The sequence below is a fragment of the Lactuca virosa genome, chromosome 7 (assembly GCF_052849685.1).
Source record: "Lactuca virosa cultivar CGN04683 chromosome 7, Lactuca_virosa_CGN04683_v6, whole genome shotgun sequence".
Classification (NCBI taxonomy): Eukaryota; Viridiplantae; Streptophyta; class Magnoliopsida; order Asterales; family Asteraceae; genus Lactuca; species Lactuca virosa.
Window position 1 is genome coordinate 188,308,903 of NC_136432.1, and position 72,089 is coordinate 188,380,991.

The 72,089-nt window shown below is 35.5% G+C and overlaps 1 protein-coding gene and 1 long non-coding RNA gene across 2 annotated transcripts; both read left to right on the plus strand.

The window, feature by feature from the left end:
• Nucleotides 1-23,565: 23,565 nt before the first annotated feature.
• Nucleotides 23,566-26,330, plus strand: LOC145125542 (uncharacterized). Its single transcript, XR_013716040.1, has 3 exons — nucleotides 23,566-23,660; nucleotides 24,299-24,434; nucleotides 25,910-26,330. It is a non-coding gene; the product is annotated as an uncharacterized LOC145125542 (long non-coding RNA).
• A 7,079-nt stretch (nucleotides 26,331-33,409) lies between these two features.
• On the plus strand, nucleotides 33,410-51,938 carry LOC145126170 (exopolygalacturonase-like). The gene is made up of 4 exons (XM_079061571.1): nucleotides 33,410-33,589; nucleotides 50,544-50,858; nucleotides 50,952-51,461; nucleotides 51,558-51,938. The coding sequence occupies exons 1-4, from the start codon at nucleotides 33,455-33,457 to the stop codon at nucleotides 51,807-51,809; spliced, it is 1,212 nt and encodes a 403-aa protein (XP_078917697.1). The 5' UTR covers nucleotides 33,410-33,454; the 3' UTR covers nucleotides 51,810-51,938.
• Nucleotides 51,939-72,089: the final 20,151 nt, after the last annotated feature.

Below are 72,089 nucleotides of genomic sequence, written 5' to 3' on the forward strand. Positions count from 1 at the left end.
CACCACCAAATAGGTTGACACATATTATAGGCGATTTACATAAATATCATAAGGCATACATCACATCAATTTATCCATTTAGATATTATATTTTGTTATGTTAAACATATGTCAATGATTATGTTTACTCTATATTTTAAGTTTATGTGAAAAAATTGGCTTGTTTTTACTTATGATTATAGTAACATATAACTTTGTTTAACAAACTCACTATGCTATTATCAAAATCATATATCTTTCCATTTTATGAAATGTAATTCAGGATAACCGTATAAGAATTTTGCTTTCTCTTTATCAACTTATGCCTTTTATCTAGCTATTTTCTCATTACTATTCCATAAATTATACTCTATAATGGCAATATCATGTTGGGATTTCTTTTATCTAATACTTAGCAGTTTAGATTTCTTTTTTCGTGTCCACTATCCATTTTTTCTTGTTTTCAGTGGCTCCTACCTTATCATTCCTTTGTTGCTCGACTCGCTTAGATTTCGATTTCAGTTATCCCTACTCTACTTCTCTTGAAACTAACAACTTCCTTATAGATCCAGAGATGTCCTAATCCCTTAGCTTATTAGTGGAGGTTAAATGACGAAGAGAGTTGAGAGTGAATTTCTATGTGTCAAAAGACATTTTTTCAAAAAAAATTGTTTAATGGCTAGCTTTTGCTGTGAATTATGTTAAGATGACTATTGTTGTGAATTATGTTATGATATAAACTTGTTTAAATAGATTGTGAATATGTTGGTAGGTGGAAAATATAATGTTGAAGATCAGATATCATAAATAATTATGTAAATTTATTATGATAATAAATTTGTAGGTGAAACAAAATGGTAGTTAAATTAATTACAATGTCAAAAGGTACATTTTTTCTAATAGAATTGGAGCTACAACAATTAATTGGTAATAATAAAACCTTTTTTTTGCTTAATCCGAAATAAATACTAACCAAAAGATACTCTGGAATATTATGTTACAGAAAAAAATTATTATTTTAGAAATAGTAAAAAAGTTAGTTGTTTTGTTTGAATAACTTGTTCGTATAGACTTTATTTATTTAAGAGCATTCGGAGTCTAAGGATATTAAGATGTATTTGAAATATTTATCTACTTTGAAATATGAACAAAAGATGTATTTAATTTCTCATAAAAAAATCCTTATATAGAAAACGTCGGTCAAGTCAAACCGCTAATTAATAGGCCCGCTTTTAATATTTAATTTCACAGACAGTTAAGTCATTATATTGTAGTAGTAATAAAATATCTTATTTTTAATAACAATGCTAAAATATACCTTTTTCTATTTACGTTTCAACTTTCAACAGAATGTGGTAGTAATCTAAGAGTAGCCAAATACCATCTCCATTATATTACAATAGAAGTAATTACTACTGTTCTTAGAAATTTCGAAGTGATTTGTCAAAAAAAAAATCAATTTTACAATTTTACCCTTGCCATCATGAAAAAACATGGATACTTGAACATAAAGTCTGTTTGGGAAGCTAAAATTGGTATATTTTCAAATCATGGTGGTTAAAATGGTATAAACTGAAAGTGGTACATTGTAATACCTGGTAGGTGGCAATGTTTTTGTTGCGATGTACAACTGTTCATATAGAGGTACAGAGAAGCCAGATAACCTTCAGGTACCCACATATGTGGAGGAGAAGGGCCACTGGGACACCGAGCAAACTGGATAAGTTGATTTGTCAACTGTGAATACAAAAATGATAAATGGAAAGAGTTCAGAAAATTGTAACGAAATCAATTGCACAAACCTTTGTCAAGGGCTTTGCTTTTTCAATGTTGTCCCAAATTGCAGAATCAAACACAGAGGATGGACGATTGTAGAATCAACTCTGCAAGTGAGATGATTGTAGAATGGGGGAGAACATGTTTCAAACTGTCGATTTTCTTTGCTTCAAAGTCAGGTGGAATGGTTCCTAAATGATAGTTTGCTTCAAAGAACCCTAGAGGCCATGAAAACTCTCTCTCCACTGTGAATCATTTTTTTTGGTTTGCGATCTCCCTTCCACCTTAATTACCTATTTATATTATTAAAAAGTAGGGGTATGAGTACATGGAAAGTGTATAAAAACGATCGGTAAAGAAAGAACATACCTAAAGGGTTAGTCTTATGCGTTTTTATTTATCCTTACTTCCATTGTAGTGTTTCCCCCAAATAAAACCTGTAAATTTGTCTGCATCTAATAAAATCAAGTCATCCATGGTAGTAAACGGAAAGCGAGAAACGCTTGTAGTGCTGTTGGTGGCTGGTCAATCGGACCATCAGATCAAAAAAGAAGAAGAAGATGGTAGGAGATGCAGTTACTTGGAGCAAGGTAGTGGAAGCGTTGACAGTGAAGAATCAGAAGGAGAGGATTGACCGGAATTCGAGGATTGTGAGTGCAAAAGAGAAGAAAAATAGAGAATTCAGACTCTGCTAGAAACACCCAAGACGTAGACGAAGCAGTTGAAGGCGCTGGAAGCATGTGTGGAAGCTTTTCATTGGAGAGCAAAAGCGGTGGAAGACACGTTAAAGCAGTAGAAGACACACACCCCTTGACCATGGTGGAGTAACACGTATCCACCAACAATATAGATAATGAAATAAAATGACCCACTACAAAGACCAGGCAGAAAAGAGACGGAATTGAACACACAGAAATAGATAGGGGACTAATTATGTCAAAACCTTAGGAACTTTACTGTTCCTAAGGATGGCCTTCTTTAATATATATATATATATATATATATATATATATATATATATATATATATATATAGAGAGAGAGAGAGAGAGAGCTAGGTTCAAGTATTCTAACTAATTATTATGTGGATGTAGGTATCAATGTGAGCCAATAATTTCAAAACCTAAATAAGGTAAAATTTTAATGTTATCTATTAATTAATTTTAGTAGTTAAATAAATATTTAATTAATCCCTTTAATTTAGGTAAGATAGTTTAAGAATATGTTATCTATTAATTAATTAAATAAGGTAAAATTTTAATGTTATCTATTAATTAATTTTAGTAATCAAATCTATTTGTTCAATAATTGTATATTTAAGGATGTTATTTAGACTATTATTCTGTAAGAATATGTATGAATCTATATTTGCATTACAATGTTTGAATATATAAGGATCATGTTATATTTTAACTCAAGGTTCAAGAATTTTGTTTTTCTAGAAGAAGTTACTTCAATCAAAATATGCACTCTATCAGAATATATTCTAGCATTTACATAGAATATCGTTCTAACATAATTGCATTCTAAAAGAATAAAATCGAGTAAAATTAAAAATTATGTTAGAATTAAAAAAGAATTAATTAAAAAAAATTAGAATTCAAAATTAAAAGAATCAATATCCCTTAAAATACAAAATTTTCATTAACTAAACATGTGTTTCCTAATTTAAACATGTGTCTCCTAATTTAAAAATAGGTAAATCATTACTTACAATAACTAAAATCATTGGTCTACATTCATTCCTATATCCACACAATAATTAATTAGAATACAATAACCTAAGCCTATATATATATATATATATATATATATATATATATATATATATATATATATATATATAGGGGTGAGATCGGTTGAGAACTCATAGTTTCCCAAGAACCCGACAACTAAAAGTGGAGCGTTAGATCAAAACTAATTCATTAAGGGCATGATCGTAATCATACCAATCTCATTTAATGTTTAATTTTTTGTGTTACTAGAAACATTAATAAAAGGGTTTAAAATTTAATATAATAAATCAAATTTCGGTTTTGTTTAAAAATAATTTTCGATTTTTTTTAAAAAAAAATGGAGATTTTTTTATTTTTTTTAAGAAAACATGGTTTTTTTTAAAAAAATCATGAAAAAAAAATATTAAAAAAAAACTGCAATTCTTTTAAAAAAGCAATTGTATTTTAAAAAAAACTGCATTTTTTTTAAAAAAAATACTGTATTTTTTTTTCAAAAAAACTGCAATTTTTTCAAAAAAAAAAACTGCATTTTGTTTTTAAAAAAAACTGCAATTTTTTTTAAAAAAAAACACTAGTTTAAAAAATGCATTTTTTAGGTGCATATATGCATATTTTTTCAAATGCATATATGCATATTTTTTATACTATAATAGTCGTAAGTAAATCATACAAAATCTTATTTTTATTAATCAATCTACAAACATAACAGTACAAGTATTTTATTCGATACAAAAAAATAAAAAAATAAAATAAACAATGTTACAAAGATTTACAGTGTTATCATTTTCTTCATATCAAGATTTCCATATTTTCTTCAATTTATCACTTTTTACATCTTCAAAATTTTCTATAATTTCTTCCAAATCTACAAGAAAATAAAAAAATGATTAATACATGTGTACATATAGATGTACTTCATATGTGATTCACTCGTGACTTACATATGAACTACATGTGATTCATATGTAAATTACATTTGATTTATCTGTGAATCACATGTGATTTATATGTGAATCATATGTGATTTATATGTGAATCACATGTGATTTATTTGTGAATCACATGTAATTCATATGTGATTCACTTGTGAATTACATGTGATTCAGATGTGATTCGCTTGTGAATTACATGTGATTCATATGTGAATTACATGTGATTTATATGTGAATCACATGTGATCTATATGTGAATCACATGTGATTCATATGTGATTCACTTGTGAATTACATGTGATTCATATGTGATTAGCTTGTGAATTACACGTGATTCATATGTGAATTAGATGTTATTTATATGTGAATCACATGTGATTTATATGTGAATCACATGTAATTCATATGTGATTCACTTGTGAATTACATGTGATTTATATGTGAATCACATGTGATTTATATGTGAATCACATGTGATTTATATGTGAATCACATATAAGTTCATTAAATAAAAATGCAAAAGCACCTTAACAACTTAGTGAATCACAATTCTTGCTCAGTTGGAGGCTTTGAGAGAGACTATTTACTAACCTTTCTCTATCTGTGTTTCTTTCCATTTATTCAATAGAATGTGAACGTGGCTTTAAATTCACTCTTGGTCTCTCAAGTCCCTGATTTCCATCTTCTGTCGGATTTGCATTTCCATAACTCTCATTTCCACTATCCACAAGATCCATTGGAATCAGAAATCAGAAGTAAGAAAGTAGAAACAAGAAATCAAAAATCGAAAATGAGAAGTAGCAACTAGAAATCAGATTATTAAGTAGCAACAAGAAATAAAATTAGAAAGTATTGATGTTAGCCATTCATGGGTTGTGCATATTTCAAGAGAATCGAGTGTAACAACTACTGACAATAAGAGTTCTGCAAATAGAAAAGGGAAATCATATGTATGAGTGTATTGATCATTTGATTGGTTCCTAACAGTTTGAACCAAGATTTCATTTTGTTATGCAATTTATTATTTAAATCAGAAGCTCAATTTCATATATAAAAACGGTCAATAAGCAATAAAATAATCACCACATGATTCAGATAAAAAATCATAAACAACTAAAGATAATTTATTCATGAATAATTTTCAATCTAATAATCAGTTCGCCAAGTACAGTAGTTATCGAGAAGAATTTACCTGGAAAACAGAAAAGAAAAATAATCGAAACCCTACAATTCCAACGACTCGCCATTGACGTGATGGAACAAATCAATCGGTCATTGATAATCTAAAATTTTTAGGAGGAATAGTTAAACAGATCAATTGCTTCGTCTTAAAGAAGATATCGTTTCGTACAGTTCAAATTAGGCAAAATTAGTATCAAGATAATTTCTGCAGATTCACATCTTAGCGTGTTCGTTATTTAGGTTTGTTATCGATTTTCAAACGATCACAAGAATCAAAACAATTTCACTCGATTTTGATTTATTAATAATAAATTTCAGCGAATCGGCTTCGCTTTGGCCCTAGATTATGATTATCGATTGATATGTGCTACTTTCTTATACAGCAGATCAATCGAAACAACGAATCAAATATGCAGACTAAAATCGGTGATATAGAATAATTAAAAATTAAAAAAAGATGAACCTCTGGTTGATTAGCTTTTCCGGCCATGATCAAGATGATTGATTCAAAGAGAGATGAAATCGTCGACTCTTCGGGAAAAAAGAGCGAAAACTTTATAATCGGCTATGGATGTTGACGATGGAGGAAATTGTGATGGTCGTGCAGGTGTACGATTTTCTGTATGAACAGAACTAAGATCAATGTGGGGGAGACGATGGTGATTTAATGGGAGATCGGCGGACTCGATGATTGAAACCGATGGTGATTGAGGTCGATCCATGGAAGAGGGGTGATTCTGTGAAGAAGACGACGTGAGAGAGAGAGAGAGAAAGAGAGAGAGAGATTTAATCGGGGGAATTAAAAGAATTATTTTATTCCTAAAATGCCCCCTGATTCATTTTAAAATCATACCTCCGTGTCTTATTTTGTCTATGTATTTACAAAAATGCCACAATGCATCTTGGCCATCCTTTTTTTTATCCAACGCTCCACTTTTAGTTCTCGGGAAACTATGAGTTCTCAAATGATCCTTCCTCTCTCTCTCTCTCTCTCTCTCTATATATATATATATATATATATATATATATATATATATATATATATATATATATATATATATATATATATATATATATCAAGGTTGCAAAAATCGCTCGACGTAGGCTAATAGGTGGACTGGGGTCAAGGGATTAATCGGCTAGGCGGGGATTAATCGGGGACCATTAATTATTAAAAAAGTTATTAAAAAATTAACAAATATAACATTAATCCTAAATATATAAGTAAACAAATTAACAAGTTAATAAATATAACATTAATCCTAAGAATATGTATGCCAAAATCATAAATCACTCATGATACAAATGATACATATGATACATAAAGTTAATAAATCACTCATAAGGTTGGTTGAGTAATTTTCTCTATAGAAGGAGTTCATCTCTTGTATCTACCCCTCTTGCCTTTGGCTTTACCTCAAGTGTATCCCAGTTCCATATGAGATACAAAACAAAACTGCTATTATTTAGCAGTTTCAGAAACCTAAACTTGAGAGAGAGATTCCATTATAAATGATATTTTACAGATTTAAATAAGAAAGTGAATTACTAAGATGTTTTTGTAGCTGCATCAGATGACATTAGTGGTTTGATAAAGAACTATGCAAATTTATACAAGAAAAGACACGATAAGAAAACATATAAGTTGAATTCTACAAGGACAAAATGGGAATACCATGAACTAATTAAAGAATTGTCAAAAACAAGTGAAATGTGCCTATCTAAAGCCTCTTCAAAACAGTAAGCATTAACATCAAAGTAGTAATTGGTGTGCTCAGAGGATGTATAGGCATTGGACTCATAAATCTCGAGTTCTCTGACCTCTAAAACTGCGTATATAGATAATTTTGTGAAAATGAAAGTCAACAAATCAATTAAAAATGCAACTATGTGATTATCTATACATGTTGGGTTCTTAGAGATTGCATTTCAAATGAAACAGAAATAGCATAGGAACATCAAACACTTGGAATCCATTGGAATTTTCTATACCCCTCAATCTGTTTCGATTTAGTCTTTAGGCATAACATCAAACACTTGCAATGCATAATGAAATAACACGTAGCGACAACATAGGAACAAAACAGGAACTAAACATAAACATTACCTCAAATTGAAATTGAAATAGGAAAAATGTAATTTTTCGGCACTTACCAATTCCCAGCAAGAAGAATACTAAGCGTTTGGGATGATTTAGTAAGAGCTAACATGAATAGATGATAAGGACTGGTATCAGAGGGCTCCCGAAGTCATAAACGACGTCGGAGGAGAAGCAGCAACTCAGATTCGAGAATGCGACGACGAGGTTGGAAGGAAACGTAAACTAGAGTAGAAGGCGATATCGTGAAAGTTGTTGTAGCACCTGATTCCTGGTACGTATTTAATTAAAGAAATTCATGTGTTTTCTCTGGGACTCGACGAGTTGGTGGCCCAACTCATCGAGTAGAGTCGTAATCCGCGTAAGTTTAAGTGACCTACTCGACGAGTCGGGAGACCGACTCGGCAAGTAGGCGCTGTTTGAATGAAACCCTAAATTTGAGGGTTTGCACCCTATTTAAACACCTTATCTCAGCCTACATCGTCCCTTGTACTCCCAGAAGACATCTTAGTGAAACCCTAGCCGTTTTTGAGTGTTCTAAGGCCATTTTGGTGCTTTTTGGGGGGTTGTGAAGCTTGAGAAGAGGGAAGGAACTTGTGAGACCAAGGGGAAACAAGAAGATCCGGAGTTTGAAGCTCGTTTTCAGCTTATTGAAGGTATGAAGCTGAACCTTTGTCTATAGATCTTGATTTTTGGGCCTTTTCCTTCATATTTCTAAGCCCTAGAGAGGCTGTATTCGGGATTTAGTGTTGGAAGTCAGTGTGTGCTTTAGATCCATGTCTATTGGGGGGTTTTATGGCACAAAGGTGCCCATTTTGCTGCCATAAACACCCCATGCACTTTGGAGGCCATCTTTTATGGATTTTTGGGCCAAAGACCCCTTGCATGTGTACCAAGTTTGGAACTTTACGTGTAAAATGGACATTATGAGGCCTGATCTATGGTTTTGGCGTGTTAAGACCCATTTAAATCGACTGTATAGTGTTGGCCAAGGATGGACTCGACGAGTTGTTCTTGGAACTCGGCGAGTCGCGGTGTATTGACCACCAAATCCTTTCTGTGGATGGACCATTTGTTGGGGAGAAAGTCTCGTAGTTGTTTAGACGCGTAAAGGGACCTAGGAATCACAGGACTCGGCGAGTGTATGAACATAATCGGCGAGTCCAAGGCAATCTCCCAATCTTTGAAGATGGACTCGACGAGTTGTTCATACAACTCGGCGAGTCATAGACTGGACACATTCTTATGAAGGAGATGAACTCGACGAGTTTAAGGATGAACTCGACGAGTCGGATGAAGATGGTCCCGATGGTTTTAATGAAGGAGAACCCGTCGAGTTCTTGCTAAACTCGACGAGTGGAGTCGGGGTTGGATCGGGTTAGTAGAGCATGGACTCGACGAGTTAGTAGACTAACTCGGCGAGTCAGGTCAACTGGGTGTTGAATTTGACCAATGTTGACTTTGCCTGGTTTTGGTATTGACCCTGGTTAGGGTTGTATTTTCGGTTTGATGACTTGAAGGTTGTCGTGTAGGGATTGAGGGGTCGAGGAGAGCCGACCTTCACGCAAAGGACAGTTCCGGCACTACACGACATTGAGGTGAGTTACCTTCCAGTAGCGGTGGGTCTACGACCACAATGCCGGCCCACCAGTAGGAGTTGTATGTTAGATGATTGTCTTTGTGATATTCATCTAGGTTTGCTACTACCTGTTATGTTTTACGTTCTTGCATGATATGATGTTACGTGATGATGGTTGTAGTAGGGGGAGATAGTCCCAAAGTTACCGGCCGATAGGGCCGAAGGGGTAGTTTAGTACCCAGCTAAGTTAGATTATGATTACGTGACTGTATGTGATACACCGGTCGAGAGGGACGAAGGGGTAGGCCAGCTCCCAAATATGCTAGGTAAGGTCACCGGTCGAGAGGACCGAAGGGGTAGGCCAGCACCCAAATATGCTAGGCAAGGTCGCCGGTCGAGAGGACCGAATGGGTAGGTCGGGCACCCAGATATGCCTGGCAGTATGTATGTTATGTGTTTGTATGGTATGTGGTATGATGGGGGAACTCACTAAGCTTCGTGCTTACAGTTTTCAGTTTTGTTTCAGGTACCTCTTCAGTGAGGGGGAAGGAGCAGACGCGGTAGCGGCATATCACACTCACGCATGATTTCCGCATTGAGTTTTCTGGGATTGTACTCTGATTATTACTATTATCCGATGATATGTTTTTGAGACACGACGTAATAGTTTTATGAATTAATATAATATCAGCAATGTTTGATAAATGATTTCACATGATTACTTAATTAAAAATGAATTTTTTTTAGCCTTGAAAATTGGGATGTTACAAGTTGGTATCAGAGCCTTAGTTTGAGGGATTCAGATACACTCTCGGGTGTGTCTGAACTCAAACTGAGGACTTGGTAAGAAAACTTTCAAAAAAGAAAATCACGTTATGAAAAGAAGTTTGAAAAGAGAAAAAGGAACTTTGAAAAAGAACAAGATGTGTGATGTGCGCGACCGGTCGAGCTAGAGTAAGTTTTCCCCAAGATACCCATACATGTTATGTTATGATATGATATGATTATGAGAATTGCATGCTAGATTAGGGCTAGAGGACCTAGGAAGGATGCCTTATATGCCTACTGTATATGTATGAGAAATGCATGCTAGATTAGGGCTAAGGATCTAGGAAGATGCCTGATATGCCTGCTATATGTGCTTTTGAGCTGCAAGATGTTACTAATTAGTCAGTTATATGATAGCTTGGATAGAGTACGATGGTATTGGGTTAATCAATGCCCGAATGTTGTTGCTTTGTGCTTCGGGAGTCATAGTTATCTTTAGCTAACTAGTAAACGAATACGTTAAGTTACATATTGTGAGGACGAAATAATTCTAGAAGGTTAGGTCTAGCCCTACTGCACAGCTCTTGTTTGAGTCCAATCGTTGTGGGGTAGGACCTTTCATTTGAAGAATTATCTGGTCTTAGTAATATGTAATGGTATTCGCAAGCTAGTTAGGTAAAGGTACCAGGGGTTCCTTATGCAGTTGATGGCGGAGAGTAGGTCGGAGAGTTACCCTAGGGTAAGCCTAGGACGAGATTGGAAAACAGTGCACCAGTAATAGGAGGGACTTGGTGAAGTCGAAGCAATCCTCGAGGAAAATACGGATAGATGTGGAAGGTAGTATGGGCTCGTACTACTGAAAGCAGAGGATCCATACTCGAATCGAGGAGGGCCAAGATGGAGCCAGGAAACTTGTAGAGTGTATGAAACCTCTCGAGGTTTATGTATGATTATGACAGTTATGTGTTATGTTTCAGAATGGTGATGATCACACGTCATGTAGGAGGAGGTTTAGGATCAGGATCCGGTTCAAGATCAGGTTCGGGAGCAGGTACTGAGCCAGTTGATGAGGGGCTACGTGAGTTCATTGCTTCTGAGATCACGAGAGGCATCCTTGAGTCGACCACGGTGATTTTCGGGTCGATCAAGGAAGGGAACATTGAGTTGATGGAGGATCGCCTCAGGGCGTTCAAGAGTGACATGGCACACAGCCAGTTAGGGTCGCGCACACTGTCCCTCAAGGACTTTAGGGGAAGTGGTGTGCCGGATTTCCATGGGGCTAAGGACCCCATCACAGCCAGGAGGTGGATTGAAGACATTGAGTCTGCACAGTTGACGAGCTTCTGCCCTGAGGGGTCGAATGTGCGATATGTTGCAGGTTGTTTGAGAGATAGGGCCAGAGATTGGTGGGAGTCGGTTGGCGACTCGTTGGGAGCCTCAGCGATTGAGGTTATGACTTGGTCAGAATTTCTGACCAAGTTCCAGTCTGAGCTTGCGCCAGCTGTAGAGCTTCAGCAGCTGGCCAGAGAATTTCTGGATATGAGACAGACGACAGAGACGGTGGCGGAGATTACCGCCAAGTTCCGGGAGAGGGCATTGTTGGTGCCCCAGTATGCGAGAGACGAGGATATGCGGAGGACCCGCTATCATGATATGTTACGAGCTGATATCCGGGAGCATGTCAGCTACTCGGCTTGCCCGACCCTGGATTCCATGATTGCTCGGGCGAAGGAGAGAGAGATAGACTTAGAGCACATCAGGAAGAGAAAGGAGGAGGAGGGACAGGTTACTGGGGCTTCGGGGAAGAAGCCCAAGGGATCCGACTCTAGGTCGAAGGGCCAACAGTGTGACAACCCGGAAAATGTTTACTTTTAAAAGCCCAGTCAATCAACTCAACTGAGTGTCAGACTCATTGGTAATGAGTTCTAGCCCGGTTAAAGGTCATTCTAATCATTTTTAAGCCTAGTACACTTAAGGAATGAGTGTAGAATGTACCTGCTAGAGACACTGTCCAAGAAATCAAGCCTTAACCTTCTTATTGAGAGTTCACGGCCACAACACATGAGTTTACGGCCGTAAACTCATGATGGGCCGTAAACTCCCACTTTTTAGACTCATATCCTCCATATTCTTCATTATTCTCATTTCCAAGTCAAGAAAGTCTCATTCTCTCTCAAGTATCATCCAAATTTTCATCTTAGATCTTCAAAAGTGTAAGTGTTCTTGCCCTAGTTTGTTGTTAATCCTTCTTAACTAGCTTCATCCTCATGATTCATCCATGGAAATCATGTTTTCTTAGATCTTCAAGAAACACTAAGAACACCAAGAACACACACACTAGTGTTCTTGGCCAAAACCGACCATTTCAAGCTTCTAGATCGTAAGTACTCTTCCCTATACTTCATATCTAGTAGGAGGCCTTGAATTACAACATTGAAACATGCCTTTTCCCATGAAGATCATGAGTTTACGGCCCAAGATCTTCCTTGGCCGTAAACTCCATGTTACGGCATGTTTGGGCCTTAAGCTCTTCCAACAAGCAAACCTTTGATCTAGAACCCTTCCTTGATGGAAATAAGACCTTAAACTACTCTCAAATGCAAAATGGCCATGAGTTTACGGCTGTAAACTCCTTTGGGTCGTAAACTCATCAAAAGCCTTCATGGATTAGGTCTTTCTCATCCTTGTGTAGAGCAAAAGTCCCTAAAGCTTCCCTAGCCTTCAAACAACCACTTGTGCATGTTTGACCATGAGTTTACGGCCGTAAACTCCCTTTGGTCGTAAACCCATGGTAGTAAAATCAAGTTAGTGCCATTCCACTTCCCTTTGATGAATCGCATGTGATTCTAACACTTGGTCAAAGTGTTTCCTAGTCCCGGAAGGTGTTTCCCTTCATATAGTTGTTTATAAACACTATATTCATGCCAATATATGTCATTATATGTCATTATATGTCATTTAGGACTTGTTGTGTCTCAGAACTTCATTCGTGGAACTTCTCATCCTTACACGCATAGCCGTTTGAATCACCCACATCAAGTGAGTTCATACCCCGTAATGAATCTTTTAACTGTTTTAAATGTTTTAAGGGGGGGAATACAAGTTGAACACAATGATAATTGTGTAACTGTTTGTTATAAACATCTTTCAAAAAGTTACTTATGTCATTTATAAGTTGTCAAAACATTTCAAAAACTCTTTTAAAGTTATGTTACTTTATAGTTATACAAAACTCCGTTTTTAAAGTACAAGCATAACTTAGTAGATAAACGAGTCTTTTCAATAACAGTTCAAGTAAAACTTTAGTAAACTATAATAGGTATAGTTTAGGAGGATGCTATTCATTACTTCTAGTTCAATGAAGCATACAAAGAAACAATAACATATAGAGAGAGATACTATATTGAGAAACAAACAATACCATACAGAACAAACATACTAAGTTGCTATAGCATGGAACTACTACAGGATCTAATTATACCAATGAATCACTAACTTATTGTTTTAAACAAAAGGTGATAGTTATATTGGGTATACATGATCATATAACTTAAATGTGAATTACACGGCTTGCAAGAATTTGCAGAGGTCGCATTTGGTTCCCTTAATCTCTAGTCAGGGAGAGCGTTTAGTAGGGGTACTAGCCTTCACATTATGACCATAATAAAACAAACATGTTTTAGGTCATCAGTACATCCGCATGTCATTATAAATGACAATTGTGTACTTACATTTCCCATTACTTTCATAAAGTGACAGTACCACTTGAAAGTCAAATGCAAACTATTTTCGAGTTAAGATAGTTATAAACAAGGGAAAACTTACATTTTTACAAACGACAAACAGAACAGTCGAGTCTAGCAAATAACATTAGATGCCTTGGTAGAAGGCTTTGTTTAAAAGAAAGGACCATAATGCTAACCTTATGATTCCTTAATGTATACATCAAAGGATATATATATATATACCAATAGGGTCCGACGGGTAATAGGATGTGTGCTCTCCGCTTCACTTCCTGTTCATTGTTTGGTTGTGGGCTTGGAACGACTTCACCCAATCTATTGTCTATTCGATTCTATATATATATATATATATATATATATATATATATATATATATATATATGCTCTGTATACATTAAGTCATCATAAGGGTACCAGGTATGGGTCAAGTCATAGAACACAGAGTCAATGCACAGTTTTCTAGTACAAAACATACTTTCCAAATCAGAAACTTTGGTTTACAAAACTAGAAACTTCCCAATAAAGGGTTTAATCCATTTTATTAAACTAGTATAAACTTAAAGGACCTTAGGTGATTAACTCTATAATACTTTAGTTTATACATCATGGTTATATATAACTAATACCCAATAGGTAGTTGGATGTGTGTTTTCCGCCTTACTTCCTGTTCCTTGTTTGGTTGTGGGCTTAGGGCAGATTCACCCAATTAACTTTCTATCCGATATTAGATCATATATATCCAGTATAAACTAAGTTATTATAAAAGTGATTACTGTGGTTACCATTTTATTATAAGAAATAAGGGTTTTCTTAAAGAATCTTTTCATTAAATATAAAGGGACCACTACAATTAACTCCATGAGTAACAAGTGAATACACCAGGGTTATATACCACAATGATCAAACAAACCATGGGATGTGTGCTTTCCGCCTTAGGGTAGATGCGCACAATCGATTGTTTATTTACTCCGAGTCTTATATAACTTGTATCCACTTAGTACTCATAGAAAGGATTTTAGAGTCATTTTTACTTATCTTTCATTAAAGTAGGAAATATAGGATTTTCTAGAGGAACAGGCGAACTTTTCTAAACAGAACTTACAATTTACAACATTTTACAACTTACTACATTTTTAACTACATTATACAACTTACTTACATCACTAAAATTTTATGAACTCACCAGCTTAATTGCTGATCAACTCTTTTAAATAACTTGTATTCTCAGGAGACTAATAGACAGGTACTCGTGCTGGGAATTCAGAAGATGGAGCATAATAGCTTCAAGTCTTGTTTTGTTATTTGCTTATGAATTCTATGTTTTGTGAACACATACTTTGTAAAGACTTTCTTTCAAATGAAATGGTTGTTCATTACTTGCTTACTATAATGCATATCTTGTGATACTAAACATGACGTCCTCCACCCCCGAACGATTCCGCCGTTCCGGTTTTGGGGTGTGACAAACAGGGGCGGGGCCGCTGCGGAAAGTACGGCAAGACTCATGAGGGGGTTTGTAGGATGGGATCATCAGGCTGTTACAAGTCCGACAAGACGGGGCACTTCAGCAGGGATTGTACCGCCCCTACGCCCACTTTCCAGATATCAGAGTTCTTGTGTTTCCACTGCAACCAGCGAGGCCATAAAAAGGCCAATTGCCCTCAGTTGACAGCAGCAACGCCAGTGAAGGCGCCGGCTCCAGCGACCCTGCAGATTACTGATGGCCGGCAGGGCAAGACAGAGGCTCCAGTGGTGAGGATCCGAGCCTTCCAGTTGACTACCGAGGAGGCACGCGCCGTACCCGATGTGGTGACGGGTATGATTTCTTCCCTCTACTTTTATTTTATGTTTCTTATGATATTGATGTGCCATATGATATGTCTTGTTTAGGATCGTTCCATGTGAATGGTATCCCAGTTCAGGTGTTGTTCGATTTGGGTGCTACCCGGTCATTTGTCTCTCTTGCGCTTAGCAAGAGGTTCTCTGAGTCGTCGGGCATGTTGGATTGCCCTCTAGAGGTCGAGATTGGAGATGATCGATCAGTGCGAGCGTCAGAGGTTTTCAGGGACTGTGTTCTGAGGTTGTTCGAGGAGCGTTATTTGGTAGACTTGGTTCCCATTCCGTTGCGTGGGAACAAAGTGATTATAGGCATGGATTGGTTGAGCTCCAACGGGGCAGTGATCGACTGCGCGCATCAGTTGGTTCGGATCAGGACCCCGAATGAGGGAGAGCTGGTGGTTCAGGGCGAGAGGCCACAGCGCGGACCAGCACTATGTTCAGCAGCGAGGGCTAGGCGTTATCTTCAGTAGGGTTGCACTAGGTATGTCGCCTATGTTATGGATACCCCGGGACGCGGGTAAGACGATGGTGAGTGATGTTCTGGTGGTGCGAGATTACACGAATGTATTCCCAGAGGAGGTGTCTGGGATACCTCCGGAGCGACAGGTGGAGTTCAGGATCGACCTAGTCCTTGGTGCGGCCCCGATAGCCAAGGCACCATATCGGTTGGCTCCTCCCAAGATGCATGAGTTGTCTACGCAGTTGCAGGAGGTGTTAGACAAGGGATTTATCAGGCCGAGTAGTTCGCCTTGGGGAGCCCCGATCCTGTTTGTCAAGAAGAAGGACGGGTCGCATCGCATGTGCATAGATTACCGGGAGCTGAATAAGGTAACGGTGAAGAACCATTACCCACTTCCTAGGATAGATGATTTGTTCGACCAACTACAGGGAGCATCTTGGTTTTCCAAGATTGACTTGCGGTCAGGGTACCACCAGATGAGGGTCAGAGAGGAGGATGTAGAGAAGACGGATTTTCGGACTCGGTACGGCCACTACGAGTTCGTGGTGATGCCCTTCGGGCTCACCAATGCTCCTGCCGCGTTCATGGACCTCATGAACCGCGTGTGCAGGCCGATGCTAGATCGGTTTGTGATAGTTTTCATTGATGACATCTTGGTTTACTCCAAGACGCAGGAGCAGCATGAGGAGCACTTGCGAGAGGTGTTAGATACCCTGAGGAGGGAGATCTTGTATGCCAAATTCTCCATGTGCTAGTTCTGGTTGCGCGAGATGCAGTTTCTTGGGCACCTTGTCAACCAGGACGGGATATTGGTTGACCCGGCCAAGGTGGAGGCCGTGATAAGATGGGAGGTTCCAAAGTCTCCATCTGAGATTCGGAGTTTCCTAGGACTGGTAGGCTATTATCGGAGATTCATTCAAGACTTCTCCAATATAGTCGTACCTCTGACCCGACTGACGAAGAAAGCCATTGTCTTTCGCTGGGGGCCTGAGCAGCAGGCAGTGTTTGAGACGTTGAGACAGAGACTATGCGAGGCACCGATACTCGCCCTGCCCGAGGGCGTGGAGGAATTTGTGGTATATTGTGATGCGTCCATCTCAGGGTTGGGCGTGGCATTGATGCAGAGGGGGCACGTTATCGCTTACGCTTCGAGGCAGCTGAAGCCTCATGAAGCGAACTACCCGACGCATGATTTGGAGTTGGGGCGGTCGTCTTCGCCCTCAAGATTTGGCGACACTACCTCTATGGGGTCCGATGTACCATCTACACGGACCACAAGAGTTTGAGGTACCTCATGGATCAGCCGAATCTGAACATGAGGCAGCGTCGGTGGTTAGATATGGTGAAGGATTACGATTGCGAGATCCTTTACCACCCGGGGAAGGCCAATGTCGTGGCCGACGCGCTTAGCTGCAAGACAGCGCCGATTAGAGACATATGCATGAGGATGACGGTGGTGACTCCTCTTTTGGAGCAGATCCGAGAGCCCCAACAGGAGGCTATGAAGGAGGAACATCGGAAGAGTGAGCGTATTGTGGGACAAATTTCCTCCTTTGACTATGATAGCCGTGGATTATTGACACTACATCGCAGGGTGTGGGTTCCCTATCATGGGGGTGTGCGCCAGGTTCTGATGGAGGAGGCGCACAAATCCCGATTCTCGATTCATCCCGGGGCGACGAAGTTGTACAGGGATCTTCGACCCGATTACTGGTGGCCCTGCATGAAGCGGGACGTCGCCTGGTACGTAGAGCGATGCTTGACCTGCAGGAAGGTCAAGGCCGAGCACCAGAGGCCACACGGCAAGATGCAGCCGTTAGACATTCCCATGTGGAAATGGGTAGATATTACTATGGATTTCATCACCAAGCTTCTCAGGACTGCACGGGGAGTGGATTCGGTTTGGGTCATCGTGCATCGGTTGACTAAGAGCGCCCATTTCATTCCGATTCAGGAGAGAATTTCGGCCGAGAAGTTGGCCGATATCTACATCCGAGAGGTGGTGGCTCGGCACGGGGTGCCAGTTTCGGTGATTTTGGACCGGGACGTGCGGTTTACTTCCAGATTCTGGAAGAAGTTTCACGACGAGTTGGGTACCCGTCTGCACTTTAGCACTGCCTTCCACCCATAGACGGATGGCCAGAGTGAGCGGACCATCCAGACTCTAGAGGATATGCTGCGGGCGTGTTTTTTAGATTCCGGCGGTAGTTGGGATACTTACCTTCCTTTGGCTGAGTTTTCCTATAATAACAGTTATCACACGAGTTTCGATTGTCCTCCCTTTGAGATGTTGTACGGGAGGAAGTGCAGGACCCCGATATGTTGGGGTGAAGTCGGACAGAGGGTCATGGGGAGCACCGAAGTGATGCTCAAGACGACAGAGAGGATTCATCAGGTTAGGAGTAGGCTTCAGACTGCACAGAGTCGGCAGAAAAGTTATGCCGACAAGCGCCGTTCGGACTTGGAATTCCAGGTCGGGGATATGGTCCCCCTGAAGGTGTCGCCTTGGAAAGGCGTCATCCGATTCAGGAAGCGGGGCAAGTTGGGCCCCAGGTATATTGGACCTTTCAGGGTTGTCGCCTGGGTGGGCATGGTGGCATATAGGCTGGACCTGCCAGCCGAACTCAGTCAGATTCACAGTACGTTTCACGTCTCCCAGTTACGGAAGTGTCAGGTGGACGACTCGGCAGTTGTACCCTTGGAGGATATTCAGGTGGATGACAGCCTGAATTACATCGAGCGACCAGTGGCAATCCTTGACAGGAAGTCGAAGGATCTGAGGAACAAGAGAGTGGAGCTGGTAAAGGTGCAATGGCAGCACCGCAAGGGGTCAAAATGGACTTGGGAGCCGGAGGAAGAGATGAGGGAGCACTACCCCGAGCTCTTTCCAGATTCAGCAGCAGACTTCAAGGACGATGTCTAAAATAAGTGGGGGAGATTTGTAGCACCCGATTCCAGGTACGTATTTAATTAAAGAAATTCATGTGTTTTCTCTGGGGCTCGACGAGTTGGTGGCCCAACTCGTCGAGTAGAGTCGTGATCCGCGGGAGTTTAAGTAACCTACTCGACGAGTCGGGAGACCGACTCGACAAGTAGGAGTTGTTTGAGTGAAACCCTAAATTTGAGGGTTTGCACCCTATTTAAACACCTTATCTCAGCTTCCATCGTCCCTTGTACTCCCAGAAGACATCTTAGCGAAACCCTAGCCGTTTTTGAGTGTTCTAAGGCCATTTTGGTGCTTTTTGGTGGGTTGTGAAGCTTGAGAAGAGGGAAGGAACTTGTGAGACCAAGGGGAAACAAGAAGATCCAGAGTTTCAAGCTTGTTTTCAGCTTATTGAAGGTATGAAGCTGAACCTTTGTCTATAGATCTTGATTTTTGGGCCTTTTCCTTCATATTTCTAAGCCCTAGAGAGGTTGTATTCGGGATTTAGTGTTGGAAGTCAGTGTGTACTTTAGATCCAGGTCTATTGGGGAGTTTTATGGCACAAAGGTGCCCATTTTGTTGCCATGAACACCCCATGCACTTTGGAGGCCATCTTTTATGGCTTTTTGGGCCAAAGACCCCTTGTATGTGTACCAAGTTTGGAACTTTACGTGTAAAATGGACATTAGGAGGCCTGATATATGGTTTTGGTGTTTTAAGACCCATTTAAACCAACTGTATAGTGTTGGCCAAGGATGGACTCGACGATTTGTTCTTGGAACTCGGCGACTCGCGGTGTATTGACCACCAAATCCTTTCTGTGGATGGACCAGTTGTTAGGGAGAAAGTCCCTTAGTTATTTAGACGCGTAAAGGGACCTGGGAATCATAGGACTCGACGAGTGTATGAACAGACTCGGCGAGTCCAAGGCAATCTCCCAATCTTTGAAGATGGACTCGACGAGTTGTTTATACAACTCGGCGAGTCATAGACTGGACACATTCTTATGAGGGAGATGAACTCGACAAGTTCAAGGATGAACTCGGCGAGTCGGATGAAGATGGATCAGGTTAGTAGAGCATGGACTCGACGAGTTATCATAGTAGAGCATGGACTCGACGAGTTCAAGGAGAACCCGTCGAGTTCTTGCTAGACTCGACGAGTGGAGTCGGGATTGGATCAGGTTAGTAGAGCATGGACTCGACGAGTTAGTAGACCAACTCAGCGAGTCAGGTCAACTGGGTGTTGACTTTGACCAATGTTGACTTTGCCTGGTTTTGGTATTGACCCTGGTTAGGGTTGTATGTTCGGTTTGATGACTTGAAGGTTGTCGTGTAGGGATTCAGGGGTTGAGGAGAGCCGACCTTCACGCAGAGGACAGTTCCGGCACTACACGACATCGAGGTGAGTTACCTTCCAGTAGCGGTGGGTCTACGGCCACAATGTCGATCCACCAGTAGGAGTTGTATGTTAGATGATTGTCTTTGTGATATTCATCTAGGTTTGCTACTACCTGTTACGTTTTACGTGCTAGCATGATATGATGTTACGTGATGATGGTAGTAGTAGGGGGAGATAGTCCCCAAGTTACCGACCGATAGGGCCGAAGGGGTAATTTAGTACCCAGCTAAGTTAGATTATGATTAAGTGAATGTATGTGTTAGACCGGTCGAGAGGGACGAAGGGGTAGGCCAGCACCCAGATATGCTAGGCAAGGTCACCGGTCAAAAGGACCGAAGGGGTAGGCCAGCACCCAGATATGCTAGGCAAGGTCGCCGGTCGAGAGGACCGAAGGGGTAGGTCGGGCACCCAGATATGCCTGGCAATATGTATGTTATGTGTTTGTATGGTATGTGGTATGATGGGGGGATTCACTAAGCTTCGTGCTTACAGTTTTCAGTTTTGTTTCAGGTACCTCTTCAGCGAAGGGGAAGGAGCCGGCGCGGTAGCGGCACATCACACTCACGCATGATTTCCGCATTGAGTTTTCTGTGATTGTACTCTGATTATTACTATTATCCGATGATATGTTTTTGAGACACGACGTAATGGTTTTATGAATTAATATAATATCAGCAATGTTTGATAAATGATTTCACATGATTACTTAATTAAAAATGAATTTTTTTAGCCTTGAAAATTGGGTTGTTACAGTTGTACACAACAACATTACCCTTCTTTTTTTCTGATCATCAATTGGAGCACTTGTCTGCTGATTGCATCGATTGAACTCGAATTATCCACCCTTCTTTTATCTAACAGGTCGGAATCAACACATGGAAAGAAAACAGTGAAACTTTCAATCGACTTCAGGTTGAATCAACTGATGGAACCGAAAATCGATCAAAGAAAGAAAAGGGAAATTGAAGCACTGATGGAAGCGGTGATCGATCAAAGAAAGAAAATGGTGAATCGTTCGGTCGATCAAAGAAACAAAAGGGTGAATCAAAGAAAGTTGGGGCTAGTGACCTAAAGTCGCGAGCAATCAAAGAAAGAAAAGTGGGGAAGAATGAGATACTAAAAAGTTATATGAAACAATTAAAATTCATCCCACATCGCTGGTGGGAGCATTCGTTAAAAGCAACTTATTCTATAAAAAGGAGCTTGTATCTCTTAAAAAAACAAACCCAACTACTTTTTGGGCAAGCTGGCTCTTTTGAGTTGCGATCCCTTAGAGTTTGCTTGATCGATTTGGGCCGATTTGGAGTTCGAGTAGGTCCGATTTGGACCGAATTGGACCAACTTTGACCGATATTGACTAGAGTCGATTAGTTAACCCTCTAACCCTTATTCGTAATCGGTTGGAGGCTGCCTAGTGTCTAGGCGCCGATTAATCGGCCGCCTAGATCGATTTTTACAACATTGATATATATATATATATATATATATATATATATATATATATATATATATATATATATATATATATATATATATATATATATATATATATAGAGAGAGAGAGAGAGAGAGAGAGAGAGAGTTAGGTTCAAATGTTTCTCACATCTATTGTGTGCTAGAATGTACCAATAGGAATTTAGTATTAATTATACGTATATTAAATGTTATCCATACTTTTAACTCGTTTTTATGGAAACTAATTAAATTCATCATTAATGTCAACAATAATATTCGTTCAGAATGAACTCATATCTAGAAGAATGAGGGTGTATTTCAGCAGAATGAGAGTGTATTCTAGTAGAATACACTCTCGTTCTTCATATTCCATGCAACTTTATTGTATTTTTAAGTGAGTGAGTCCTGAAACAAAATACGAACTCATATATAAAAACCTAGATGCGAATTCATTCTGAAAGAATGTTATTGCTGACATTAATGACAGATTTAATTAGTTTCCATAAAAAGAGAATTATAATTATGGATATCATTTAATATACATATAATTATGGAAATCATTTAATATCTATATTTATTTAATTAAATAATTATTTAATTTACTAAATTCTTATTGGTGCATTCTAGCACACAATAAATGTAAGAAAACAAAATAACCTAGCCCCATATATATATATATATATATATATATATATATATATATATATATATATATATATATATATATATCTTTACTATATTATTAAAGATATTGCCTCTTTCTTGAAAATTAAGAGGTACAATATGTATTACCTCATGTACAATAATATTAAGCATATAACCGATCAAATACGTATTACACTATACCTTACCCTAATGTCCTAAACACACAACAACCGCCATTAAACCAATTCTCATCCTCTCCACCAAAGATGCAGTCCACCTTTCCGTCACACACAGGTAGCCCTAACCATAGAAAACTTAGATCAACCACGATCAACCAAGATTCTCGGGGAAGTTAAGGAAGACCATCAAGAAAGAAAAGAGAAAATCCCAGATCAGAAAAACTGGAATCGAGATCAATGATTTCCCTGGTGGGTCAAATGGGTTTGAAACCAACGTCCTTACTTCTTCATCCGTCTCCACCAACGTCTCCCACCGAAGGTCCAAGGCTGCCGACCTCCCCCACCGAAGACGTCCCATCATCCAAAAAACCCATCTATTTCAAAGATGATATCGTGCCTCGGGGTTTTCCCTTCGCCCATAAATCCGTTACTTTTCCCTCTCTCTCTCTCTCTCGCCTCTCTTTCTCTCTCTCGATCGCCATCAGAAAGGAAATGAAAACTCTCTTCTTTCCGTCTCCTTCGTAATCAACTTGACATGCATTTCAACTTCACAGGCGTTTCTACTCATGCCTTTCTGTTGATCCCATCCATTTCGGGGAGCCGGATTGAGAGGGCTCTGCCGAAACCCTAATTTCAAATTATCAGCGATGGCTAGGCGCGAATTGTCAAGCACATTGAAGAACTCAAAGGTAATTATAAGCCGATTCTTGATTTTTTCAGATACTTTTCAGTCTTTACTATGCATAACTTTGTTCTCAATCCCCGAATTTTGAGTTGAGGCTCAATTACCTTCTGCATTTAAAATTGTTTCAATTTTTTTTTAGTAATTTGAAAATTTTATTTTCTTTGCTGATGCATGAATTTCAGGTCATAAAGCGGACCTAGCACAAAATAACAAAGTTACAGATTTGATTTTCTCAAATATAATAAGAAACTACTTTCAGGTTTTAAACGTCAAATGAAAAGGTAACATCCAGATCTTAGCTTATGTCCTCTCTCATGTTGATTTTTGTTCTTCTATTGTGTTTTCCTTTTTGTTTTCCTTTCATATCGGGTGGTTCTTGAGTGATTAGTATCTTTACAACCCTCCCTCAAGGTTTCAAGTTCTTAATATGGCTGTAAGAGGAACAATTTCAAATAGGTGATATTTATTTCTTATTTTCTTTTCTTTAAGTACATATACTAACTTACAAAAAAATACAACAGATGAAGAGATGATGTTTATTTGGATTGACTGATGGATCTTACCAATGTTTATAAGCTATAACAAATTTTTAATGTACATCAGTGAAAAAGACCTTGACAACATCATTATGTTTTTAACTGTATGTCTTACTTTTTTTTCACGTCATATATGTTGTAAGATGAGAAACTGAATATGTAGAGCTTCTTCATACTACTCAGACCCTAGACAGGTTTAAAGCCATTTTCAATATTTACATTGTTGTATTTGTATAAAGGTAAGATTTCTAACTTTTAAAGCTTAAAAATTATTGACTTTTGAAAGGACTTCCTATTCTTAATGTACATTGTGAATGTGTGTGGCAAAATCAAACCCCAAGTGATAATTAACATAATGGACAATTTCATTCCATCCTTTGCAGGGATTATTACACTTGGATGAAGCCATTGGTATTGAAAACAGAGGAATATGGATATCTCGGATTTCAAAATTTCCAAATCCCTTTTGAGAAGATTATGCCTCATTATACTTTTTAGTACCTGGACCAAAGGATTCATGTAAGTTCCAGTTAAAGTTTGTTAGTTTCTTTCACTATGAATCTTGATTTCAGGCGCTAAACCTCATTCTTGAGCCCAAAACTTTTCACCTTAATTTGAGAAAGCTTACTTGACACTCAGATGAGAGTGACTTATTTTTTTTGGTGACATTAAATTTTTGGGTAATTGTAGCAGTTCAAAATAAGAGACAAGGAGATTTTAGAAGCATCATAAATGGCCTCCTTTGTCAGTACTCATTCCTATATTAGTTTACTTCATTAATATCTGATTCTATCTCTGATGCTCACAAAATCTTTGGTTCTTGTCCACCTATGCAAATTTTTGATCCAGCCAAGATGCTCACAGTAAGATTATTATTTAACATTGATGTTTCTTGCAATTATTCCTAACTTGTATCAGGTTTCAAAAGTAATTATTATATAATTTTGTTTAAAAAATATAATTTTCCTTACTTTGTCGTTGATTCTGTGTTAAGTTAAAAAAAATTATTTTATTTACAAATTACAACACATGGATAATGGTATAAGATCTACAACAAAGGGAAATGGAAATCCTGGGGAGTCATCTATTTTGCTTGATGGAATGGAATGAACGATTCCCCAATGAATCTCATTCCTTCCATTTTGTTAAGCTTTGTTGCTTAGGCAAATGGTGTTTTTTTTTCAATACTTTAATGTTTCCATTTTTATTTATGAAACTTTTCATTATACATTTAAAAAAAATCATGATTTTAATAAGGCTTAATAAAAAAAATAACCACATTGTTATACATTTAAAAAAAATCATGATTTCATTATACATTTAAAAAAATCTCTCCTTTATTTTCTCTGTTAGAAGCCACCGCTACCACCTCCTTCTCCCCCCTATCTGTCTCTCTCTAACAAAAAAACTCACCACCACCATCGTTATTGTCCCTTGCGCTTCTCCCCCTTTGCCTGCCTAAATCTCACTGCAAACCCTAGATCTAAACCATCAATCGCCGCCATTAACCACCAAACTCCCCGTCTCTTATTCTTTCTCTGTTAAATGTTCAATTTTTTTTGTTTCATTATTGTTTTAGTTTTTTACTCATTTGTGTTATAACGGCTTCTAGTTCTAACATGTTTGATTCCTAACAGGGGTGTTAAAATTATCACAAGTTTGAGTTCTTAATGATTTGTTTTTACTTATTTTGTTTCTTTCTTGTTGTTCCGGTTTTTGATCATATGATTGTAGATATCGATTGCAACACAGCTACAAATCTGAAATCTTGCAACATAGATCATCTAGATGATGCAATATCCTGGTTGAACTATTTTTAGGACTTCTATTATATTGTTTATTTATAAACGATTGCGTCAATATAGTTCTTACACTACAACTTTACCTCCTATAAATCTCAAATCTATCATCTTATTATCCTATTAATGATCTCTTTTTTGTTTCTATATTTATGTTTATGGTGGGTTTTAATCTCCTCCATTTGTGTTTGGCAGTTTCAAAAAATTCAATTAGGAATTTGAAGATTAAGGAAGCCACTATTGATGTCGCAGAGGTTTGGACTTGCTGGAATGAACTAGGATTTAGGTGAAAGAGGAAAGTGATGGAAGCTGCTAACATTGAGAAATTAATTTAATCAATCAAGGGATTTGTATGTTGAAACCACCAAATATGAAGCACATGCCAATGTGGTGGAGTCGTACAAGGTGAAGTAATTATGTGGGATATTTTAGGTGGGGTTTCAATTTTGTTTGTTATATATGTTGGAGCTATTAATTTCTCAGGCTAAATAGAAAGGTTTGTAATTAAAAAAACCAAAACTAGAAATAATGTGTTAAATGCATTTTGCCTAATACTCTGAGAGATCATATCCTGTAGGGAGTGGGCTTTTCCTTAATACTACTAAGGTTAGTTTTATACTTTTATCTTATCACTAAAAGGGTTAACTATTAGTTTATTGGAATACTTCTGAAGAAATATGACCTTTCGATTTATGGTTAGTTGTCTAAATGTTCATTTAGGAATTGCTTCGAATATGAAGAATGAGGGTATATCATGTTGTAAGTAAAATAATAATATAATAACAAGATGGTTATAGAAAGTATATTTATCATATGAATTTTTATCTGTGTAAGGTGATTCTATATGATTTATAAATGTTTGTGTGTTACCTTTTGTGTTTGTAGCAATACCTGCAGGCTCATATTGTTGTTAATTGACATTTTGATGGAAGTGGCTAATGGAAAGGAATGGAGGTTATAAAGAAGTAATATAGGTTATAAAGAAGTCGGAGTCTTATGTGTGTTTAATGAGTTTTAATCCATTGATCAATACTGTAATGTTACGATTTGAGGTGAATTAGTTTGATGTTCTGTCATTCCTTACTGGTTAAATTTTAATGAAACTATTTAAAATAAATTGACATGTTGATTTCCAAGTGAAATAGTCAAAATATGTTAAACATGTTAGATTTTAATTTTTTTTCCAACGTATAACAAATTTAAATCTTGACTAATATTTAATAACATCAACTTTTAACTAAAATATTTTTATCCAGATCCTTTTTCATTTGGTTAACAATATAAGTTCTACACGAAGACTTGCTTTTTAATAGAAATAAAGAAGTTTGAAAATATTGTTAGCACTTTTTGCTCATATTTAGATAGGTTACTTTATAAATGAAGTGATATAAGAAAAAGGATAATGTCTTTTTGGTGTTAGGTAAAAAAAAACATAACTCATGACTTTATTAGATGAACTCAAAACAATTTTTTCATTCAAATTCATGGATCATCTGTTGCTATCTCCAAAAAAACCAAAAAAAGAATTCATGAGGGAAGATTAGAGTGCAACATAGTATTTAGAAAGAATGTTTTGATGTTGCTAATTAAAATCGAACCATGGCCTCATCATATCCTTTTTTTTTCGTGGTAAACCTTTAGACATTAAATATATAGTCTTGTAATTGTTCAACACAGTCTTCCATTTTCCTTTTAGTTTGGTACCATTTTATTAACTAATGTGTGTAAAACTTATAACTAATCGTCTCTATAAACTAATTAAAAAAAGTTCGTACCCAGCGCTTGGCGCGGGTAGAAAAAGGATCACAATGAATAGAAATTAGTTACGTATTTGCTAATTAAGGGGATTCTTTCCATTTTTATCATATTTACATGTTTCAAATTTCAATTGGAAATCAGGAACAAAATTAAGAATAATATAATATAAAATAATAAATAATAAATAGTTTATATTTTTCCAGATTTATATTAACATAAGGGGCAATTTTGGAAATTCAGTTTGACACATCTGACTTTCAGTTTGTAGAATCATGAACGGTCACATTTACGTTGATGCATTTTCATTGCTACTAAACTTCAATTTGTGGTATATTTTGACATCCGTTCGTGTGGATTTCATTTGGAAAGACTCAAGGGCAAAATGTATGTCTAAAAAACTATTTATATCTTATTTTCATTTTCATAACTTATCATAAGTATTTTGTTTATAAAAATATTACATTTTCTATTAGAGAGAGAAATTGGTAGCAGTTGTTTCACAACAAATGATGTGTTTTATTTATGGAGGGAATCTATTGGGTGGTGTGTTCTCTTTAAACCATTTCCAAATGGGTTATGTAATGGCACCAAATTGATATGTCGAGCTTTCCAATAAAATGTCATTGATGTAGAGATAGTTGTTGGTCAACATGCTGGAAAAAGAGTGTTTTTACCAAGAATTCATCTATGTCCTTCTGACGATGAGATGTTCCCATTTAAACTAAAGAGAAAGTTGTTTCCAATTCAGCTTAGTTTCTCTATGACAATCAGTAAAGCTCAAGGACAAACAATTCCAAATGTAGGTGTTTATCTACCAGAATCGGTATTTTCACATGGCCAACTTTATGTGGCGTTGTCCAGAGGAATATCACGTGTCAATACCAAGGTATTAGTAAAGCCGGAAAAAACGTTTGAATTATGGAATCTACACATCAAACGCTGTGTACAAAAAAGTTTTATGTGATTAACAAGGTACAGTCAACAACTTATTATTTTACAATTTCTTCAAATATGGATCTTAGATGCTCATTTGATGTTTAATGCATGGCTAGCAGATGAAGCAACATGATTGCAGGTTGGTGTAGTTTATATATTGGACATGTTATAAATGTACAAAACTACATGATTGCAGATTGTTGTTATTTATATATTGTAAAATCAAGTATGAACTATTAGATGAAATTCCAAATGTAGACTCAACTTCTGTCGTATTGTATGATTATGCACCTAGCAAGAAACTATCATTTGAAATGAACTATTCGACACGAAATAGTCTACCAAAATGGCCACAATGAATAGCCCACGTCTAAAAGAAACTAATCATCACATTAAAACTATCTTACGAAAGAAACTCTTTGCCGCCCGACGCTTGGCGCGGGTAAACGGCTAGTATATATATATATATATATATATATATATATATATATATATATATATATATATATATATATATATATATATTACTTTTAAAGGCGGTTTTGTTCAACTTGCTAACATGAAAACCAAGATTTAAGAGGATAGCCATCCAACCCATTTATGGAGATAGTTTTTTGTGCTTTACTTTATGTGGTTTATCATTTAGTACTTCTTAGAATCGTAACTCATAGTTGTGGTTTTAAGTTTTCATTAATTATTATTTAAAACTCGATCTGGCTTGTCCATGAGACTAGTTTTCTAAAATTTGGTCAAAATATTCCTATTCTAATCTCCTAATCTAATAAATAAGTACCAAATTGCCACGTGGCAATCTATTAGCCCTTCCCCAATCGATTTTTCCCGCTCAAATGTCTAACTGAATTTCCGAAAATGCCACCGCTCACAGGATCGTGATCTGCAAAAAAATCAAACTCTGTTTCGAATTCAAAAAGATATTCAAATCCTTGTATTGATTACCCATTCATCTATTTTAAGCAGTTTCCGATTTTACAGTAATCATTAATAGTAGATTCGTTACTTTAAAATGGTTCCATAATATCTCCACAATTTACTCACACATGAAAACCTAATCACATTTCAAAGTTTGATTCTCTTCGATGTTTATCGGTCGAAATCGAATGCTCACCCAAAAATCTCGGCAATCCCTTTCAAATCCACCACGTTTCTATCTAAATAAGGAGCTATTGTTCCAGTTATTGCTTTTGATGGCCGCTGCCTTCTCCTCCACAACCACCATCGGCTATTTCCTCTCCCTTTCTCTATACCTCCAGGTTTCTATCTTTCTCAACCCAAAGAGCTTAGGCAGTCGCAACTTATTTTTCACATTTTTTGCAAGTTTACACAAGGAGTAAAGGTTCGTCTGGATATCTAACTCCCACACGGGATGCAAGTTTGTTTTTTTTTTCTAGGTGAATGGTCATATGGAATCCAATTAAAGGTTTCGATTTTTGGTATTGCTAAATGGTTAGAGAGAGTCTGATTGATATCGATTGAAGTGTGTTTTGTTTGATATATTTTTTCCCTACTTTTTTTTTCGGTGTAGATGTGTTTTACATAATCATGTTCCATTCTTATTTATTTTTTTTGATTCTGTATTCCTATTTCTTTAATCAGTTAATATGGGTCTATAAAATTTCAAGATTTTGGGTTTGCGATTTTTACAGTTCTTTAATGATGTATAGGTTCGGTGGGTGAATTCACTGAATCAATTGTCAAGTATGCATCGTATTTGAAAGAACTTAGTTGGGAAAGATGTATGTTAAAGGACGGTATACAAAGGTATCAAAATTTGATTCTTAAAGAATATATAAATCATCATCTCATCAGTCTATTGTAAATTTATAACCAATTTTTTGATTAATCTGTACAATAGGAAACAACAAGATGGGTAATAAGATTTGTCCATTTTAAGAACATTTATACATTATATGTATTGTTCTGTGATAAAATTATGATTTGAAAAGCTAATCCGATCTTGCAAATCCACAGTGTAAGAAAATCAGTTTTTTTTTTTATTTTTTATTTTCTTTTATTTTATTTATGCAGGTTCTTGATGCAACAAAGTGGCAATATAAATCATTCTCTTCTGATTTTGGTGAGTTTAGTTTACTCTATTTTAAATTTTTTAGTTTTGATTTCACTGATCTGAAAGCAATTCGTCTACATTAATTTCATTGAGTTAGAAAGATGAAAACTTAGGGGTTGTTCTGTACAACAAAATAATTTATTTCTTTATTTCAATGTAGCTATTGTATATGATGAGGAATGATTCATTACAAGAATAGCAAAGTAGAATGTGTTCTGGAAACCAATCTTTGAGATGCAAAGAATGTTCCTTATCAAGTAACTATTTATTTAGTAAGGAATTTCTTGCTCACTTGCATTCAGATGCTCTCTTGTGTTATCGAGGTTTAAGTCTGTAAGAAGCATTAAGCTATGCTTTCATTTTCCTGAGTCCAAGACTGCTACCATAGATTAACTCTTATGTTTTCATCGTTTGTGTCTCTTAATTCATACATGTGTCTATGATGGTTATTTCTGTTAGATCTTAAGGTTGGACAGAATGGGTGGGACAAAAACTGACCTTACAAATGACAATTTCCAAAGGAAAATAAATATTTTTTTTTAACTTTATTGATACTATTGGTTATTTTTAATGAATAGTTTAGATGGATATGACTATTTGAAGTCTCATCTGGACTTATTTTTAAATATTTTTGAGCATCAAGGGTATTTTTGTCATAGAAAATATGGCAAAAAAGGAGGTCATTTTTATGGAACTTATATACTCGGTTACTTTTAGATATCATGGCCAAGCTTTTTGTAGATGTTTCTATTTTTTGGAAATTTGCCGGTGTGTTTAATCCTCACAAAAAATTCATCCGGTGGTGCTCTGATTTCTAGACTTTCATATTTGGTCTGTTGTTTTGTCCATTTTACATTTGGGGGTTTATTTTGTCTTATTGTGTTTAGTTTTAGGAGCTCTTATCGGTGTTGTTTGAATATGAGAGGTTGTCTCCTATTTGAATATGTGAGGTTCTTTTTTATAATTTATTGTCATTCTAAAAATAAAAATTACCCTTAAAAAGTTGGTTATTATGGCATCTTACTTTCTATTCTAACTATTACTGCGTCGTAAATAGCAGTGAACTTTACTTAATTATTTATTTGATTTCTTTTGTCGCCCGCAGTAAATAAAATTTATGCCTAAAAGTTGATGTTTTTGCGTGTTATATCAACTTGCTTTTCTTTGATTTTTTCATTCCATTTAGCAATTAACTCAGTTTTTTATTTTTTTTTTATTTTTTTTTTTATTTGCAATAAAAACATGACTTTTCATCTAAAGCTTAAAACTGTCAATTTCTACATTTTAGTTTGCTATATAGGCTTTTATGCAAGACATTAATGGTAAAATGGTCAAGCTACAGATTTTTGGTTGGGCTCCTTATGAGCATCTTATATGAATAAAGATTATGCCTTTTATTTAAAATGATGAATTTATTGATTTTAGTTGATGTTTCTTATATGGAAAAAGATTTAGCCTTTCATTTTAATGATTTTGGTTGGGCTCTTTGTAGGGACTTGTCTTCTATGCTAGCCATGAATGGTAAAACGGTAATTTTAAATATTTGGCCAAACTTTACTTTAATGGATGTTGAAATGAAAAAAGAGAACTAACTCGGAGTCTACAAGCAACACAAGCGAGCTCAGTCTCATCCTCATCATCATTATCTGTACTCATTTTTTTTATATAACTATTGATCTTCATCTTTAATTTCAAAAGTATTATCCCACCCCCCTATAAAATGCAATAGTTGTCAAACTAATGACCAACACATTCATACACCTTATTTTAACTTTCATTTCCATGTTGGTATCCATTTGTCTTTTGTTTTTTTCTTTTATCATGTTTTCTTTCATGCAATTATTTTTCATTATATATTTTTTAGAGTTTTAATACATCATATTGCAAGAAAAAATAAAAATAAATAAAACTAAAATAAATTACGCATGTTTCTTGGTTTTATTTTTCGTTATATCTTTTTAGAGTTTTCACACAAACAAAAATTTCAATCAATATGCACAAAAACAAAATACTGATATTTGATAGATTCCACAAAATACATCAGTATACACAAATATATATTACAAATATATATTGTATCGTACAAACTTGTGTTTTTATCAAATATATGAACTTACAAAACGAAAATTGGATATTCATAACGGTGTACATGTTTATTTGAAAAATAAATTATAAACTTACTGACAAAGTTTCTATCTTTATAGTGAATAATTTTTTTAAATATTAGATTAGTCCTTACGATTTTGAATTATATATATTATTTTTCTTTTTTAACCGTGGTTTTCACGGGTTTTAAACCTAGTAAAAGAATAAGTTAATTCTCTTTTTGACATGTGTCACCCTCTTATGTCTCATAATTAATGTCATGCCATTTATCAAACCTATTGATTCTACATTTTAAATTTCAAAATTTAAATTTGTTACTCTAATTACATTAAATTAGTAACATTAGAATAAAAATTAAAATAAAGTTAATACAAATTATAAGGTGATATAATTTCACGTATTTATTTAAATCAACGATTATAAACTTATATAACTAAAAAAAATATCTTAATTAATAATTTATTTAAAATAATTTATTTAAAGTAATTGATTAATAATTTTGAGTTTTTATTATGAAAATTTAATTAATTTTGTAACCGTAGTTCCCACGGGTTATATAGATCTAATAATATGATATGAAATGCTTGCCAAAAATGTTTGGTAAAATAATGAATAGATAGTCCCGTAAATGAACTTGTTATCAACAACTTAGGTAATCATATCTATATAAATTCCGTAAATGATCTTGTTACCTACAACTTAGGTATATAAATTCGGTAAATGAACTTGTTACTTACAACTTAGGTAATCGTATCTCCTATATATAAATTGTCTCCCTTGACATCTCTCACTATTTCTTTAGAGGACAACCGAAAAATAAAGCCCACAAAGCAAATAACAAGAGCTTCAATAAAATGCATACAGAAAACTCGATCCGACAAGCAATATGTTGCTTGTTTCTTATAGCATACATTGCAAGAAGCCATGCTGCTGTTGTCAACATTAAAACCAAAGGTGCTAAGGGCGATGGCAAAACCGATGATAGCAAGGTAATAATGATATACATCAATTAACTTTATACGTTTCTTATTTGTATATATAGATCTGCAAATTGTCTTACTTCAAACTTGTGTCAGATAATATCACCGACACTTTAGTCCTTGATCATATTCAATAGTAAAGAACAATAAGAAAACGGAGTCAACACCGTAAATCTTTATAATGAACCAACTCTGGGCAATTTAATCTTTAGAGAGAAACACTTAAAGTGCAAGTGTTCTTTAGTGGGTTGGTTTAGTTTCCCAATTTCGGTCCATTTTATTAAACTTTCTCCGATTTTGGCCGAAATTTGTTTTGTCCGAAGGAAAATGATTTATAAGTCCAACGAAGTTTCCAAACCGTTCAAGAAATCCCAATTATGTTTTGTATGTTTAAGAAAACCAACGAACTTAATATTTTGTCTAAAAAAGCCCAACTAACTTAATATTTTGGCTTTTCTTGAACAGACAAAACATAATTGATGTTTTTTGAATAGTTTGGAAACTTTGTTGGGCTTATAAGTCATTTTCCATTGTTTGAAAATCGTTTTCTGGAAAGACCATCAAAGAGGTTTGGTTATAAGGAATCTGAATGTATATTTTTGGAATTTTTATGCTATTAGAAGGTCCTAAAAATGTCAGTCAAAGTTTCTCTTTAACGTTCAACGCTACTAGCAAACTCCCGTCCAGCCAGCAGCTATCTAAAGAAGACGACCACGATATCTACGACGTTATCATCTACATCAGCAAGTTGACTACATTTTAGAAAGTTGAAGATAGTTCCTGTAGTTCTAAAACGTTGTATAATTATCCTATTCGTTTTGAAAAATCCATATTGCTCTGTGAAATCTTCGATATTGGTCATTTGTGCTTATTATTTATACATTGGTCCATTTGAAAATGTGTAGTTTGGTACCTGTAGCTTAAAAGCTTCCATTTTGATCCCTAAACTTCTGAAATTTCCATATTGGCTCCTGGTAGTTTAAAAAAATTTCGGTTTGGTCTTTGTAGTTTTGGAAAGTTACAGATGGACCTATCATTTTTCATGAAATGTTTTTTTGACCCTCTGAGGTATCCAACAGTAGCCACAAGCCTGGTTCCAAAGCCACCCCGAAGCGGACCGAGAACTGGATTAAACGATCGAATAAGAAAGGAAGAATCAAGAACCATCGTGTATAATGAAATTTGGTTTCAGTTCGACTTCGGTTTCGGTTCCATCTAAATGTTCATTCCTACACTTTGTCATGAGCGTGGTTCGAAAACTATCCTGAACTGTACCAACAACTTATTGAATGAGAGAGGAACAATCGAGAATTGCCTTGTAGAGTGAAAATCTCGTCCCGTCCAGCGTCGTTTCCAGTTCTGTTTGGTCTGGTCAGTCCAAATGCTCATTCTATCCTACAGTCTTCGACCATTCCGGATCCTAGCATGTGCTCAATTTTTTCTTTCTAATTCTTCCCCAAGTTTTTGTTAGCATCTGTTTTTCATGGAATCTACATGTTCATATACGATGGTCCGACTTATGCCCACAAATCATAATACGTGGAGAACAACGACCGGAGACTTATTGATTCAAAAGATTTAACAGAGCTATTAGAGAAAAACATCGTAAAACTTGACACAAACACATAAAATGTTTAGAAGAGAATAAACAAGAAAATTGTGGCACAAATTCGAATAAGCATCAAGGCCTCTCTCGCCCTTTCTAATGTATTAGGCGAAAGAAGTGTAGCTGGAAGTCCAGTAAATTCCATTATTAATCGATCAATATAGCTCACAACTCAACACGTAAGAATATCTTAGAATGGTAGATATTTATGGATCTATCAATAGGGAAATTCCATTCATGTCATAGTCTCAATCAAATATTCAATATGACGTCTGCACTCTGTTTGACCCTGTCAATCTTTCTTTCTAGATTGAGTCAGACATTGATCTCTAAATTAAAGAAACTAGGCTATGGAAAACAACTAAATATTTTTATCTGAAGTGACCTCTCATAATGCTTTTTCTGGGTGACTCACCAACCTACCCCCACAAAATGATAAGAACAAATTAAAGTCACTACATTTGGTAGTTCTATATAGATTTCTCTCTTTATCCCTTTGTATATGTTCATAAAGGAGTGTATACCTCTAGATAGGTGGGGGCTAGCAATCAAGAAGAGGCAAGTATAATGAAAGTATTTTCGTTGGTCAAACAAAAAGAGGTTGCGGCACAAACTTCAAATCAATTCATTGATTCAAGAATCACTAGTAAAATTTTTTATTAATTGGAGAAGTACCTCAACTTGAGGTTAACAAAAAAGAAGTCCATATAGTGGTAGTAGCTAGAACTTCTTCCTTTTGGGCTTACTAGCTCACTAGTTTAGAATCTGAAACCAAAATCTAAAATGGAATAATATTGACATATGAATAACCTTATCTTGAGAGCATTGCTAGTGTAAACACCAACCCCATCATGGTATGATTCAACCATAAACATGCATGTGTTATGGTTTAAGAGAACTTATGTGACTACTAGTGTTGTCAATGTCATGCAACCTAGGATGAATTAAAAGAAATTGATGGTTAGTTGCTTTATAGGATTTAAATATTGTTTTTCTTTCTAGTATGTGATTAAACAAATAACAATTCGGCCTCTCTACTATCTCATTGTTAGTATGAGGTAAATATATGTATGTCATTTTCACTTCAATTGTCTAGACTGCAACAAATTCTTGGGAATTTTATTTTAACAATATGTTTGTATTTGATTTAGAATTTATCTTATATTCCAACCAGCCTTGTGATATGAGAATATTTAGAGGACTAACAGCAACTACCTAACTCACAATAAGTGTCGACTCATCCTACTGGTTAAAGCTCTTAAGCCTGATTTTTGAGGGTTGATGGCCTTGACTTTCTAGTTGGAAATTATAAGTGGAAAGTGAGTAATCCTAATTAGGATAGGTAGAGCTGGACTAAAAATGTGATGAAGGGTCAAATTTGCAGGAAATAAATTGACTAAAAATATGTCGACTTAGTAAGAGACAGATCTCCTACTTCCTTTAAGGCCAGTTATATGCCGTATAATAACTACATTATAAGTGTTTCTCAATCATATTTTCATTAGAAGTAGATGCCTCTTCCAATGGTTTGTTTAGTATTGTCTTCTATAAGTGGATGAAAAAATGTTGAGAAGCTTGTTGAATAGGCTAAATTTGTTCTTTAAATCATGTTGGTTAATCTATGATTTCATCATGAATCTTCCTTTGTGGTGATAAACAAAGATAATTCACACTAATATAATTCACTTAAGAACTACCTGGAATATTTTTACATTATGTATGTTTTTTTCACCACTCTAGTGACATCATTTTTCTTTGTTCATGACTTGCTTGAATTTGATTATGAAAATTTCAAGTAACTATAGTTAATCCTTCCCTTTCTCTTCCTTTTTCCCCAAAGATATTGACTTATTTCATTTTCTTTAAATAAGAGTACAAGGAGGTAAAGCATTACGTATATCATTTTTGGTTGTTTAAATAGGCCCTATGGTCATATAGAGAACATCAAACTATTTGTCCTTTGTTCATGATACCTACCTTTTGAATAGAAAAATTTACATAACTGGTCCTTGTGACTTAGCAAAGGTTACAACTTTAATCCATGTTTATTATTTTGACCCACATGGTCCTTGTGGTCTCTAAAAAATATATGGTTGGTCCTTGAGCCATATAAAATGACGTTTTTACCCTTTTAATTTCTTTTATCCTTTTTAATTCATTGAAGTTTTATAAAAAAACAAATATGTTAATAAACCCCAAACACCCCACCTCACCCCCAAATTAAAACCCAAATTCTCCCATCTTCCATTTTTGTTCTTCAACATGAGAAACTGAAGGGTTTTCTATGCATCTTTACACTAGATTTAGGTAATAGAAGCATTTAAATATAATCCTAAAGGTACATGCACCTAGATCTACTATGATGGAAACATACTTTCGTATGTATACTAACCTTTCAAGTATAATTGTATATACGTGTGATTCCTTGAATAACTTGAACTCTTTGCAATCACTTGGAAGGACTAGCACCTTAAGTATAGTACCGGTAATGGATCACACCCAAAAGTCTAAAGCTATAGAAATCAAGGAGAGAGGAGAGATAACTTTGAGAATCTGATTTCTCTAAATGTATGGAGAATTAGGAATGAAGGACAAAGGGTCTATTTATAGCTGAGGTAACTTGCAAATAAAGCTGATTTGAATCAGTTAAATAATCAAATTTAATTCAGTTTAAAATCCTTATCCTTATCTGCTATTAAGATCGGTTCTAGAACCCTTATAGCTCCCAAAACTGTCCATCCCTTTAAGGGGTTCAAAAATGTGCCTCTTACTCGAGTACTGAACAATTAACATTAAGTCCCTACACCTTTAATCAAATTTTGATTAATCTAATTAATTCCAATTAATTTCAAATTAATTTTACAAGTCTCTAATTAATTTATCAAGTTATGATAAATTACTATGTTATTATTCCCAAAGTTATACCAATTTAGTTATGGCAGTGGACACCTATTTCCAACAGTCTCCCGCTTAGACAATTAATTAACTAATATTGGTCAAATAATCTTCGAATAACCAACAAAGCGTGCCTTCCCAACAACTACTGAACTCAGGTCTTATCAAGTATCAACCCTTAGATAAGTGATCAATTATTCCTCTTTTCCTTCAAGATATCATTGTGAATTGAGTCATGGATTATGAATTAACCTAACAGTACAATATTATTTTTCTTAATTTTCGATTTCTGATGATCAAATCAGACTACTAATTGAACTCATCAATTTAGTCCAGGCCTGGCTAGGCACATTAGATATCAATGCAAAATCATCAAGGGGGCCATGTATATCGATTCTCCTGTTAAGGTAGAAGGAAAAGATAAACTTTGACTATGTAGTTTTTGTGTACTTGTCAAATCATACATGGACTTACTCGTTATGACCACTAGTTACGGATAGCGTTAGAGCAAGACCAATGCATAACCAACTTGTATGCAAAGAACTCAATGTCTTTCCATTTTAAGAATAAAATATATTATCATCTTAGAATTACTAGTGATTGAATCTGAGCGTGGGTTGTTCTAATACTTAAAATCACCATTTCAAGTACTCATGAGTGTAAACACAATCTCCATTATATGTCTAATATCAATGGACAATCCACCAACCCCATAACAATCCTAATTCCTTTACTTATTCCCAAACTATGAGCTTTTATGGAGTTTTGAATAAATTAATATTCCGGAAGTGGGTTTAAACATGAAAAGAGAGAACACAATGCTAAGCTAATTGAAATGACTTATCCTCATCATATATTAAGACCACTACTTAATAATTGCCATATCATATTAAGACTTTATACTACTTAAGTTATCAAATTTAAAATAAACTATTCAAAGTGGGTATAAGTCAAATCATTTGCAAATAAAATGCCTCGTGGAAGAGTTTTACTGTCAGACTTGTTACCTTAGCAAATGGATCGACAAGATTTCTATCGGTATGACTCTATTCACTATGATGTTTTCACATTTGAACAACTATCAAACACGATATTACTTACCGAGTATACACTTTGTGAGCTTGCATTCCATTGGGATCCACACTCGAGGTAAATTCACCCTTTGAATAACAAGAACTTTTCATAAGGATCATCAATGATTGAATTTCAACAAAGGTGCCACTAATGAATCTCTTTCAGTCACATATCTTCCTTTGCAATTTAACTAATTACAATATACTCTAAGTTTATTGTTAAATCTACTATGGTGTATTACTTATTATTCTCCAAGAAAATACTTAACCATTCAGTAAAAGATATGAATTCCAACTATAAACTTAATCATCTTTATTAATATTGAACTCAATGTAACTTTTACAATGATCTCTTCCATACCATGAACATATCCTTTTTTCTTTTAGGACACTAAGGAAAGAACTTGATTTTGATTCTTTTATTTTCGATAAGTTGATCTTATCTGACATATCATGCTCGAGGCTTTCAAGTTATCAGATCATGTCATGACTCACATGATCGATTACATAAACAAAAGCATGTAGGACACAAATAATTTCGTCTAGCTTATTAATAGAACTAGGACATTAGCTCAATGTCTTGCGACACATTTTGAACTATTTTGAATTACTTTGAGACTTCGTGTACTTTAGCTTATCCTAATGAATTACCTAGATCTATTTCCATAGATCAATATATTCAGTATGTGTACTATTTCTCCCACTAACATTAGCATACACATGGCTCATCTTTGTTTCTCCAAAATTCAAAACTCTTTGAATTTTTTCATTGAAACAAAGATCCTTGTTTCTCCCACTAGCTTAGATTATCATCGCTTTCCCGAAATTCAAACTCTTGGAACTTTCTTAATGAAAAAAAAAATCCTAATTGCTCCCGCTGTCATTAACATATATGTATATGACTTATTTTCATATCTTAAAATTCGAACTCCTTAAATTTTCTCATTGAAACAAGAATCCCACTAACTCCAACTGTCTTCAACATACCTTATGATCCATATTTGTTTCTTGGAATTCAAAATCCTTGAATTTTGTCATTGAAGTAAAGATCTTATCTTGCGAGATGCTTTTTTAGATTATCAATGAACTTCATAAGCTTACACATTCTTCACAACCTATCTTGGTTTGACTATGTGTTAGTCTCATCCATGTTTGTCATTTTTCTTGAAGATTCATTAACACTTACAGCTTTAATGTGAATTGTTTAATCAATCAACTTTTCAAAATTTCATGGATTAAATATTGTTATCCATGTTCTTCTCCTATTTAGTAGCCTTATAGCGCATGCTATAGCTTTCGATAGCTGGCATGCTCTGATTATTGTCTTCAAATGACTCACATAATCTCAATCTCTATGATTAGGTATATGATGTTCTCTATCAAGTCTATTAGGAAGATTTGGAAGTATGTCCTTTCCAGAATAGCTCTATCAATATCGAATTGAATGTTAGGACCAACTTTAGGTTCTTCGTTGGTTACCTCTTGAATCTTAACAAGATCAATGTGACTCCCATTAACTCTTTTGGATGTCAGCTCCCTCTCTTGGAAGACTGCTCTTCGAGTAATAAATATTTTATTATTAGAATTTGTGTTAAAAATTATCCAATGTGCTTGTTGGGATGTCCATTGACATAACACATCTTTAATCCATGTCTTAGATTGTCGAGAACTTCATGAAGAACATGAACTTCATAATCATAGACTTCCAAATCTACTTACTGAGGGATGAACCCTTACTCCACATCTCAGAGAGTGTTTCAAAACCTTCTTAGTTGGTATAACACGAAGGACTCTTGTAACACTATTCATGGTACAATCCATGATCTGTTCTGTTAAGCACAATATGACCCATCAAGCAACAAATCAAACAACATTTTATTTCTCTTCTCCAACAACACGCATTGTGACACTATTTTGGGTAGAGACAACTTATGAAAAACTTTTCATAATTCCTTAGATGATTGATATGGTTTTTGACTAAGATGCCCACCAATCTTATTGGATCTGAGTATCTTATCCTTTTGTCCAGTTAATTCACAACTTTGTTTTATGAAAAACTCTGAATACCTAGAAGGTTCCAATCTTAATGTTTATTCATATAAACATATTCACACGAAGTCAATTTTACTATGTATTGTAGTTTATCCAAATGCTCCATTAGTACAAACTAATTCCAACATATACTTTCATCTCCCAATGAAGCAAATGTCATCTATCTAGATAAACAAGATCTGCATTTATCATAAGACTTATAATCTAATGATATCCAAGATCTGATCCAACATGATACTTGTTAATGCATTTTATGTTAACATTTTCAAGACAACGATTCCACAAATGCATTTTATCCAAACTTTTGGATGTATTCAAATTAGTACGTCTTTTGGATAGTCTAAATGGGATTTTAGTTAAAACTAATTCCAAAAGATATTCACACTATCACATAGATCTTTTATCATTTTTCTTGATAAATAAGACTTGCATTTATCATAAGACTTATGGTCAAATGATTTCCAAAGTCCTATCTAACTAGATCTTTGACAATGTAATTCTTATTCAAGAAAATGATTCCACAATATTACATCTCGTTCAAATATTTGAATCAACCTTTTGAATTGTTCCTAACATACCAGTTTCATATATTTCATGACTTTTCTTTTAAATACAAATCATATTAAATGTTCTACATTTAAATAAGTCAGAATGATCTCATGAAATTTGTATAAACAGTTTTAAACCATAAGACCATAGACTAAACATTTATGAGTGATGTCTTTTGATACTATGAATAGTTGCAGGCGCCCGATATTCATGATATATTTTGCTTCTACTTGTTTCAATCCTCTTTACTCCTTTACAGTCACTACACTTTCATACGAATGTCAGCATGTCACACCCCCAAACAGGAAAGGCGAAAATGTTCGGGGGCGGAGGACGTCATGTACAGTATCACAACAATTGTATAACAGTAATCAAAGCAACAACAACCATTGTATTGATAACGTAGTACTTACATTGTGTTCATAACATTACTTGTTTAACAACTAAAATATAGCAAATGATAAGACGTAATACTACTATGATCCGTCTTCGTAACGCCTGAGAGGGTACCTGTCTACTAACTTTCCTGAGAATACAAGTGATTTGAAAAAGTGTCAACATTTAAGTTGGTGAGTTCATAAGTATTTTGTTGGAAAAGATATGTCCTTTGTTATTAAAAACATTAATCTGTTCTTCCAGAAAATCCAATATTTTCTTAGTAAACAAATCGTAATATTAGTACTTTGAGACTAAAAAGTATAAGTTTCTTATGTTTATAACCTGTGATTCGAGGTTCTGATTCATTTAATTAGTATGACACGTGCTGTTATCTCCTATGATAACTTAGTGTATGAAAATTATATTTAATTAAAATCGAACAGACAGTCGATTGGGTGATTCTGCCCTAATCGCACAACCAAACAAGGAACAGGAAGAAAGGCGGAAATCACACATTCCACTGCATATCAGATCTTTATTATATAGAATCCTAACGTATAAACTAAGTAATCATAAACTTTAGTAAAAAGAATACTTGATATATGTTTTTCTGAACTTTTGTTTGTACCATATTAGTAAATAATATAATGTTTTGCTTTTCGTGTATCTATGTGTAAGTCTAGAAATTTAGTACTTACAAAATAATGTAATATAGTTTTGTTATTTAAATCAAACCCTTGAAAGTATATTTGCCCTGAAATCCGAATGTAATGTTAATAATCAAATAAAACTATTTAATAATATATTATTCGTAAATATGTCGTTGTTTTCTCCTTGTGAGTTCTTATAACCATACTGACCCAGTCGACCTGATCGCGACGTTTTTCAGGCATCGGAATGTTAACGACATTTGTCACCCTAGGCCTGCTGGCCTGACTGTAGCTAACAGTTGGGATGTGGGATTGTTAGTCCCAAATAGATCTATACACAAATATCTCGCTCTCCCTACAAGAAACTCTGGTTATAATTCAGGACTTTTACCAGTACTTAGATAAGCACACGAAGACATCTTGCAAATTGCTTCAACGTTTTTACGTGTAATAACTGAAAACCCTTTTTGTTTATCTGTTATTTGAAAACCCTTTTTGTTTATATGTTAACTTGTACTTTGTAAAATAGATCATTTGTTCCATAAACTATACCTATTATAGTTTATAAGTTTGTTTCCGTGTTGTAACCTGAATTTTGTAAAATAGTATCTTTGTTCCATAAACTATACCTATTATACTTTATAAGTTTGTTTCCGTGTTGTAACCTGAACTTTGTAAAATAGTATCTTTGTTCCATAAACTATACCTATTATAGTTTATAAGTTTGTTTCCGTGTTGTTGTGAAAATCGTTGCGTCTTAACATATTTAGTAAAGTCATTTGTGAATTTAATAGTAACGATATTTTGCGTATTTAGAAAATTTCACGTTTAATTTCTTATTAACGGTAAGAAAACCAAATATAAACTGTAATACTTTTAAACACAATATTTCTTGTGTTTTACTTGTATTCCCACCTAAAACAATTTAAAAATCATGAAAACGTAGGGGTATGAACTCACCTCGTGTGCGTGTTTTTGTTTGGGTACAATTTGATTGGGATGAAACCACGGGCTAGAACACGTATAATTTAATTGAATCCTATTGATTTTAATCACATAATAAAGTGTGATTAAAATGATACAAGTAATATATGTTTGTATAATATAAGTTTTATAAATATAATTATCAAAACTCGTAGGAATAATGGAAGTGAAACTGTTTCTTGAAATTGATTTTGTTCTTAGAATGAAAGGAAACTTGTGAGAGTTTGGTATGGGATTTTGTTTATGGGAGTGTAAAAATGTAGGAAGTGTTCGAAAGGTATCTTAAATATGAAGGAAAGGTTGGCGGTTTAAGCTAAAATATCTAGATATTTGGTGTTTTCGGTTAGGAACTCCACCCGAGGAAAAGAAGCTTTCGTCCGAGAACTCTATCCTAGAAGGAAGGATTTCGGTGTAGAGGAAACCCACCGAGGAGGGTTTGCTGCTGGAGTTTGCGGTCTAAGTGAGTTTTCGGTCCGAATGATTCTTGGCCGAAAACGAGTTGTTTCGCACGTTTGTGGTTTTGACCGCAAACATGATTGCGGTCCGAGGGAATGACTTCATGCGAGGGTTTTCAGTTTGAGTGGGAAAATTTAAATTTTGTAACACTTGAATAATAAAAGGTTTATACATATCAAAATTATTAATTTTACTTTAATAAATTAATAAAACAATAAATTTGACTTTTATTTGACTTTTGTTGACCTTGGTTGACTTTTGTTGACATTGGTTGACTTTTGTTGACTTTTATAGATTTGAAAATAACGGGTTGTCACACAACACATTATCCTTAGTTAAAATTAAGGTTCTAAAAGGCGTGAGGCGTAGCGTGTCGATAAGGCCAAGCCTCAAGCCTTACGAGCCACGTTAAGCCATTGTTTTTTCAAGGCGTGATATCAGGCGAGGATTCTGTATTATTTATAATTATTTTACCATATAAATATAGATTTACATCAAATATAACCACTTTTTAGAAGTTTTATATCAATAACTAATAATAAAAAGTAAAAAAAAAACAGAATACTTGTATGTCTGATCAGAAAAGGCATAAGAAAGAGCAAAAAATGTGTCTCAACCGAAAAAACATGTGCCATAACATGCATAATGCGCCATGCCTAACATGAATGCTATGGGGCTTTTTGTACGATGGAGTCACGCCTTGGCGTGCGCCATGGCGCGCCTTTTAGAAAACTAGTTAAAAATACTTTAGTATTAGAAGTAATGTTCCAATGATATTACGAATTATCATATTTGATTATAAAATAAATGTTCAGGAGTTGCCGTTTGATCCTAAGGATAGTAGCATGGGCTTGTAATCCATGATCAAATTATCATTTCTATGTTTCAATCTTATCCATCAAATATATTAGTCTTGAATGCTTTCTAAGTCCTTTTATTATTTCGGAAACAATAGTTTATTAGAACAAGTCTCAAAATAAGCCATCCTATTTTCCTTGGTGTGTTGGGGACAAATTAGGCATTTCAACATTAATCACCTTTTACGTATGGGCAACGACTTTCTTCTTCTTGAAACTTCTAATTATAATAGGAAATATGAGATTATTTAAAGTGCACATTTCTATGATTGGCTATGTCAGTCACAAAGGTTCTCTACATCCGTTCAACTCCTTAATAGGTATTTCTAAATTGTTCATATAAAAAACAGAGTGAACTGATTATATGTACATAGTTAGCTTAGTTGATAACCATAGAGAACTCCTAACTAAATGAAATTTCATTTCACTTCAATATGTTTATTTGATAACTATTCTTAACAGTTTTGGAATGTATTGGGCAGAGAAACCTTAGGAAGAGCTTTAAGTAAGACATGATCTTTCTTTTCATAAATGAGAACTATTTCCAAAATACGAATTTGATGATCCTTCAAGCTAATCATTTTGAGAGGTTTTTATTAAAGTAGATTTTAGTGGATTATCTTATAGTCAACATCCAATTTTAATTCCATTCTTGTTTTTTTATTGATCCTTTAAATAATTTTTCAACCCAAATTATTATTTACAAATGCTAGGATCCATATTTGGCTTTGCGATGTGTGAAGGATGTCATAAACACACCACTAAGTTATTTAGGCAGGTAATGCTCTTTACCAATTTGAATCATGATGAAATTTCTAGATATTTTGAGATTCATTAAAACTACTCAATGAAATATTAATATCAGATTTTCACATCCTCTATTTGTGTCAGTGATACCGTGGTCTCTCAATAAGATGGTGAACCAACCATGCAAAACCGTGTCATCCTTGATTATGTCATGGCTCTCAAAATTGGCATGTTGATTAACCATATACACTCCGCCAACAATCCATAACCACAAGTGCCACATCATCTTCTTCTTATGTCTAACATTTATGTGTCGGTTAACCACACACACTCAATAAGTAGACAATAAGTAATAATGTGTGTTATTCATGGGTTAGAAACTTTTCACATTTCCTAATATAACTAAGAAAGCGAATTTTGTTTTTAGTACTTTATATGTTATGCTTTTAACGAGATGTCATCATATCAAACCCTTTCAACTAACGACAATAAACCATACAAAGAAGTGGCGAGTGAAAAGGATACTCATTCAACGATGACTTTATAGACCGTTTCCTTATATATCTCTCTTATAGCATGGTCTCATGAATGAGGCCTACTATTGATTTGACTAATGATATTTAATTAAACATGCGAGGAAACATGTTGTATTATTATTTACATATAGTAATCGTATTACATATAGAAATGCCTTTGGTATTTACATATTCTTGTATACATTTTTATAATTATATGAAAGGTATATTTTAAACAATTTAAAATTATATGATTTAAACAAATTATCTTTAATTAAATTTTAATTAATTAATTTTAAATCACTATCTATAATTTCAAATTACTTAGGCATATTTATCTTTTTAGTTTAATTATCCAATTTTAACAGATTAAAATAATATTTAAAACTAAAGATAAACCCTAAAATTCGAAATTATAGCAAAAATTCTGAAATCTGCTAATTAGCAGAAAGGGCACCGCGCCCTGCGACTAGCAACCGTCTTATGTTTTTCTTAGTTTTTTTTTTCAAATAGTGTATTATTAAAATCTAATTGCTTTGATACCACTGAAGGGTTTTCTATGATTTTACACTAGATTTAGGCTAGATAAGCATTTAAATATAATCCTAAGTACACATGCACCCTAGATCTATATTTTACTATAATTGCAACCTACTTTCGAAAAAATAAAATTAAACTAACAAGAGAGATAGGTTTACTAACCTTTTAGGTATAATCATATGTACTTGTGATTCATTGAAGATCTCGAACTCTTTTTCAATCACTTGGAAGGACTAGCACCCAAAATAGAATGTCCCTAAGGACTCACGCCAAAAAGTCTAAAACTATACAAATCAAAGAAAGCGGAGAGAGTACTTCGAAAAATTGGAATATCTAAGGGTGTGGAGAATTAGGAATGAAGATTATGAAAGCCAAAGGGTCTATTTATAGCTTAGGTAACTTGTAGCTAAAGCTTATTTGAATCAATTAAATAATTATTTTTTATCCATATTCAAATCCTTATCTTTTTCAGCTACTAGGATCGATTCTAGAACCCTTCTAGAGCTCTCAAAACCGTCCATCCCCTTAAGAGGTTCCATAATATTCCTCTTGCTCAACTATTGAACTATTAACATTCAGTCGTTGCACCTTTAATCAATTCTTGATTAATTCTAATTAATTCGAGTTAATTCCAAATTAATTCTAAATTAATTTTAACAAGTTTCTAACTAATTTTTAAAGCTATGAGAAATTAATAAACTAGTTATCTTACTCTCTCAATTTTATTTCTAGCAATTTTAGCTCTTGAGGATAACATAAAAAGAACTTTGTTATTATTCCCGAAGTTATCCCAATTTATTTATGACATTAGACACCTATTTCCAACAACTACCTCCTCAGTTCTTCGCTTCCATCTTGTTCCAAACGAAGATTTGTGATTTATCGATCAAGAAAAGTCAAGTATTGAAGGTTGTTGGTTTTTGCCAACACATTGAACTGGAAGTCTAAGCATCAGGTTCACTATCGATTCTTGGTTTGTCGTCATGTTGTCGGATTGGTTTCCAAGGTTCAAGTCACCGACTCTCTGGTTCTTTAGCATTGACATGTACAGTGACCTTATTTGAATTGGGGATGAGCTTCTACAAGGCCTTCTTCTTCTCATTTATCTTTCTTCTCCTCTTCTGTCTTAAACAAAATTTGATTATCAAGGTCGACAATCACATAGAGTACCAACGATCTATGGTTGATTATAGATTTATGGTCAATAGTTGTTACATTTTGCGGATAACGTATGAACAAAATATGCTAAGGGGGAATGCGATTCGAGGAGAGAGAAGAGGGAAAACATACTTTCAACATTTTATTCTTGCACCTGTATGGATGTTGTCCCTCTACAAAGCTACAGATCATGAAAATTTCAAGTTGAAAATTCCAATAGTCACTTGCGATTTCTGCATTTCTCACCGGATAAGAGCGCGATCAATGGTTAATTTGATTCTTTTGATTGAACTCCACAAGACATCGCCATCATCAAGCAAGAGACAAACCTAATTCAGTTTCTTGTATTTATGTTTTCCTTTGTATCTTGAATCCCCCTCAAAGCAAATTGGAATTTTTTATTTTGATTTCTAGAACAAACATCGACGCCCCTTGGATCCTTATTAGTGTGTTTGCGTGTTCCTTTGTATCTTGAATCGATTAGCATCAAGGAAATGATTATTAAATTTCTTAAATATATCTTAGGTATTAAGTTTTGCTTTAAGTATTTGGGCCTTTTAGAGCCCTTGTTCTCCAATTTTTACGGAAAAAACTCAACGGCATTTTGATCCTTATTATTATGTTTGTGTGTTGCTTTAATGGACATCAAGTATTTTGAAAATATTGAAATAAATTTTCATTAGTGTGCATCACTCAATCCCACAAAAATCTTTTGGTTGGCTTGGAAAAACGTTTTGTCACCGATTAATCCATGTGGCCTTGGAATTGGTAGGTTGCACACCTCGAATCTATTTTTGCTAGACAAATGGCAATGGAGATACAAAATGGAAAACAAGTATATTATTTTTTTAATTTTTTAGAGGTATTCATGGTAGTACCGATATATTTTTCTTATTTGGGGTGCCTATACATTATGTGAAATAGACCTTATCTTAAACCAATATGATAAAAGGGTTTAATAATATTTATGAACCATTGACATAAATCCTTCTTGATTACATGTATAAGCTATTTGACATTTTATATATAGATAAAATAAATGTTTGGAGTCTTTTATTTATTGTCTTGTGGTCCATAAGGCCGCATGGAGTGGTTTCATGCTTGTCATGACCACCTAAGCTCCACATAATCTATATTTGTATTTACCTGTGCGAGGAAAAGAAATGGAGTGGTGTCATGACAATGGAGAAGATATGAAGAAGAGAGTGAAAGAGTAGGATTTAATACACCCACATATAAATGGAAAATGGGTTTCTCTTTTCGACAATGCAATGCCAAGAATGATTCGTTTTCACAACATGTTGAGGTGGAAGGGCATTGTACTCACAAGGTGTTGAGCTCCACATCAGTTTTGTCAAAGACTTTTGCTATCCTCTCCCTAATGATATCTTAAGTATCCACATTAGGAATGAAATCTTCATCATGATATATGATAACACTAGCAAGGAATATAAATTGAGTTCTTCACAAAAACAAATTCTTTGCAGATGAGATGTCATAAAGAAAAAAAGATATTTATCATGAGTTCAAACAACTCGCGTATCTTTTCTAGGGGCGGATGCAGGTAATGGTGAGGGGTGGCACGTGCCCCCAAGGATTGGGAAATTTTTGCATGTGATACATATGAAACTAGATATAAAAAAAAAAATTAATTGGTTAGGCCCAAACAATTTAGGCTACGTCTATTGGATTATTTGAAAAAAAAAATTTGAAATCCGCAAAATGGACAGCAAAAGAAACAATAAATAATAGAGTAAATTACAAATATAGTCTTTATATTCTACTCATAGTTGCAACTTTAGTCCGTTTTTGCAAATTTTCGATAATCATCCCTAACTTTGGTTTCTATTTGGCCATTGCTCCAACTCAAATAAAAAGATTTTTGTACCTTTATCTAAAATTTGCAATTTGATAACAAGTGATTAATATGTCGTGAACCATTTGACCCGACCCATTTTTCTTATTAAATACTCCTACATTTTTGTGCCCCCAACCATTATAAATCCTGCATACGGTGTGGGTCGTGTTGCTTTTTGTTGTGGCTGAGTTGGCAGCCCATAACGCCGTTATAACATCAAAAACACCGGCCCCCTCCTTGTTGCATCTTGTTGTGGTGCTTGTTGTTGTCTCCATGACAAGAAGAAACGTGATCACCTATTGGCTGCCAAATTATCTCTCTCTATCTCTCTCCTCTTAACATGGTGTTATAACACCATAAACACCACCCCTCATCTTGTTGCTTCTTGTTATAACACCACTTCAAGTTGCCAATACCATATACTCTAAATCCGCGGTTGATCTCATCAACTATACTTTATTGGGAACATAACATTAAACCCATAGTTAACTAGTGATTTATGTTATTATGACTTTGTTATATCATTTTTAAATAGATAAGATAGTTCCAATAAGGTGAAGAAATGATTAAGCTACACTATGTGCTTAATATAACTTTACCAAAGATTGTGACAAGTTGACCTTAAATTGTTTGTTTATATTGTAGGCGATAGTGAGTGCTTGGAAAGAAGCCTGTGGAGGAGTAGCACCAAGCTCGATGTTGATTCCACCAGGGACCTATATGGTATTTCCTCCTATTGATCTCATTGGTCCATGCAAGGGTCCAATTGAGATCAAAGCCACCGGAGCCATCATGAAGGCCCCACCCGAGCTTAAAAAGTTCACAACCGCGTACTGGATCTCCATAAGGAATGTTAATAAGTTGACTATGATCGGTGGTACGTACAACGGCCAAGGCGAACAAACTTGGAAGCAAAATTTATGCCCGGACGGGGGACCAGGACCTTGCCCACTTCCAGTCGTATGTGTTTTCTTTTCTAATTAAAAACTTGGTTAATTATTTCAACATTACCATATGCCATCTTTAACCAATATTCTCCTCTCCCTTTCTCAGAATCTTCAATTCAGTAATGTCACAAATTCATTGTTGGAACACATAACATCCACCGATAGCAAATTCTTTCACATGTATATAACTTCATGTGACAATACAAGACTTGATAATATCACCATTTTATCACCAGCAAACAGTGTCAACACAGATGGAATTCAAATCGGGCGCTTAAGTGGTGTCAACATCACAAACTCAGTAATGAGAACGAATGACGATTGCATTTCTATTGGTCAAGGATCCAAGAACATCCATATTAACAATATTATGTGCGGACCAGGAGATGGCATAGGTATTGGGAGTTTGGGAAGACGCGAAAAGGAAGAACCTGTACAAGGAATCTGGATCAAGAATGTCACCATGAAAGGCACAGAAAACGGACTCAGGATAAAGACTTGGCCTACATCTTTCCCAGGAAGTGTTAGTGACTTGCATTATGAAGATATCATCATGGACAATGTGTCATTTCCCATATTCATCGATCAAAAATTTTGCCCTATGAATAACTGCAAGGTATCATACATCAATTAGATAATTTAGTGTTTGAACTTAAGTGAATGAGTACAAAGTAGAAAATTTAATATAGTTTTTTTTGTTTACGACTACTAGAATGGAACTCCATCAAAGGTGCAGATATCGAATGTGAGCTATAGGAATATCAGGGGAACATCAGCAACTAAGGTGGCATTGAAGTTTGATTGCAGCGCAGGTGTACCATGCAAGGACGTCAATGTGGCTGATATTAATTTGACATTCAAAGGACCTAAAGGAGGACCTGCCACCTCTGAGTGTGCTAACATTAAACCCAAAGTAGTCGGTAAAGTTGTCCCTTCGGCTTGTCCAGGGTTAAAAATAATATGATCAACTGCATCGACCGGCAAAGCATATATATGGGCGGGTAATGGTTGTGGAATTCTCTGAGGAAATAAGTAAATGAAAAATTTTACACAATTCCGACGACATTTCTACATAGATGTAACATTGCATCTGCTGGAGTATTTCGTATTCTATATTACTATTCATTGGTTATTAAATGATTGTTAAATGGGATTTGCAAATTCTTGAAAACTTCATCCATAAAAGTTACTTTTATTGATAGAGGATTTTAATTAGTGTTTCTTGTTTTAAAGTATATGCTAGGGTGTAGAAAGAAAAAAGTGAAACCGAATAAAAGGTTCGAACCAAATAAGATTGGTTTATTTGATTGAACTTAATTGGCTTTTGGTTTAATTTGGATTTGGGTTTAACAGATTAAATCAAATCTTAATTGGTTCAGCTTTCTTCGGATATATATTTTTCATAATTTGTGTTTCAATTTTGGTTTTGTAATGCTAATTGTCATTTGATTAACGTTCTTAGTTATACCATTCATTTTTACGTTTTAATTCGACTTTTGCTAATGCTAATAATTGCTATATGATAAATGTTTTAGAGTTCTTTGTTTTCTTTGATTAACAATAAAATGTTTTTAGTATTGACTAATTATTTACAATTTGTTGTAGAAAAAAGACCAATGGAAGTGATAGTTGAGAAACTTCAAATCTTGAAACGAGTTCTACTTTTCTAGATCTCCAAATATTGTTGAATACTATAGGAGTACCCCAAACATTAAGGGCTCAACCCAAGTAAGAGATTAAAGAGCCATCCATTCAAGATATGAAGTTTTAGTTCCTTAATTAATTAAAAAAACTGGGGAGAATTTCATATATGTCCTTCTTAAACATCAAAATATCATATTTATCCAACTTAATTTCTAAATATCATATTTACCCTTCATAAAATTTCTAAATATCATATATGTCATTTTTAAACATCAAAATATCATATATGCCCTTCTTAAATATCAAAATATCGTATATGTACTTTTTAAACATCAAAATATAAACAGTAATATTTAAAATATTCTCCATCTACAACATGATAATAATCAACAACAATAAAAACTAAACAATCAAAATATACATTCCATAGAGAGGGCTGAAGATGAATATTTTTGTTTGTCAAAAGAGCGACATTCCAACAATTTAGAAGTTCACATTCCATTATCATAGACGTAAGGATAATATGGTTAAAATTTTTAATTACTATAATAATTCTAATGTATAAAAAGTGATTATAAAATGTTAAAAACATTATAAAAAATGATTTGGGCAAATATGATATTTTGAAGGTTTATGAAGGGTAAATATGATATTGAGAAATTAAGCTGGGCAAATATGATATTTTGAAGTTTAAGAGGGGCATATATGAAATTCTCCCAAAAAACCGAGTACTTCTATATTCAATGAGTCAATTGGGGCGTTTTTGAGCCAATCAATTCAAGTATAATTAAACTTGAAAGGATCCATTTAAAATCACTACAAGAAAAATGGACAACTAAAAAGGCTAAAGGACTAAAGAATAGAGAGAGAAAAATGCTCCTAAACTCTAGGGAGTGGAAAGCCGAACGGAAGAAAACAAAGACGACCCACTACAATAGCTATTTTAACTTAATACATTAAAAGTACATTACCATAATCAATAAAACCTAGCCTTATTTTCTCATTCATGGTGCACCCTTAGCTTTTCATTTGGGAAAAAAAGGTATTCTTCAGTTAGCTCGAAATACACCTCATATAGGTCCCCTACATTTGTTGGCACTTTACCAACCTACCAACCATCTTTGATGTTTGCATCCACCATTGATCTGATATTATATTCATCCACAATAATTTGAGGAGAAACCGGCCTCAGTTCTTCTTTTTCTACAAACTCTCTTAGTGACATGAATTCGTCAGTAAGCAGGGTTTGATAATTAACAAGAAACGTTCCATCAGATCTACATCTCTTGATAGTTGCAAGACAGTAGGATCCCTCAAATCCTAGTTCGTTTTTAGAGATCTCAACTTTTTGGTCGTTCGTATATGCCATTAATTCAGTCGTACAAATCACTTTCTTATTTCAATAACGTGTAGCTTTGATGTTTATAAGTACATTATGTTGTAAACTATCTTACTTTAAAAGAAAAAGTCAATGATTAGACATTTTTTTTTGTATCGATGAATATTCTGTAAAAAGTTTTGACTTTTTTCATAAAGACCACTATATAAATCAAGCAACAACTGAGATGGGTGAATCAAAATGAGTAATTCAATTTTACCATTATAACAACAAATGGAATAATAGTTTTTTGTTAAATCTTTATTTTCTCGGATTGCTTCTCCCTTCCAAACCTTAGCTTTACATATTAAGCAAACATATACCGCATCACCGGAATCCAAATAATCTATAAAGAAAGAAATAACTTCACCAACATAGATATGGTATATGTTTGAAATGCAATAAGTCAAAGAAATGTTTCGATTTCAATGATAATACAAATTTTTGCAGGAATACAATACCTTTGCTTATTCCAACAAATTTAGTCTGATTAAAACCAATGATATCATTCTGAGCAGTTGAAGTAGATGCAATATATATATATATATATATATATATATATATATATATATATATATATATGTGTGTGTGTGTGTGTGTGTATTTTTCTTTGTAGAAATTGGCCTGCCTCCATTTTTATTGTTTTCCTTTGATTTAGGGTTGCTTGCAACTGACATATAGTTATTAGAAGCTTTTCTGTGTAATAAATATTCAAGTGATGCTAGCTAAATAAGGGAAGCTAAACATAAAAATAAGGTCGGAAAAATGTTAGACTACATGTATTAGGAAAACAGATGATAACATACCGTGCCCGTGAACCTTATTAGTATTTATAAATGAAGGTTCAACACGAATAATATTACTACTTGAAGCTACAACCGGATCTTCGTCCAAATCAAAAAATAGGATATCGTTTGCATTAAACTGTTTACGTTTCCCTCTTGTTGAATAATTTGTGTTACTGTCTTCAAATTATACACGGTTGTTGGAAATATTTTAAGCAGTAGATAACTTGGACGGATGTGTTTGTAATGTTTCCGAACGAATTGTGAAAGCTGATATAAGGTATACAATTACATATATAGAAATAAATTCATCCTCAAATAATGAAAATATGTAATAAATAGTAATCTAAGAATTAGAAAAGCATGACTAGAGTTGTGATGCATCTTAACAGCCTTGAAACTTGTGATATTTTCATTTGTTTGGTTATTTGAAGCAGGTGACGTCTACGAACCGTTCACAACTGTTCATTAGTTTGGCAGCGGTAACTTTTATTATTTTGTATGAGGTAAGTAGTAATTATAATTGAGTAACTGTATCTAAAAAATAAATGATAGAAATATTATTTGGAGGGAAAAATCTAGAAATTTATATAATTTTATCTAAGGAAAATACAAATTTATATGGGGTGAGATTATGGATGAAATAAATGATGAAAATAATTTTGGAGGGAATAGTATTTTTTAAGCTATAATACTACAAGAAAATGTGAAATATGTCTTTGTTGTATAAATTTATAAATTTTTTTGTTAGTATATAAAGATAAAACAAAGTGGGTTGATATCTGATATAAAAACAAGAATTTCAACGAATGTATGTAACAAAAAAATAAAGGGGTTTTGAAGATGAAAATTTTAAGCTTACAAATTTGAAGACATGTTATATAAAAAACATGTCAAAGAGCTTCAACACCATTTGACCAATTTGTTATTGAGAAGATCATTAATATATCTTCTGATAATAATCAAACAATTATTTCATGTATGGAAAAGGTAAATTATCTAATTAGTGGATTCGATATGTTTTAATTGATGCTAAATTAAAGAAGTATATTGAAGTATAGATGAGCATGTCATTTTGATACAGATTATATGTTTTATGGTATCATATAGAATAATACTTTAGAAAAAGAAAATGTTTTAAACATAATTGAACAACGAAAGTATAAAAATCAAAGTATTTGATACCACGATCAATTCATAAGGATTACTTATCATATATTATAATTTGTTTTAACAACACGAACAACATCGTGTTAAAACCAAATAAAAATCCAAATCAAAACAAATGAGTTCAGGAAACATTCAATAATCAAACAATAAAAGGCAGAAACTTAATAACTAAGAAAAAAACTTAGTACATGTCTTTAAAGCGATATGTATATTGATGATGAATGACTTCAAACTACTCTAGCTTTTCCATTTTATGGATCTTCAAGGTAGCAGAAAGACCACCATATTTGAAAGAATACTAGTCAAAAGGTTCGCTGGTGGGAACAATCTCAATAGGGCGTTTTGCTAAAAAGGTTGTTTGTAACATCCTAAAATACGTGGGTTCATCTGTTGAGGTGAGTCTCCTCACTGTACTATGACGAAGGCACCAATGTCGGCCCATTGCCTTATGTATTATAGGAATACCAGAGGTGGCCCTTGGCATTGTATGAAAGACCCAGAGGTGGCTCCTGTCAAATCTACATGCAAGACCAGAGTTGGGACTCTGGCAGTTGATTAGATAGTTATTTGTAGATTGTATGCTAGTTGTCTTTATGATGCTTGCATGGAAGACCAAGAGGTGGCTCCTGGAACTTATCTGTAAGTCCCAGGGTTTTGGTCCCCGACATGGCAAGGAAAGACCATTATACGACTCTTGTATAATGGCAAGACTATCGTTGTCAGATAGCATCTCCGATCGCATGTTTGATAGGTATGTTATGTATGGCTTGTATGTTATGTACGGTATGTGGTATTTGGGGAACTCACTAAGCTTTGTGCATACAGTTGTTGTTTATGGTTTTAGGTACTTTCGGTTCGAAAGGGAAGGGCCCGACTTGATCGCAGTGCATACACCTATTTGTTCCGCAACTTTGAGATTTTGGGATACTACTCTGATAACTGTTTTTTATTATTAAATATCTTTAATGATTTGTTTAAATAATAAATGGGTGTTTTAATTGTGTTAAAAACGGAATTTTTACCTACGTATTTTAGGATGTTACAAGTTGGTATCAGAGCATTGGTTTGAGGGTTTCGGGCATACTCTCGGGTATGCCTGGACACAAACTGAGGGTTTGGTGAAAATTTTCATAAAATAAATGTTTTATTAAAAGGGTTTCTAATCAAATAAAGGGGTGTGATGTGTGCAATCGGCCGAGCTCAAGTAAGTGGTTCCCAGAATACCAACACATGTTTATTATGATACGATATGATTATGAGAATTGCATGCTAGATTAGGTGTAAGGATCTCCTCAGGATTCTATGATAGGAGAGATGCCTTTATATGCTTGATTGTATGAGCTCTAGAATTGCATGCTGGTATGGATTTCAGATAAGTAGATAGAATGGCTGATTAGTGTATGATGGTTAGATTTTCCGTTGCCTAAGTGTTGCTTGCTTTGTGCTTTGTGGGGCTCATAGCGATATGGATTAACTACTAAATGAATATGCTAAGTCACATGTGGCACAGGTTAAATAATCTCAGAGTGATGGATCTGACCCAATTGCGCAGCTCTTGTTTGAGTCCATCCGTTCTAGGGTTGAGTCTTTTACTCGAAGGATTATCTGATCTTTGTAGCATGTGACTGTATTCATGAGGTAGTTAGTTGAAATTGGTAGGTTCCTTTCAGCAATTGAGGGCAGGGTGAGGTCGGGAACCTAGGAGAGCCAAGGAAGTGCTTCAGTGGGTTTAGTTGCGTTGTTTAGTGAGTATTTGGTGCATCAGTTTGAGAAGGTAACTTAGAGGATTCAGGATGATTCTTGACAAAAGTATGGATAAGTGTGGAAAGTAGTATTGGGCCTGTACTAATGAAAACACAGGATCCATACTTGAATCGGGGAAAGTATTGGAGAATCTAAGAACCTTGTGGGAGGTGGATTCTTGGGTATGTTCTGATCATTTGCATGTTGTATTTCAGTTTGGGGATGAGCACTCAGGAAGGAGGTTTTGGTCCTGGTTTCGACTCAGGTGTAGGTACTGAGCCGCTTATCGAGCAGATGCGGGAGTTCATCTCATCGGAGATTATCTGTGGTATTTTGGAGCAGAATCTTGTGATCTTTGGTTCGGTCAAGTAGGGCATTCCAAAGAGTTTGGATGAGCGATTGGGCACGATCTGTGCTGAGTTTTTGGCTATCATTGGAGCTCGCACTCTTTCTTTCCATGAGTTTTGTGCTTGTGGAGCTCCCACATTCTCTGGGGAGAAGGACCCCATTGCTAGTAGGATATGGTTAGCGGATAAGGCTAACGCGTTCAGGATGAGTTTCTACCCCGAAGAGGCAAAGGTCAGATTTGCTTCCTGTCTTTTGAAGGACAAGGCACGATATTGGTGGGAGGAGGTAGGACGTGAGGTCGGTGATGATGTTCTTCATGCTATGTCATGGGGTGATTTTTCGACCAGGTTCCAAGTTGAGTTTGCACCAGTGATTAAGGTGCAACAGTTGGCGCGAGAGTTTCAGGATCTCCGCCAGACTACTGAGACTGTGGCAGAGATCACTTCCAAGTTCTGGGAGAGGGCTTTATTGGTTCCGCAGTATGCAACAGATGAGGAAATAAAGAAGGTAAGGTATCATGATAGCTGTGGGATGATATCAAGGATTTTGTGAGTATTTGAGGGTGCAAGACCCTAAATGATATGATTTCTAGAGCCTGAGAGCGGGAGATTGATTTGGAGCACCTGAGGAAGAGGGGGCCAGACCAGGTGCAGGCAGTGGAGGGCCCCAGGAAGAGACCCAAGAATTTAGATCAGCGATTGAGGAGCTAGCAGTGTCGGGGTCAGTACAGCACGTGCGGGAAACTACACGATGGGGTTTTTCGTTCTAGGGCTTTGGGTTGCTACAAGTGTGGTAGGGTTGGTCATGTTAGCAGGGATTTCCCTCGGGGGCAAGCCCGTTATGTTTTCACTACAACCAAGTGGGCCAGAAGAAGGACGACTGTCTGATGATGAGGGAAGGAGCAGTGAGTGTACCTACGCCAGTTACTTTGAGGATCACTGTTGGTCGTGAGGGTAGGGCAGGAGCCCCAATAGAGAGGAGCTGGGCATATTTGTGGCAGACAGGGGAGGCCAGGACTCCAGCAGGTGATATTGCGGGTATGTATCTTTTGCTTTCTCTTCGGTTGTTATATGTATTTATGTTTTTTGGAATTTTTGTATCGGTTGGGTAAGCGTCATTTTTGGTTTGATTCTCTGTTATTGATTAAGTTGTATCATTAAGAATTGTTATATGCCATTTGCATTCCATGACTAATTAGTGTGCCAGAAGGGGTTGCATCTTGTTGAGCGGGTTTCAATGTGTTCGATTGTTATTATGGTTCTTGGTCGAGATCAGTTCAGAGGGCTTCAAGATTTGGATGCGGTATCATTAAAAGTGTATGGGCTTCTCAGTTTTGCCAGGATTTCGGGGAGTGTTCATCTAGTCTTCAGGGTTGTGCAGTCTTTGGATTGGCTAGTAATGGAAAACTAGCATTAGTAAGTTCAGGTTGTCAGCGGGTCAATCATAAGGGGTAAGATGGATTGGGAATCCTTCAAACCTTGTGTGTTGGGAGAGTTTAGTCGAATCAAAATGGGGGAGAACTGTTCAGATTCCCAGGAGTGGAATTAGGTGTGAAACTAGGATGAGTTTCACATCCCCGTCGGCGGAGGGGGGGGGGGGGGAAGGCGGCCCAAGTGGCCATCTAGATTGAGGATTGTGCGAGTTGGGAGTTCAGGAAACTTCCTAACAGTTGGTTAGTGCCTTCTTGGTGTAACATCCAAAAATATGGCCCCAAAAATTCATTTTCTTATAATAGATAAAATAATAATTTCAAATACCAATCATTCAACACAACAAAACCAATGTATCAAGTGTTATAAAAATCAGAGTGAATGCTATATGCGGAACTCCAATGGTGTGTGCGATGCAGTCAACTCGATATCTTCCCCTTGGAACTGGAAGTACCTGAAACATGAACCAGAAACCGTAAGCACAAAGCTTAGTGAGTTCCCCCAAACTACCACATACCATACATAAAATAAACATATAGTGGGCCCTGCCTTGTCATTAGGCCCCGCCCGGCATCGGACCCTGTCCGTCATTGGGAAACGCCCGTCATCAGGCGCCGCCCGACATTGAGCCACACTAGGTAATAGATCGGGCCCCGCCCAACATACATATAGCGTATATCAAATAAACACATACACATGCAATAATCACATAAATATATAGCATACAAATAGCCATCAGGCCCCTCCTGTCATCGGGCCTTAGCCTAATAAGCATATAAACACATACACATGCAAGAGTCACGAAGACAGCTACCATACTAACATAACATAAACATTGGCCGACATTGGTGCCTACGACCTGCTAAACCCAATGAGGAAACTCACCTAGAAAAGCTGAATCTCACAGAAGGAAATCTCTAGCTGCTGCCCTGATGACTCCCCGAGCTATCAGTGCAAAAATAACATCCAATCAAAATCCACTAATCCATCTTAGGGTAAAATGACCATTTTACCCCTGGCCTAATTTGGTTCATGACTAAGATCCAAAACCAAAACATAAAAGGTCCATCACTAGATAATTTTCCAAAGACCACTAGTGGACCACTCCTGGCCCAATTTCCAAATTGGGCCCAAACTTCTCTAATGGGCTTTACCGTAAAGCCCAAATATATACATAGTCCAAAAACCTGATTTCAAATGCTCCAATAAATCTCAAGCAACAATGTCCAAGAAAATGGCCCAAGGGAAGGCCACAATGGATCAAACATTGGGCGTTCCCTTGTGGAACATTGGGCGTTCGTCACCAGCCAACAGAATGCGAGCCTCAACCAGAACGTTGGGCGTTTCTCGACCCAACGCTGGGCGTTCGCACACTTATCCCCAAAAGTGATTATTAAGCACTTAATGCTTAAAGCCACACGAAAAAAACATAGATCCAAGTCCTAAAGAACATCTAGAACCATAAAGTCACTGACTTGGTAGCTTTGCTTGCCCTAAAAGGTCCCAACTTCAAGATATAGCAATCAACTTCCACAAAAAGGGCTTAATCTCATGCATGAGGCTTATACAACCCTAAAGATGCAAGCTTTATGAATCTAGAACATCATAAACACCAAGAGAAGCAACTCAAAGCTTCTAAAGTGATCATAACTACAAGATATCAACTATGGGACCAAAATGGGACTAAAATCCATAAAAACTTAGATCTAAGCTTCTAATGAGAAAGGTTAGAGCCTTATACCTCAAATATGCTGGAAATAGAGAAGAGAACCAAGATCTATAAGCTCCTACTTGAACCATCACCTTGCACCAAGCTTCTTTTCCTTGAATGAGCTTCAAACACACACCAAAACACACACAATGAGCTCACAACATTCAAGGAGGCTCTATGGTTTCGAGATTACGGTTAGGGCTAAGGAGGCTGGAAATGAAGCCAACACCTGGGACTTAAGGTGTTTAAATATATCTTAAACCCTAAAAATTAGGGTTTGAGCTCCACACGCAAACACCCTGCGTTCCCCAAGGGAACACCACGCGTTCGAGCTCCGCCTCAAAAAGTACAATCTTGGCAAGAATGGTCCCTCCTCTCCCATAAAAATGCAAAACAAGGCCAAAAAGCAATAACTTAATATATGAGGGACAAAAAATGAATAATACCCGGATCGAGCGTTACACTTGGTGAAGGATATCGGTCTTTCGGTGGACCCAGATTGGGGTTCCAGACATGACTTGAGTCCAGCTTGGCCTTGGTCGGGTGCATGTTCGACTCTGGTTGTGTAGGGATTGACTGATAGATGAGTGGTAATACTATGGGCGGTGGCCATGGCAAAATAGAAGTGTTGTAATACTGTGGGGTGTCCCGTAGCATTCACTAGTTGGCAGACAGTGTAGAAGTGTTGTAAGACTGCGGTGTGGCCAATAACATTCACTAGTTGGCAGTCAGTGTATAAGTGTTGTAAGACTGCGGGGTGGCCCATAGCATTCACTAGTTGGTAGTTAGTGTGGGAGTGTTGTAAGACTGCAGGGCGGCCCGTAGCATTCACCAGTCCCTGTGCAGGGGTGAGGGTGTGGCAAATCCATGATTGGTCACGGATTTCATCGGATGGTTTAGACTAGGGTGGGTCAGTTCGTTAGACTGTGGGAGGGCCATAGCATGCTTGGAATCAGGAAGTGGTGGGTCGTTGGAGACTGGCTATGATATAAGACTACGGTTGGTCATGTAGCATTCATTTATAGCATTGGATTTGGTGGCGAGATGGCTTTGGAAATTATTGCCAGTTGAGGCTTTCTTTCGGAAGTCGCATGGGGCGACTGTGTGTGTCTTTTGACTCGGAAATCGGGCGGGAATCCAATGTTTCATTTAGTTGGCAGACTAGTTGGGACCAGGGAGGTCTCGGATGCTTTTGGAAAGCAGCTAGGAGGAAGCACGATGATTCGGGCAGTATTAGTGATTGGGGATTTGTGTGTGGAGTAGGGATGAGATTTATAACCGGAAAACCGGACCGGAACCGTTAGAACCGAAATATATAGAACCGGTTCCGGTTTCGGGTTTAAAAATTGGATTTATCCCGGTAATCCGGGTTTGGGTCCATCGGGTCCGGGTAAACCGGGTCTAAAAACCGGAACCGGTGTTAGGAACCGGAACCACTTTTAGGGCCGGAACCGGTTTTTATGAAACGTTTAAAGATGCATATCTCATTCGTTTCAACTCCGATTGACATGCCGTTTTTTCCAACATGTAGTTTAGAGTTTGTACATGATTATAGACTATAAATTTGCCATTTTTAGTTTTATATTCATTGACTTACAGTCCCCCAAAGTCGAGATATCAAACCTGAAAGTTTTTAGTTTTTCAATTTTTTTGTATTGTGTGAAAGTTTTAAAACATGCATATCTAATTCGTTTGAAGTCGGATTGACATGTGGTTTTTTCCAACTTGTAGTTTACAGTTTGTAGATGAGTTTAGAATATAATTTTGTCATTTTTGGTTTAATATTCAATGATTTACAGTCCCCCGAAGTCAGGATATCAAAACTGAAAATTTTCAACTTTTCAGCTATTTGTTTTTGTACTTTGTATTCTGTGAAAACGTTAACACATGAATATATCATTCGTTTAAAGTCATATTGACATGCGGTTTATTCCAGAGTGTAGTTTAGAGTTTGTACATAATTTAAGACTATAATTTTGTCAATTTTGGTTTCATATTCAATGAGTTACAATCCCCTAAAATCGGGATATCAATATGAAAATTTTCAAAGTTCAACCCACTAAATAGTAAGTAATTACCAAAAAAATCTGGTTTTTCCGGTTCTAAACACACTTTATCCGGTTCCAACCTACCCACTTTGATGTTTCCGGGTTTTCCGGTTCTAGACCCACTTTACCCGGTACCGTACCCGGAACCGAACCGGAATCGGTTCCTATATACCGGTCCAGTTTCCGGTTCTACAAAATCCCGTTAATCGGTTCCATGTTTTCTGGGTCCGGGTCCATCCGGTCCGGGTTTGGACCCACTTTCATCCCTAGTGTGGAGTCGCTTGTTATTCGGCAAAATGCTAAGTCACTTGCATTTTGGATTAAATAATCTTAGAGTAATTGATTTGACGTTGTTGCACAACTCTCGTCTGAGTCTAACCATTGTAGGGATGAATCTTCTACTCAAAGGATTATTTGAGCCTTTTGTCAAGTAAAAGTGTTCTGCAGGGGTATACGGTCAATGATTTTGTTCCCAATGGAAGCATCAAGATAATCAGGGTTGGAGGCGTTTGGTTTATGTCTGGGATTCAATGAGGATTTGGCGGTCTGTCGGGGAGTCAGACCAATTTGAGATTTCAGTTTTTGGAAAGGTAGAAGTGGTTTTCTGCAAGGGATTAACAATTCGTTCTTCATTGGGTTTGGAGTGTTCTGCTAGGGTTGGTTTCGGTTGCCGTGGGAAGGTTGTGATATACTCGGGATTGTGTCTTTGTGGCTCAGGTTGTTTGGTGTGTCGGGGATTGGTAAGAACTGATTTTGAGGACAAAATCTAATTTAAGTGGGGGGGGGGGGGTGTTGTAACGCCATGTTCCGAATCGTTACCCATTTGCGTGTGGGTAATGTAATGTAGATGATTCGGGCATTCAGATTTGGTTTTGGAGCCAAGGGGTATTTTAGTAAAATGGCAGCGGACTTTTATGGAAATTGGATTTTTTGTTTGGGAAATTTTATGGAAAGTATGAGTTGATTAAAGTGTAGAGCCTCTCGTTACCTATTAATGGATATAAGGATGGTCGAAATCAGAGTTGTATCAAAGAAGTTATGGCCTTCAGAATATGTTAGGGTTTAAAGGGAAACCCTAGTACGCGGGGCGTACCAAGGGAGTACGTTGGGCGTACTGATGTAAAGGGTATTACGGCGTGCGTAATGGGGTGTACGCTTAGCGTACTGCGAGGATTGGATCAGGGTGTGAGGCCTCGTACGATGGGCGTACGAGGAGTACGCTTGGCGTACGAGGGTGAGTAAGAACCCCTATTTTTTCTTGATATACCCTATATAAGCTTTATGTTAGTATCTTTTGTTCATTTCTAAGCCAAAATCCATACCCTAAAAACCCTAAATCGACCCCTTAGCCTCTTAGTGGTGTTCTTGAGTTATTAAGAGGACCTTGGTGCTTATTTTGCCTTGGTAAAGGAAGGAGAGAAGCTTAAGGATTGATTTGCTTGGTGGTAAAGGTTTTGGATCCAGAATCATCATTTTGTGGAAAAGCTTTCTGAGCTATCAAGTTTGCATATTGGCTTGTATATGTCAGATCTCTTCATGGTTAGTTTGTTATGATTTTGGTTTCCTTTTTGGGTTTATGGATGAGTTAGGTCTTTTAAGGGCTTGTTCTTTCATATTTGAGTTTGTTTTTGTATCCTTGAGCATAAAGGTGCAAGCTTTATGTGAAGTTTGGTGTCATGCATGCATTAAGTCAACTATTAAGTCCCTTTTAAGCTTAAGAGCTTCATTTAGCCATGTATGAACGTAAAGTTGGCAACTTTACGTGATAATCCAGCTCAAGGAAGTCAGATCTATGTTTTGGAGCTTTGTCTTAATGGATTAAGAGAAAAATCAAGTTTTGGGCTGAGCGGGGTGAGTACGTTGGGCGTACAAGCAGGTACGCTTAGCGTACAAGCCTCCAAGCGAGTACGCTGCGCGTACGTGCTGAGTATGCCCGTGTACTCGGTTTGTTGGGCCTTACATGTTTGGGCTTTGATTTAGGCTATCTTTTGGGCCTGGTTGCTTGGGGCTTTGTTGGGCCATCTGAAAACAAGTATTTTGGATTAGGAAAAAGTTAATGGGCTTGAGGGTAAGGCCCATGTAAGGGTTTGGGCCCAATTTGTAAAATTAGCCATAAGTGCGCTTGGATGATTTTTGGTTTGTGGGCCTTTATGATTGGGAGTTTGGGCCTTAGTCTTGGACCAAACTAGGTGAGTGGTAAATGGTCTATTTACCCCATATTTAAATTGTTAGACTTGGATTGGAACCCAATTGTTAACTCCATATTTGAATTGGACTTGGATTGGAACCCAATTGTTAACTGGGTGTTCTTTGTTTGATAGCAGGGGTATTCTAGCAGATCAACAGTTAGAGATTTATTCGTGGGTTCAGCTATTGAGGTGAGTCTCCTCACTATACTATGGGTCGAAGGCACCAATGCCGACCCATTGGCTTATGTTTAATAGGAAGATCAGGGGGTGGTCCTTGGCATTGTATGAATGACCCGGAGGTGGCTCCTTGCAAATCTGCATGCAAGACCAGAGTTTGGACTCTGGCCGTTAATTAGATAGTTAGTTGTAGATTGTATGCTAGTTGTATTTGTGATGCTTGCATGGAAGACCAGTAGGTGGCTCCTGGCACTTGTCTGTAAGACCCAGGGTTTTGGTTCCCGGTCTGGCAAGGAAAGACCGTGATACGGCTCGTGGCATAATAGCAAAACTATGGTTGGCACATATCATTTCCTATCGCATGTTTGATATGTATGTTATGTACGGCTTGTATGTTATGTATGCTATGTGGTATTCGGGGAACTCACTAAGCTTTGTGCTTACAGTTGTTGTTTATGGTTTCAGGTAGTTCCGATTCGAAATGGAAGGGTCCGACTTGATCGCAGCGCATACATCTATATGTTCCGCAACTTTGAGATTTTTGGATAGTACTCTGATAACTGTTTTTACTATGAAATATCTTTAATAATTTGTTTAAATAATAAATGGGTGTTTTAATTGTTTTAAAAACAAAATTTTTACCCACGTATTTTAGGATGTTACATTGTTCGTGTCACACATTCACGATTAACAACGTCAACGTTATCAACATCGACCGAATCAGACTTTTCCTGTAAAGAATAGATATAAGGATTACTAACAATAAGTATTTCATTGAAAATACTTTAACATCATATTTATATGAAGTGATTTATTTTACCTTATATGACTTTGTAATAGGAGTACCATCAACATGAATACTCTCTTGTTCGTAACTAGGTGACCTTTTGAAAACCTCAACAACTATACTTTCATCATCAGTCAACTTATGAAAAGTGTAAGAAAGATAATTTTTCTCGATATTGAACTTTGAGATGTGAACTTTAAAGACAAACTTCCTATTACCCAAGCTCTTGAACTCATTGGGGATAATGTGGCATCCTTGATCCTAATTTAAAATGAAGGAAATAGTAGAACATTTAAAAGAAAGTCAATAAAAGAATATGGTTTACAAATTATAAGTGTAACTTTGTAATGTCTACACAATTATTACAAAATTAAAACAGTAGGTAAAGAAGGAATATTGATTTTTTGGAGTATTTAAATTTTGGAGATAAATTATCAAACCTTTGATATTAATTTTTCCATAAACCACTATTTGCCGTGATGTACAATATCTTTAACATGACGGTCAAACAACATGAAAGAAGCAGAACCAGTTTCATCATGAACACGAATTACTACTTTCACCCTAAAAATGAAAAATATCATTTATATTAACCATGAAATAAAGATGGAAAAATATGAAAACACATTAAAGGCACAAGTAATTCAACATCAATGAATGTAATTACTTGTCATATACATCCGAAACTACGTAAGATCGGAATCATTGATTCAAGCCTTTGTATTGCACTTGCAGGAGACATGAATGTCTCACTGTCAGAACCTTTTGCAAATCACAATCGGATTCAAGTGAAAAATCTTTAAGTGATCTTGCAACAATCTGTTAAATAAATTTACATCTTTCGAAATCAATATGAAAAAATTCAATATGAAAAATTATAAACCAACATCAGAGAAATGACGGAAGTGACCTTGCCTCATCATTTTCCTTTTCATCTTTCCCTCGATGTCCTGGTCAAAAATTTTCAGAACATGTTAGTTTTAAAGTGTGAGAAATTACCAAAAACCCCTCACATGACTGGATTAGGCTGGACAATGCAAGAAAAAGACAATACAAAGACGATAAAGGGCACTCAATTTGCCTAGAAAAACGATCTCCTTGATTTTGTTTCTTTAGTTATATAACCAAATATAGTTAAGACATAATCTTGATTTTCATGCAGTCTTCTTGAAATTGATTTCAGTAGTGTATTTGGTACACCTTTAACTAATTCTTGTGGGAAAAGAAGGAGGCATTTAAGAACAAATGCCTGCAAAATGAAAAAACTTAAGATGTAGGAAATGTTGGAGTTGTAATGAATTAAATCTTTATGTGTTCAAAATGGTTTCATGTTTTGCACTGTAATTAAAATATGTAATCATGCCTTCTAGTTTAATTTGGTTTCTGTTTAACTAAACTACGCACCACATAAACTGTGAGATCGATAGGAAAATAGTAATATATTTAATTGCATTATAAAACCAATGACCATACCTAATTCCCTGATTGCTCCACTGCGCGAGTATTCCCTTTGAAACTTCACTTTCGAATACCATAGAAAATAGTTGTTGTGCTTCATCCCAAGGAAATTATTTAGCCAAGTTGATCCTACAACCTGAGATCATAAGTACCGAAGGTAATAAAAATTAAAATTAAATGATTAAGATGCATGATATACGAATTTCATAAACCAATCAAAACGTCAATTACCAAAAAAATGTACAAATTTCGTACACAATCTGATTTTAGGCACACCAATTACATCAAAGGTAAATATGTCGATTCAAATTAACCCTAAATTAAACTAACATTCAAGGAAATTATCTAAACCTACCGATCAGTAAATTGATTATAAATAAACGATTATAGGAAATTAACAATTATTAAATAAATAATGATAACCTTTCACTATGTATTTTCTAATATGTTACTTGTAACATGAGTGTCAATGCATTAGGTTGAATCGATGAATGATAGGCTTCATCGACAGAGACGGAATGGCCAGTGGATTGTTGCATTGGTGGAGCTGAATTAATGTTAACAGTTTATGAGAGTAGGTTACGATTGGAATATGATTTTGGAAAGTTTGAATTTGATGAAGGAAACACATAAGTTATCAAAAGAAATGAGGTGTGAATGTGAATTGTTATTTAGTGAAGATGATGTTAGCAATTTGATCTAAGGGTGTGAAACCTATAAAGGAAATACAATCCATGACCCTGAGTTTTTAAGATGATGTCATAAATTTCCTGTTTTAATATATATTAGAGATGAAATCAACAGAGACATCAAACTAACTGGTGAAATTAGACATTTATTTATTAAGTGGTGCAATTAGTAATGTATTACAAATAAGATTGAGAAATTAAATATCCTCTTACAAAATCTTCCTACTTTTCTTCCTAACTAGATTATGACAAGTGTCATACTTAAAGGAAAAGATGAGTAAAGAGAAATAATGGATTACACTTTCCGATAATTGAATAGGCACGAGGATGAAGTAGGAAGAATTTATTTATTTTTATTTTTGTAAAAGATAGAGCGGTTTTGGCTGACTTATTTTGAGGTAAAATTTTGGATATCTCGCCATGGAAATTTTGTATCCCACCACCAATTTTTAGGTCCAATCGATCAGAACCCACACTGCCACGTACTCCTTACCCCTCTTCTTCACCACCACAGCAACCAACAACTTTGACCACTGCACTGTTGTCCGATCCTTCTCATGTGCCTCAACTGACGACTCCACTTCATTGTGTTGACCACAACATCGGTGCGTCAAACCCTTCTCCTCTACGAGATTTTCCCTAGCGTGTTCTTCATCTCACTAGTTAGGTCGCCAAATCATTTCTAGTGTAGTAGTACTCGATTGTCTAGGCGACTCTACATTTCAATTGGTGTTGTACTTTGTAAGTTTCTTAATTGATATTTGTTTTTTCTTCTTTCATTTGATTATCATATCTTCGAGTTTGTTCATTATCGATGGCAGCAATCCATGGTTGGTTGAAAAACACATATAGATCTGGGTATTGATATTTCCCCTCTATACATCAATCTGTATAACTTTTTTTAGCAAAGTATTTTTTTGTGTGTGTTTGTGTATGAGGATAAAGGATGGAAATCTATAATTGTTAGATATGAAATTGTTGGAACTCAATTATCAGGTTATACACATCCTAATTTCTTAATTTCTATGAGGAGTTTTATTACTCTACAATTTTAATATTTTATATCTACCTAATTGTTTTATATTTGAAATGCGAAATTCAATTTGGGCTAAAAAATCAGAGGAATATGCTTTTACAGTGTTACATCCTTCATTGCCATATTTTTGTTTATGGCCAAGTTTATGGCACATCCATTTGTGCTATTAAGGGGTCGATACCAAAGAAAGTTTCATAATTTTGTTGCTAAAATTTGGACTTGTATAATAATCAATCTATTTTTTAGACCGAATGAGTTTGGACTTGTATAACAATCAAGGTTCCAAGAATCTACCTCCACGAGATTGTCATGTTGTTTACTTTTCTAACAATCAAAGTTTTTTTAGACATATATCCCCTCCTGACTCTAGGAAGAAACTTCGAATTTGTTAGTAAGACAACCTTGCTCATTCTTCATCATCTCTCTTCAGCAATTTCAAGAATAGGAACCACATCTGTTATCTGAGGTATTTATGAGGGTCTTTATTTGAGACTATGGTTATCTATGCATTTTTTCGGATTAGAAATAAACATGTATGGTTGTATGTGTGTATATGTGGTTATCTATGCTTATTTTTGGTTGTCTTTATGTGTATGGTTGTATGATAAAGTATTGGTGTATGCGATTAGATGTTGGTGCGTAGGTGTGTGCGTGTGTGTCATTGTTGAGGAGAGAATGGTTGTGGTTGCTACAAAAGCAACAATATGTATTCTTTATGTAATATGTATTCTTTTTCTTTTGTTCAGGACCACACAAGCATCGAAGATTCAGAAATAGATGCCACCACAATCTGTGTACAAGGGGAATAGCTTCATAGTTCATACCTCTACTAAACCCCTTGCATTTTATCTAAGTTGGTAACATTATTGCATCAAATGGTCTTTCTCTTTTTTCATTATTGATAAAATGCGTACATAGTAGTTGGTTTCACAAGATTTATGTTTATTCAACTGTGTCTCACATCGTTTCTTGTTGCACCATACCTGTAAAAGTACCATAAGTTTTTATCTATACTATTAGTTATGTGTTACTTTGTTCATTTATACTAAATTTCCTAAACATCATTAGTATGCATTGGGTCCTCTTGGTGATTTTCCCTTCTAGTCGTGTCGTATATATTTTGGATTTTTTAATGAAGTCGACACCTACTACCTGCTCAAAAATTTTGGACATGTAAGAAGTTTCTTAATATGGCATGAAAATTACATTCTTTCTATAAACTTGAACACAACTCAATTGGTTGTTTATTTTTAGGGCTTTTGCTAAGTATGAAAAAAACACACCAACTCCAATTGTATGAATGTAAGTTGAGGTAGTTTATCTTATTACTTAACCAACAATTAGATGTAGTTTCATTTGTCTTATTTATGTTTACTTTCAGTCACAATTTTAGTGCAACCAAGTTAGCATATCCGAGAGTTAGTTGGGCACTATGTTATAAAATTTGATTTTTTAATGACTAAGCTATATGGATTCCCGAATAAAGTAAGTACTTATTAAATATTTTTTTCATTTTGTCTGTAGCAAGAAACTATATTTTTTGTTATACATTAGTTTTAATTTAATATTTCATATAGTTTGGTACAATTTAGAATGAAAGAACTCCCTTAGTTGGTTATGACTGTTGCTACATGGGGTAGAGAATTTCTGAATAATTATATGAATGATGTTGTCTAAAAATGAATATAAGGTTACCTGTTAATCTTTAAAACATCCTACTTTTAGTTTAATGATTGTTTGTTAAATTCAACTGTTTTGAAATATTAGACAAAAAATTGATTCTTTATTGTGTTTGTTTTTCAATGAGAATGGAGGATACGTTATACTTGATCATGAGACAATCGTACTGTGATGCAATGATACGTTCTTTTTTGAATTTTTTTATGTAAGTTTAATGTAGTAAGATTTGACCAAATAAAAAAAAAATTTGTGACATGCAAACTTGTTTATATCAGTAATGGTTGGTTATTTAGCATGTCTATATTAACATAACTTGTTCATCAGAGCATGCTTTTTTTTATTGAATGTGTATTGGATGTAAGTATCATCTATGTTGGTGGTTAGTTGTAACATAATGTAATTTTGGGTGTACACCTTGCTATTTATTTTCATAAAAAAGTATTATAAAAAAATCAACTTTCTTTAAAGACCCAATTATTAGAATGAAACTGGTGCAGATGTAATAGTTATACGCCCCAATTTTGAGGATTGTAATCGGGTCTTATCGCTTTATCTAACCCGGTTTTGTGTGGTAGAACCGTGCCCAAATCTCCTTGTGTAGCCAAGTTTTGTGTTCTCTAATATCCCACTACAACAATAACAGCCTATGGCGACGACACTTATCCCGACGACACGTGTCGTCGCCACAAGTACACCTATACCGACGATTAGTTGTCGCCATAGCTTTTGAAAACTTTGACTAAATTACTTTGACCCGGACCTCTGTTCCGACGACTTGTCGTCGGTACAAGTCCGGCGGGAACGACAAAAAATGCGCGGTATCCTGAAAATCTATGCCGACGACATGTCGTCGGTATAGGTATAAAAACATATATTTTCCATTTATTTTTATTTCATGTGCAAGAAAATCAAAACGACGTAGTTTTTTTTATGCTATACCGACGACTAGTCGTCGCTATGACACGTGGCGA

Excerpts from the sequence above, each read along its gene's own strand:
- LOC145126170 (XM_079061571.1), top strand. The coding sequence starts at position 33,455 with ATGCATACAGAAAACTCGATCCGACAAGCAATATGTTGCTTGTTTCTT. Across the intron at positions 33,590-50,543 it reads GCAAAACCGATGATAGCAAG|GCGATAGTGAGTGCTTGGAA; the intron begins GTAATAATGATA and ends TTTATATTGTAG. Across the intron at positions 51,462-51,557 it reads GCCCTATGAATAACTGCAAG|AATGGAACTCCATCAAAGGT; the intron begins GTATCATACATC and ends TACGACTACTAG.